Genomic DNA, 72,089 nt, shown 5'->3' on the forward strand with positions numbered 1-72,089 from the left:
TTCAAATCATCCCAAGTAGTAGGTATATAATCAGGATGTAACCGACAATATTCACTCCACCAAACCAAAGCATAACTAGTGAAAGAACCAACCGCAACCTTAACCTTTTTATGTTCATCAAAATTATGGGAAGCAAATATATTTTTCATGTTGAACTCCCATTCAATATATAAAGCAGGTCTAAAATGGCCATTAAATGGTGGTATAGATACATTAACCTGATCATGTGCATTTGGATGTTTGTGCACCTCTTGTGACAGTTGTGGTATTTGCAAAGGTGGTGGGACGTCTCCCACGATCGACAAAGCCCATGAATTAACTCTGGATCCTGTCATAATTAGTAGAAACAAGAAACAGAATCCAAAAAAGTGTTCCTATGAACTACTTGGAAGTGATGGTAAAACGCTTACAGTATAGCAAATCTCAATATCTTACAAGTTCTTACCATGCAGCAGGTGGTGATCGGCAACCAGCGGTGTCAAATAACTCTGAAGATTGAGTAAAGCGATTGCCAGGGGAACGTATGTATACACGGTGTCTATATATGGTAGTAAAAGATTAGCAATAATCAATTCAAAGATGTAATGTTGAATAAACGTTCAACGACGGTACTGTGCTGGTCCTAGGCTAGACCGGACTAGAGACGCGAGCCTAGAACACTAATGAGGTCACGGCGTAGCACAACTAGCATCAATAAAGGATATGAAGTAGCTCTCAGGAGCAAGATATAAGTGAAGATCACAATAGCAGTAAAGATAATGATATGAAACAACAGCCAAGAAGGATATATCAACAACTTTCTCTCCAAATTTCCTCTGGAAAAGTTTGTGCCAATTTTTTGATAATTTTTCAAGAATGGTATTGACTCAAGCTTTCAAATGCAAAAGGAATCACTCAATTCCGAGTTGATATGAGGAGTCAAAAAATTCTAAAACTGGCCTGAAAAACTGGAATAAGTTGTGTTTGTGAATTGAGGGCAAAAAGACCTATTTAGAAGCAGATTTTGAGGTGCCAAATATTGAACAAGCTTTTGTAACTATGTAGAAGCGCCTCGTCGCTAGCTTTCATTTGAGTACTCGCGGAGCCAAAACGGACTTCGTATGAGGAACTTATGCATGTTTTACTGAACAGTGCACAAAACAGATTCCAATCCGAATTCAACTACAAGATTGAGTCTAGAAAGATCCGAATTTTGTTTTTTCTTCTTCTCTTTTTTTCTATTTTTTTTCCTCACACTTTTTTTTCTTTTTTCTTTCCCTCTTTTTTTCTCTAACTTTTTTTATTTTTTTTCTCTTTTTTTCTTTGTTTTTTTCTCTCTCCCTCTTTCCAAAACAAACTAGATAAGATGCGGATTGGATCTAACGTAGATGTGAACGACCTCAACTATGATTATGACAATGAACGATGGGTAGTATGTGGTGAAAATTGATGGATGGGTGATGGACAGCAGAAGGGATAACGATGCAGCGGCGGCGTGACTAATGTGAATAGAACTCAAAACTCTAAACGAACTAGACACTAAGACCAGCAACTCGACACGACGATGCAACCAATAATTCAACTATGCAAGCAATGAAAAGAAAATTGCAAAGGCTCAGACTGGCTTGGACAAAGGATGAATAGATCTAACTTTTTTGTGGCTTTTTCTTGGACAATAGGTAAGAAAATAAATCTAATCTAGGAAAAACTGGAAATTCTCACCGAGCAACCTGAAAACTGATACCACTTGATAGAGGCGAGGGTGTCCCAATATTTTGATGAGATGATAACTATCGATTTGGTGGAGACGACTTTGACGATCCGACTACAAACGTGCACGATGTTGCGCCTTAACAATCGCTAAACCAATCTCCTGAGGTTATTGATGATGCCGGAAGCACGGTCAGCCTGACCACGAAGGTCTATTCCTGCAAGCAATCAAAGAACAAGCAAGAATATGATAAAGCAATCTGAATATTGCGAATATATATGAAGTATTGATAATGGTGGGGATCCGTAAGCGGTCTTGGTCTAGTTGTTGGACACAAACGAAGTACACGAAGTTGCAATGGCTAACTTTTAACTAAACAAATCCCCAGGAAAAAGCTACTAGATGGATCTACTTATATAGGAGCAAGGGGTGGCGGCCAAGGAGGTGGGAGGACATCCCAAGGCAGCCTAAAACTAACCCTAGGTCGTACAAGGCTCATGGGCCCAAGTGGAGGTGGTGCAACACCTTTGGACTTGTTGTTTGACTCGGATTCTGCTGCAGCGTCAGATTGTTTCATCGATATCTCAATGCTCCGGACGAATTTGAAGATGATTCCAATTGGGTTGGAAATAGCACGAAATCTACTTTCCAACAAAAAAAGAATCACCCAATTTGGAGTCCGTATGAAAAATTTGTTGACGTTTTGAGTCAGGTATGTCTGTGCAGTCCGAATCTGAATCCAGAACGTGAGAGATTTGGACTCTATGTTCTCTTGGCCCAAAAGTGACGTGAGAGAACTTTTTGAACAGAACCTAAACTTCTCCTTTTCCCTTATCTTCATATGTGGATTGTACAAATGTCCCATACACTTACAATTAGACAAAACACAAAAGTGTGTGAAGTATTTTTGTTCTGGATAACATAAATAGATTATCGAATAGTTTGCACTAGAAATCACCTGACAAATATGCATGTATGCAATATTTTTGGTCGTATCCAAGGTAGTCATGTCCTCATCATTTGTTTAACATGGGCAGCCCACGACATGTTTCAACGTTTTTGGATCCAACAGGTATCAAGCGGCCTCTGGGCCTCCCAACCTAGCTTGTCTATAACATCAGCATCCCAAGTTATGTTTGTTTTTTCAAGATGACACGCAACTCAGTTCTATTTTTCTATAAGAATGCAAAACTGAACCTATGTTTTCCCTTCTATAATAGTATATATATTTATATCTTATTTTATTACATATATATATAATAGAAACAACATAAGGTTCCGTTAAACCTATTGTTCGTCCAACCATTTTATAGACCATCCCACTTCCTTTATTTTTCATTTTCATTATTCCTACATCTGAATTTTCTCACACTTTCTTTTTCGATGTAAACTGAGTTTTCTCCCAGTACTTTTCCTAGAACCAACTCAATTGTCCCATGTCTAGCCTAAAATATAATAATACCCCACATCCTATTAACTCATCAAATTAAAATGATATTTTATTTCCTAAATTGAAAGTTCTTATAAATAAGAATAATAATTGTTTATATATAACTTGGCAAGTTAACTCCTAGTGATTGCATACATAAGCTTGCAAAGATTTTACTGACCAATGCAGTAATAGACGTGCAATCATGTGTTTATGTTTTTATAACATTTCTCTGTCCAGCCCAACATGATATTTTCACCCAGCCCAGCAAGTCCGCGGATTTCGAGAAAAATGCAAATGGGCTATAAATTCTACCATAATATATAAACGGGCTGCATAGATGCTACATCATTGTTTCACCCAGCCAACCAAATGGACTAAAAAAATAAATGGGCTGGCTGACATGTGGGCCAGTAGGTCGAAGCCTAAGCACTTCCACAAAAAATAAAAATACAAAGGTCGGAGCCTAAGCAAGGCGTTGGATTTACATCCAATGGTCGACATTCTTCTTCAATCTCTCGTCTTCTTCCCCCAGCGCTGTCGGGACCGCCTGCTCCAGCCTCCGGCGTCCAGTAGCGCTATTTCGCGTGCCTCGCAACGAAACACTATCCCGCCGACGACCAGGCCATCCCTCCACTCCGCACCTCCTATTATTCTCTGTCGAGTGTAGGCCCACCCCGCACCCAAACCAGTCAAGTTTCCCACTCCTCTCCGTATGCGACTCCACTGCCACGTCTTCCCCATCTCCGGGTCGTTCCAGTCTGGGAACGTGCCACCTTTGGGGACGAAACGATATCCATTGCCTCTTATTGTTTTCAATTTTTTTCGGGTGTCAATATAGAACAACAGGAGTGTTGTGTTTATTTTTGGAATTTTCCGGGGTTCGTTTGGACATTTTTATACATTAACTGGGATTTCCAGGCATTTTATGTGAATAATTCGAATTTGAACTACATGCACATTCTCAAGTGCATATAAACTGGTTGAAAAATCAAATCTGTGTCCTTGTTTGCATGCTTAGGTCCCATGCAAGAAATGAGAATGAATTTCAAACACCCTGCCACCGTCACTCGGCCGCAAACATTGAGATACCTGGTTTTTAAATTCTAGTAAATCCAAAACTCGTCTGAAATTGATGAAACTAGGCATGCTATCATGGAGTGTGGTCAACAAACGAGAGTCATCGGAAGAGGACTAGACATGGAGAGCCCAACGGATGGGACCCACGAGGTCCATGGTCGCACGCAAGGAAAGTTCCTCCTTATTAAGCTGAAAAAATGTTTCCTCCCCCTGATAGCTGGGACCCACCAGCTATATCATCGCATGGAAGGAAGTGCGTCCTTGTTATGCGAAAAAACTATTCCTCCCGATGACAGCTTGGACCCAGCAGATTTGGTGGCTGACTTGTGGGCCTACTAAGCGGACGTGTATGCAGGGCTTTGTCAACTTAATCAACAAATGATTCTAGCAGCTGGACTGTTGGATGTTAATCCAACAGCCGTGCTCCTTCTTCAACCTCTGTTCTTGCTCCTGTCTCACGTGGGCGGCAGTGCTGCCGCGCACCCGAACCAGTCAAGTTTCCCACTCCTCCCCATCTGCGACTCCACTGTCGCGTCTTCCCCATCTCTGGGTTGTTCCAGTCTGGGGCCTCGCTGTCGTCCATCGGCCTTGCTGCACTCGGCACGGTGTGGTCAATGTGGTCAACAAACAAGAGTCATCGTAAGATGAATGTACGCGAGAGGCTGACAGTGGGGACGCACCACGCCCATGGACGCATGCATGCAACTGCATCCTTTTTACCATGAAAAATGATTTGCTACTCATGTTGATCTCTCTAAAGAGAAGTGGTTTAAATATCACCCACCTATTAAAGAAGAAATTAAAGAACTAGAACTAGCTAAGGAAGAAACTATACTTTATACTGTTAATCCAGTTGTTCCTACTGCTTATATTGAGAAACCACCTTTCCCTGTTAGGATAAGGAACATGCTAAAGTTTCAAATGTGGTCAACAAAAGTTATATTAGAACACCTAAACCTGATGAACAAATTAAAGTAGAACCTAGTGTTGCTATGGTTAAGGTTCTCTTGGAAGAAATATAGATGGGCATGTTATTTACTTCTGTGAAGAAGTTGCCAAACCTGATAAAAAGGATAAACATAGACCTGTTGTTGGCATGCTTGTTGTCTCAGTTACAATAGGAGATCACTGTTACCATGGTTTATGTGACTTAGGTGCTAGCGTGAGTGATATTGCTTATTCCTTATATCAAGAAAATATGAATGACATAGCACCCGCAGCGATAGAAGACATAGATGTTACTATTAAACTTGCTAATAGAGATACTATATCACCAATTGGGATTGTTAGAGATGTTGTAGTCTTGTGTGGGAAAATAAAATACCCTACTAATTTTCTTGTTCTTGGTTCCCCACAAGATGACTTTTGTCCCATTATCTTTGGTAGACCTTTCTTGAACACCGTTAATGCTAAAATAGATTGTGAGAAGCAAACTATCGGTGTTAGCTTTGGTGATGAATCTCATGAGTTTAATTTTTCCAAGCTTAGTAGAAAGCTTCATGAAAAATAATTGCCTAGTAAGGATGATATAATTGGTCTTGCTTCTATTGTTGTGCCTCCTACTGATCATCTAGAACAATATTTGCTAGACCATGAAAATGATTTACATGTGCATGAAAGAAACGAAATAGATAAGATTTTCTTTGAACAACGTCCTCTGCTTAAACACAATTTGCCTATTGAAACTCTAGGAGGTCCTCCTCCACCTAAAGGTGATCCTGTGTTTGAATTAAAACAATTGTCAAACACTTTGAAATATGCTTATCTTCATGAGAAGAAGATATATCATGTTATCATTAGTGCTAACCTTTCAGAACATGAAGAAGAAAGATTATTGAAAGTTCTAAGGAAGCACCGAGCTGCTATTGGATATACTCTTGATGATTTAAAGGGCATTAGTCCCACTCTATGTCAGCACAAGATTAATATGGGACCTGATGCTAAACCCATTGTTGATCACCAACGTCGGTTAAATCCAAAGATGAAAGAAGTGTAAAGAATGGAAATATTAAAACTTCTGCAAGCAGGTATAATATATCATATAGCTGATAGTAGATGGCTAAGTCTTGTTCATTGTGTCCCTAAGAAAGGAGGTATTACTGTTGTTCCTAATGATAATAATGAATTTATTCTACAAAGAATTGTTACATGCTATAGAATGGTAATTTATTTTAGAAAATTAAATAAAGCAACTAGAAAAGATCATTACCCTCTGCCATTTATTGATCAAATGCTGGAAATATTATCTAAGCACACACATTTCTGCTTCCTGGATGGATACTCTGGTTTTTCACAAATACCTGTTTCTCAACCTGATCAAGAAAATACCACTTTCACTTGTCCCTTTCGAACTTATGCTTATAGACGTATGCCTTTTAGTTTATGCAATGCACCTGCTACCTTTCAAAGATGTATGACTGCTATATTTCTGACTTTTGTGAAAAGATTGTTGAGGTTCTCATGGATGACTTCTCTGTTTACGGGAAGTCTTTTGATGATTGTTTAAGCAATCTTGATCGAGTTTTGCAGAGATGTGAACAAACAAATCTTGTCTTGAATTGGGAGAAGTGTCACTTTATGGTTAATGAAGGTATTGTCTTGGGTCATAAAATTTCTGAAAAAGGTATTGAAGTGGACAAAGCTAAGGTTGATGCAATTGAAAAAATGCCATGTCCTAAAGATATCAAAGGTATTTGTAGTTTCCTAGGTCATGCTGGTTTCTATAGGAGATTTATCAAAGACTTTTCTAAAATTTCTAGGACTCTTACAAACCTTTTGCAAAAGGATGTTCCTTTTGTATTTTATGATGATTGTTTAGAAGCCTTTGAAACACTCAAGAAAGCCTTAATTTCAGCACATGTCGTTCAACCACCTGATTGGAACTTGCCTTTTGAAATTATGTGTGATGCTAGTGATTATGTTGTTGGTGCTGTTCTAGGACAAAGAGTTGATAAGAACTGAATGTCATTCATTATGCTAGTAAAACTCTAGATGGTGCTCAACGAAATTATGCTACTACTGAAAAAGAATTTCTAGCAGTGGTGTTTGCTTGTGATAAATTTAGATCTTACATTGTTGATTCAAAAGTAACTGTTCACACCGACCATGTTGCTATTAAATATCTTATGCAAAAAAAAGATGCTAAACCTAGACTTATTCGATGGGTTCTCTTGCTACAAGAATTTGATTTACATATCACTGATAGAAAGGGAGCTGAGAACCCCATCGCTGATAACTTGTCTAGGATTGAAAATGTGCTTGATGACCCACTACCTATTTATGATAGTTTTCCTGATGAGCAGTTAGCTGCAATAAATGTTGCTCATAGCACTCCTTGGTATGCTGATTATGCTAATTACATAGTTGCTAAATATTTACCACCTAGCTTTATGAAGGAAATATGCCCTAGAGGCAATAATAAAGTTATTATTTATTTCCTTATATCATGATAAATGTTTATTATTCATGCTAGAATTGTATTAACCGGAAACATAATACATGTGTGAATACATAGACAAACAGAGTGTCACTAGTATGCCTCTACTTGACTAGCTCGTTAATCAAAGATGGTTATGTTTCCTAACCATATACAAAGAGTTGTTATTTGATTAACGAGGTCACATCATTAGTTGAATGATCTGATTGACATGACCCATTCCATTAGCTTAGCACCCGATCGTTTAGTATGTTGCTATTGCTTTCTTCATGACTTATACATGTTCCTATGACTATGAGATTATGCAACTCCCGTTTGCCGGAGGAACACTTTGGGTGCTACCAAACGTCACAACATAACTGGGTGATTATAAAGGAGCATTATAGGTGTCTCCAAAGGTAGATGTTGGGTTGGCGTATTTCGAGATTAGGATTTGTCACTCCGATTGTCGGAGAGGTATCTCTGGGCCCTCTCGGTAATGCACATCACATAAGCCTTGCAAGCATTGCAACTAATGAGTTAGTTGCGAGATGATGTATTACGGAACGAGTAAAGAGACTTGCCGGTAACGAGGTTGAACTAGGTATTGGAATACCGACGATCGAATCTCTGGCAAGTAACATACCGATGACAAAGGGAACAACGTATGTTGTTATGCGGTCTGACCGATAAAGATCTTCGTAGAATATGTAGGAGCCAATATGGGCATCCAGGTCCCGCTATTGGTTATTGACCGGAGACGTGTCTCGGTCATGTCTACATTGTTCTCGAACCCGTAGGGTCCGCACGCTTAAGGTTACGATGACAGTTATATTATGAGTTTATGCATTTTGATGTACCGAAGGTTGTTCGGAGTCCCGGATATGATCACAGACATGACGAGGAGTCTCAAAATGGTCGAGACATAAAGATTAATATATTGGAAGCCTATGTTTGGATATCGGAAGTGTTCCGGGTGAAATCGGGATTTTACCGGAGTACCGGGAGGGTTACCGGAACCCCCCGGGAGCTATATGGGCCATAGTGGGCCTTAGTAGAAAAGAGAAGGGGCTGCCCTAGATGGGCTGCGCGCCTCCCCCTTCCCCTAGTCCTATTAGGACCAGGAGAGGTGGCCGGCCCCCTCCTCCTCTTTTCCCCCTCCGCGAATCCTATTCCAACTAGGATTGGGGGGGGATCCTACTCCCAGAGGGAGTAGGACTCTCCTGGCGCACCCCTTGTGGCCGTCCAGCCTCCCCCCTTTTGGTCCTTTATATACTGAGGTAGAGGCACCCTAGAACACACAAGTTGATCCACGTGATCTATTCCTTAGTCGTGTGCGGTGCCCCCAGCCACCATAATCCTCGATAATACTGTAGCGGAGTTTAGGCGAAGCCCTGCTGCTGTAGTACATCAAGATCGTCACCACGCCGTCGTGTTGACGGAACTCTTCCCCGACACTTTGCTGGATCGGAGTCCGGGGATCGTCATCGAGCTGAACGTGTGCTCGAACTCGGAGGTGCCGTAGTTTCGGTGCTTGATCGGTCGGATCGGGAAGACGTACGACTACTTCCTCTACGTTGCGTCAACGCTTCCGCAGTCAGTCTGCGTGGGTACGTAGACAACACTCTCCCCTTTCGTTGCTATGCATCACATGATCTTGCGTGTGCGTAGGAAAATTTTTGAAATTACTACGAAACCCAACACTTTACATATCAATAGAAGAAAAAATTCTTCTATGATTTAAGACATTACTTTTGGGATGACCGACATCTTTATAAAGAAGGAGTAGATGGTATTATTAGACGTTGTGTACCTGAGCATGAACAGGGACAAATCCTATGGAAATGTCACTCCGAAGCATATGGAGGACATCATGCTGGAGATAGAACTGCTCACAAGGTATTGCAATCTGGATTTTATTGGCCTACTCTCTTCAAGGATGCCCGTAAGTTCGTCTTATCTTGTGATGAATGCCAAAAAATAGGTAATATCGATAAGCGTCAAGAAATGCCTATGGATTATTCACTTGCTGTTGAACCATTTGATGTTTGGGGATTTGATTACATGGGACCTTTTCCTTCCTCTAATGGGTATACACATATTTTGGTTGTTGTTGATTATGTTACTAAGTGGGTAGAAGCTATTCGAACTAGTAGTGTTGATCACAACACCTCTATTAAAATGCTTAAGGAAGTTATTTTCCCAAGGTTTGGAGTCTCTAAATATTTAATGACTCATGTTGGTTCACACTTTATTCATGGTGATTTCCGTAAAATGCTTGCCAAGTATGATGTTAACCATATAATTGCATCACCTTATCATCCTCAGTCTAGTGGTCAAGTTGAACTTAGCAATAGAGAAATAAAATTAATTTTGCAAAAGACTGTCAATAGGTCCCGGAAGAATTGGTCTAAGAAATTATATGACGCACTTTGGGCTTATAGAACAGCGTATAAAAATCCTATGGGTATGTATCCTTATAAAATGGTTTATGGAAAAGCTTGTCATCTGCCTCTTGAGTTAGAACATAAAGCATATTGGGCAATCAAAGAACTCAAATATGATTTCAAACTTGCTGGTGAAAAGCGGTTGTTTGATATTAGTTCATTAGATGAATGGAGAACCCAAACTTATGAAAATGCCAAGTCATTTAAAGAAAAAGTTAAAATATGGCATGATAAAGAATCCAAAAGCATGAGTTTAAGTTGGAGAATATGTTCTTTTGTACAACTCTCGTTTCAGATTCTTTGCAAGAAAACTCCTCTCCAAATGGGAAGGACCCTATGTTATCGAGGAGGTTTATCGGTCTGGAACTATCAAAATAAATAATGCCAAACGTACAAACCCGAAGGTTGTTAATGGGCAACGAATAAAACATTATATCTCAGGTATGCCCATTAATGTTGAAAGTAATATTACCCAAACCTTGACACTAGAAGAACACATAAAAGAGTCCTTCCGGAACAATCCATAATCGTGAAAATAAGGAGGTACGTGATACAGTAAGTAAACGGACTCCGAAAAATCCGCCAAAATAATTTTTGTCAGTTTTGGAATATAACAAAAATTAGGAAAATAAGAAACAACCAGGAAATGTACCCTGGTGGGCACAAGACACCAGCCAGGCGCGCCCAGGTGGGTTGTGCCCACCTCGGGTACTTTCCGGACTCCATTTTTCTACAACTTGCTTGTTTCACAAGATAAAAAATCTTTATATACCCCCTGAACCTATTGATCACCGTATCGCAAAGAAATCTTTTGTTTTCTTTTCCTTGTTGTTTTTTGTCAGATCCCATCTGCCATGGCGGCTTCAAGTTCCTCCAAGGACAAGTTCTTCAAGAACATCATCAACTTGTATTTGCAGGAGGTGGTGCAGCACCCTCAAGTCATCCAGATGCATCGGGGGGTGCTTCACCTCCACGATGTGCCAGGTCCTAAGGGGACGGGAACCATGGAGGCCAGGCTTGAAGCTATGGAGCAGGAGGTCTTTGATACGTCCATTTTGCATCATGCTTTTATATCGATATTTATTGCATTATGGGTTTTATTACACATTATGTCACAATACTTATGCCTATTCTCTCTTATTTTATAAGGTTTACATAAAGAGGGAGAATGCCAGCAGCTGGGATTCTGGGCTGGAAAAGGAGCAAATATTAGAGACCTATTCTGCACAGCTCCAAAAGTCCTGAAACCTCACGGAAGACGTTTTCAGAATATATAAAAAATACGGAGTGCAAGAAGTTCACCAGGGGGGCCACACCCTGCCCACGAGGGTGGGGGGCGCGCCCCCTACCTCATGGGCCCCCTAGTGGCCCTCCGATGTCCATCTTCTGCTATATGAAGTCTTTCGATGAGGAAAAAATCATAAGCCATCTTCTCGAACGAAACTCCGCCGCCACGAGGCGGAACCTTGGCGGAACCAATCTAGGGCTCTGGCGGAGCTGTTCTGCCGGGGAAACTTCCCTCCCGGAGGGGGAAATCATCACCAACGCTCCTCTCATCGGGAGAGGGCAATCTCCATCAACATCTTCACTAGCACCATCTCCTCTCAAAACCCTAGTTAATCTCTTGTATCCAATTCTTGTCTCCAAGTCCGGGATTGGTACTAGTAGGTTGCTAGTAGTGTTAATTACTCCTTGTAGTTGATGCTAGTTGGTTTATTTGGTGGAAAATCATATGTTCAGATCCTATATGCATATTAATACCCCTCTGATTATGAACATGAATATGCTTTGTGAGTAATTACGGTTGTTCCTGAGGACATGGGAGAAGTCTTGCTATTAGTAGTCATGTGAATTTGGTATTCGTTCGATATTTTGATGAGATGTATGTTGTCTCTCCTCTAGTGGTGTTATGTGAACGTCGACTACATAACACTTCACCATTATTTGGGCCTAGAGGAAGGCATTGGGAAGTAATAAGTAGATGATGGGTTGCTAGAGTGACAGAAGCTTAAACCCTAGTTTATGCGTTGCTTCGTAAGGGGCTGATTTGGATCCATATGTTTCATGCTATGGTTAGGTTTAACTTAATACTTTTGTTGTAGTTGCGGATGCTTGCAATAGAGGTTAATCATAAGTGGGATGCTTGTCCAAGTAAGGACAACACCCAAGCACCGGTCCACCCACATACCAAATCATCAAAGTACCAAACGTGAATCATATGAACATGATGAAAACTAGCTTGACGATATTCACATGTGTCCTCGGGAGTGCTTTTCTCTATATAAGAGTTTGTCCAGGCTTGTCCTTTGCTACAAAAAGGATTGGGCCACCTTGCTGCACTTTATGTACTTTCGTTACTTGTTGCTCGTTGCAAATTATCCTATCACAAAACTATCTGTTACCACTTATTTCAGTACTTGCAGAGAATACCTTGCTGGAAACCGCCTATCATTTCCTTCTGCTCCTCGTTGGGTTCGACACTCTTATTTATCGAAAGGACTAGTATAGATCCCCTATACTTGTGGGTCATCAAGACTCTTTTCTAGCGTCGTTGCCGGGGAGTGAAGCGCCTTTGGTAGGTGGAATTTGGTAAGGAAAATTTATATAGTGTGCTGAAATTTACTGTCACTTGTTACTATGGAAAGTAATCCTCTGAGGGGCTTGTTCGGGGTATCTTCACCCCGACCAGTAGAGCAAAGAGTTGCTCCTCAACCTACTGAACCTACTGAAAATGAAAAATGAAAATGTCTGCTTTGAAATTCCTTCGGGTATGATAGAAAAACAGCTAGATAATCCTTTTGCAGGAGACGGAACAATGCATCCTGATGAGCACCTAATATATGTGGATGAAGTTTGTGGATTATTTAAGCTTGCAGGTGTACCCGGAGATGTTGTTAATAAGAAGGTCTTCCCTTTATCTTTGAAGGAAGATGCATTGACATGGTATAGGCTATGTGATGATACGGGGTCATGGAACTACAAATGATTGAAATTGGAATTTCATCAGAAGTTTTATCCTATGCATCTTGTTCATCGTGATCGTAATTATATATATAATTTTTGGCCTCGCGAAGGATAAAGCATCGCTCAAGCTTGGGGGAGGCTTAAATCAATGTTATATTCATGCCCCAATCATGAGCTCTCAAGAGAAATGATTATTCAAAATTTATATGCTCGGCTTTCTGATAACAATCGCACCATGCTCGATACTTCTTGTGCTGGCTCTTTTATGACGAAGACTATTGAATTCAAATGGGATTTATTGGAAACAATTAAACGCAACTCTGAAGATTGGGACGTCGACGAAGGTAAGGAGTCAGGTATGACACCTAAGTTTGATGGTGTTAAATCTTTTACGGATACTGATGTTTTCCGTAAATTTAGCACTAAATATGGACTTGACTCTGAGGTAGTAGCTTATTTCTGTGAATCTTTTGCTACTTATGTTGATCTCCCTAAGGAGAAGTGGTTTAAATATCATCCTCCTATAGAAGTAAAAGTAGTTGCACCTATTAAAGTTGAAGAAAAGACTATCACTTATAATGATCCTATTGTTCCTACTTCTTATGTTGAGAAACCACCTTTCCCTGTTAGGATAAAGGATCATGCTAAAGCTTCAACTGTGGTCCGTAAAAGCAATACTAAAACTTATACACCTTCTGAGCAAATTAAAGTTGAACCTGATATTGCTATTGTTAAAGATCTCTTATCTGATAATATTGATGGGTCTGTTATTCATTTCCTTGATGAGACTGCTAGAATTGCTAAACCTTGTGCAGAAGATAAAAACAGACCTGTGGTAGGCATGCCTGTTATTTCAGTTAAAATAGGAGATCATTGTTATCATGGCTTATGTGATATGGGTGCTAGTGCTAGTGCAGTACCTTACGCCTTATACAAAGAAATTATGCATGATATTGCACCTGCTGAGATAGAAGATATTGATGTCACAATTAAACTTGCCAATAGAGATAATATTTCACAAATGGGAATTGTTAGAGATGTTGAAGTCTTGTGTGGGAAAACTAAATATCCTGCTGATTTTCTTGTTCTTGGTTCCCCACAAGATAGCTTTTGTCCCATTATATTTGGTAGACCCTTCTTGAACACTGTTAATGCTAGGACAGATTGCAAAAAGGATGTTGTTACTATCGGTTTAGATGACATGTCTCATGAATTTAATTTCTCCAAATTTAGTAGATAACACCGTGAAGAAGAATTACCTAGTAAGGATGAAATTATTGGTCTTGCTTCTATTGCCGTACCTCCTAGTTATCCTTTAGAACAATATTTGCTAGACCATGAAAATGATATGTTTATGAATGAAAGAAGGGAAATAGATGAAGTATTCTTTAAATAGGAACCTATTCTGAAACACAATTTGCCTGTTGAAATCCTAGGGGATCCTCCTCCACCCAAGGGTGATCCCGTGTTTGAGCTTAAACCGTTGCCTGATACTCTTAAATATGCTTATCTTGATGAGAAAAAGATATATCATGTTATTATTTGTGCTAACCTTTCAGAGCATGAGGAAGAGAGATTATTGAAAACTCTGAAGAAGCACCGTGTTGCTATTGGGTATACTCTTGATGATCTTAAGGGCATTAGTCCCACTCTATGTCAACATAAAATAAATTTGGAAGAAGATGCTAAACCAGTTCGTGATCATCAACGATGGCTGAATCCTAAAATGAAAGAAGTGGTAAGAAATGAAATACTAAAGCTCCTTGAGGCAGGTATAATCTATCCCGTTGCTGATAGTCAGTGGGTAAGTCCTGTCCATTGTGTCCCTAAGAATGGAGGTATTACTATCGTTCCTAATGATAAAGATGAATTGATTCCTCAAAGAATTATTACATGATATAGGATGGTAATTGATTTCCGCAAATTAAATAAGGCCACTAAAAAGGACCATTACCCCTTACCTTTTATCGATCAAATGCTAGAAAGATTATCCAAACATACACATTTTTGCTTTCTAGATGGTTATTCTGGTTTCTCTCAAATACCTGTGTCAGCCAAGGATCAATCAAAGACTACCTTTACTTGCCCCTTTGGTACTTTTGCTTATAGACGTATGCCTTTTGGTTTATGTAATGCACCTGCTACCTTTCAAAGATGCATGATGGCTATATTCTCTGACTTTGTGAAAAGATTTGTGAGGTTTTCATGGATGATTTCTCCGTCTATGGATCTTCTTTTGATGATTGCTTGAGCAACCTTGATCGAGTTTTGCAAAGATGTGAAGAAACTAATCTTGTCTTGAATTGGGAAAAGTGCCACTTTATGGTTAATGAAGGTATTGTCTTGGGGCATAAAGTTACTGAAAGAGGTATTGAAGTTGATAAAGCCAAGGTTAAGGTTATTGAAAAGACGCCAGCCCCAAGGACATCAAAGGTATAAGAAGTTTCCTTGGTCACACCGGATTTTATAGGAGGTTCATTAAGGACTTCTCAAAAATTTCATGGCCTCTGACTAATTTATTACAAAAAGATATACCATTTATCTTTGGTGATGATTGTGTAGAAGTATTTGAAATACTTAAGAAAGCATTGATCTCAGCACCTATTGTTCAGCCACCTGATTGGAATTTACCCTTTGAAATTATGTGTGATGCTAGTGATTATGTTGTAGGTGTTGTTCTAGGGCAAAGAGTTGATAAGAATTAAACATTATTCAATATGCTAGTAAAACCCTAGACAATGCTCAAAGAAATTATGCTACTACTGAAAAAGAATTCTTAGCAGTTGTATTTGCTTGTGATAAGTTCAGACCCTGTATTGTTGATTCTAAAGTAACTATTCACACTGATCATGTTGCTATTAAATATCTTATGGAAAAGAAAGATGCTAAACCTAGACTTATTAGATGGGTTCTCTTGCTACAAGAATTTGACTTACATATTGTTGATAGAAAGGGAGCTGAGAACCCCGTTGCAGACAACTTGTATAGGTTAGAAAATGTGCTTGATGACCCACTACCTATTGATGATAGCTTTAATGTCATAAATGCTTCTCATACTGCTCCATGGTATGCTAATTATGCTAATTACATTGTTGCTAAGTTTATACCACCTAGTTTCACATACCAGCAAAAGAAAAAGTTCATCTATGATTTGAGGCATTACTTTTGGGATGACCCACATCTTTATAAAGGAGTAGATGGTGTTATTAGACGTTGTGTACCTGAGCATGAACAGGAACAAATCCTACGCAAGTGTCACTCCGAAGCTTATGGAGGACACCATGCTGGAGATAGAACTGCACATAAGGTATTGCAATCTGGTTTTTATTGGCCTACTCTCTTCAAGGATGCCCGTAAGTTTGTCTTATCTTGTGATGAATGTCAAAGAATTGGTAATATTAGTAGATGTCAAGAAATTCCTATGAACTATTCACTCGTTATTGAACCATTTGGTGTTTGGGGCTTTGACTATATGGGACCTTTTCCTGCTTCTAATGGTTATACACATATTTTGGTTGTTGTTGATTACGTTACTAAGTGGGTAGAAGTTATTCCAACTAGTAGTGCTGATCATAACACTTCTATTAAAATGCTGAAAGAAGTTATTTTTCCAAGATTTGGAGTCCCTGGATATTTAATGACTGATGGTGGTTCACATTTTATTTATGGTGCTTTCCGTAAAATGCTTGCTAAGTATGATGTTAATCATAGAATTGCATCCCCTTATCACCCTCAGTCTAGTGGTCAAGTAGAATTGAGTAATAGAGAGCTCAAATTAATTTTGCAAAAGACTGTTAATAGATCTAGAAAGAATTGGTCCAAGAAACTTGATGATGCATTATGGGCCTATAGAACTGCATATAAAAATCCTATGGGTATGTCTCCGTATAAAATGGTTTATGGAAAAGCATGTCACTTACATCTCGAACTAGAACACAAAGCATATTGGGCTATTAAAGAGCTCAATTGTGATTTTAAACTTGCCGGTGAGAAGAGGTTATTTGATATTAGCTCACTCGATGAATGGAGAACCCAAGCCTACGAAAATGCCAAGTTGTTTAAAGAAAAGGTTAAAAGATGGCATGATAAAAGGATACAAAAGTGTGAGTTTAATGTAGGTGATTATGTATTGCTATACAACTCTTGTTTAAGATTTTTTGCAGGAACACTTCTCTCTGAATAGGAAGGTCCTTATGTTATCGAGGAGGTCTATCGTTCCGGTGACATAAAAATCAACAACTTCGAAGGCACAAATCCGAAGGTGGTGAACGGTCAAAGAATCAAACATTATATCTCAGGTAATCCCATAAATGTTGAAACCAATGTTATTGAAACCATACCCAGGAGGAATACATAAGGGACACTTTCCGGAACATTTCAGACTCCGAAAAGGAATATGTATGTGGTACGGTAAGTAAACCGACTCCAAAACAGTTTTTAAGGCAATATTTCACCGTTTTGGAATATTTAGAAAAATAGAAAAATAAGAGGCAGTCCGGGAAGGACACGAGGCCTCCACGAGGGTGGAGGGCGCGCCCTACCCTACTGGGCGCGCCCCCCTACCTCGTGGGCACCTCGTGCGCTCTCCGGACTCCGTTTTCTTACACGTTACGTATTTTGGTCAGTAAAAATTCATTATATAATCTCCCGGAGGTTTTGACCACCGTATCACGCAAAAATCTCTTGTTCTAGTTTCGAGCTGTTTTCTGCCAGGGTTGTCAAAGCTAAGCATCATGTCGTCTCCCTCCTCCTCCAACAATGAGGGCAACGATGCTTGGCTAATGAAGATAGAGCTGAAGAGAGAAGAACCCATGGAGATCAACAAGGATGAAGGGACCAAGAAGGCCACAGAGGACCAAGCTCTGGCAACAGAAGACATCCTTCAACTTGATCACAATCTTCTTACCCCAACTGATATCGAAGCTTTCAAGATGATTGAGTTAGCCCGTATACAAAATAAGTATCTCACACGTGAAAATATTTTGTTGAAGGAGCATATCATCGCACTCAAAGGCATTATCCGCAAGTTAGAAGACCTCCTACGCTCGATGTGCGACTATCCATCATCAACAACTCCACCTTCTTCACCAACAAAGGAGACATAATCACATGGGTATGGGCACTCCCCTTGGCAACTGCCAAGATTGGGGGAGTGCCCCGGTATCGTATCACCATCACTTTTATCTTTACCGTTTTCCTTAGTTTGATCCTTTTCATAATATCTTGATCTAGTAGAATAAAGTTTTAGTATGATCTAGTTGTGAGTTTTGCTTTATGATCCCTCTATGTAATCGATTCGGTGAGCTATATATAATAAAGATTAGTGTTGAGTCAAGGGCTTGGCTTGATTATTTTGCCATGATCCTAAGTGAATAAAAGAAAAAGAGAAGTAAATAAAAAAAGGAAACAAGGAGATCATATGGATCTTACGGAGAGTAATGAGCTCACATAGAAAAAGTATGATGAATAAAAGTTGTTGAGAGTTGAAAAACATAGTTTTGGTCATCGTTGCAATTAATAGGAAGTAATAAAGAAAGAGAGGTCTTCACGTATAAATATACTATCTTGGACATCTTTTATGATTGTGAGCACTCATTAAAATATGATATGCTAAAGAGTTGACATTGGACAAGGAAGACAACGTAATGGGTTATGTTTTCTTACATCTGAGATAAATTATATTGTCATGGATCATCCAACATGGTTGAGCTTGCCTTTACCCCCTCATGCTAGCCAAATTCATCGCACCAAGTAGAGATACTACTTGTGCTTCCAAATACCCTTAAACCAGTTTTACCATGAGAGTCCACCATACCTACCTATGGATAGAGTAAGATCCTCCAAGTAAGTTGTCATCGATGCAAGCAATAAAAATTGCTCTCTAAATATGTGTGACTTATTAGTGTGGGAGAAAATAAGCTTTATACGATCGTGTGATATGGAAGAAATAAAAGCGACAGACTGCATAATAAAGGTCCATATCGCAAGTGGCAATATAAAGTGACATTCTTTCGCATTAAGATGTTGTACATCCAACCATAAAGCGCATGACAACCTCTGCTTCCCTCTGCGAAGGGCTTATCTTTTACTTTTATCTCCTACCTTGCATAAGAATCATGGTGATCTTCACCCTTCCTTTTTACAATTTATCCTTTGGCAAGCACAGTATGTTGGAAAGATCCTGGTATATATGGCTAATTGGATGTGAGTTTTCATGAACTATTATTGTTGGCATTACCCTTGAGGTAAAACGTTGGGAGGCAAAACTATAAGCCCCTATCTTTCTCTGTGTCCGGTTAAAACTCCATACCCATAAGTATTGCATGAGTGTCAGCAATTGTGAAAGACTATATGATAGTTGAGTATGTGGACTTGCTGAAAAGCTCTTATATATTGACTCTTTCCTATGTTATGATAAATTGCAATTGCTCCAATGACTGAGACTATAGTTTGTTAGTTTTCAATGAAGTTTACGATTCATACTTGAAATTGTGATTGAATTATTACTCTAGCATAAGAAATCATATGACAAGAATTATGTAAGTTGTTGTTCTAAGAATGATCATGATGCCCTCATGTCTGTATTTTATTTTTATTGACACCTCTAACTCTAAACATGTGGACATATTTTTCGATTTTGGCTTTCGCTTGAGGACAAGCGAGGTCTAAGCTTGGGGGAGTTGATATGTCCATTTTGCATCATGCTTTTATATCGATATTTATTGCATTATGGGCTGTTATTACACATTATGTCACAATACTTATGCCTATTATCTCTTATTTTACAAGGTTTACATAAAGAGGGAGAATGCTAGCAGCTAGGATTCTGGGCTGGAAAAGGAGCAAATATTAGAGACCTATTCTGCACAGCTCCAAAAGTCCTGAAACTTCACGGAAGAAGTTTTCAGAATATATAAAAAATACGGAGCGCAAGAAGTTCACTAGGGGGGCCACACCCTGCCCACGAGGGTGGGGGCGCGCCCCCCTACCTCATGGGCCCACTGGTGGCCCTCCGATGTTCATCTTCTGCTATATGAAGTCTTTCGATGAGGAAAAAATTATAAGCCATCTTCTCGGACGAAACTCCGCCGCCACGAGGCGGAACCTTGGCGGAACCAATCTAGGGCTCTGGCGGAGCTGTTCTGCCGGGGAAACTTCCCTCCCGGAGGGGGAAATCATCACCATCGTCATCACCAACGCTCCTCTCATCGGGAGAGGGAAATCTCCATCAACATCTTCACTAGCACCATCTCCTCTCAAAACCCTAGTTAATCTCTTGTATCCAATTCTTGTCTCCAAGTCCGGGATTGGTACTAGTAGGTTGCTAGTAGTGTTAATTACTCCTTGTAGTTGATGCTAGTTGGTTTATTTGGTGGAAAATCATATGTTCAGATCCTATATGCATATTAATACCCCTCTGATTATGAACATGAATATGCTTTGTGAGTAATTACGGTTGTTCCTGAGGACATGGGAGAAGTCTTGCTATTAGTAGTCATGTGAATTTGGTATTCGTTCGATATTTTGATGAGATGTATGTTGTCTCTCCTCTAGTGGTGTTATGTGAACGTCGACTACATAACACTTCACCATTATTTGGGCCTAGAGGAAGGCATTGGGAAGTAATAAGTAGATGATGGGTTTCTAGAGTGACAGAATCTTAAACCCTAGTTTATGCGTTGCTTCCTAAGGGGCTGATTTGGATTCATATGTTTCATGCTATGGTTAGGTTTAACTTAATACTTTTGTTGTAGTTGCGGATGCTTGCAATAGAGGTTAATCATAAGTGGGATGCTTGTCCAAGTAAGGACAGCACCCAAGCACCGGTCCACCCACATACCAAATCATCAAAGTACCGAACACGGATCATATGAACGTGATGAAAACTAGCTTGACGATATTCCCATGTGTCCTCGGGAGCGCTTTTCTCTATATAAGAGTTTGTCCAGGCTTGTCCTTTGCTACAAAAAGGATTGGGCCACCTTGCTGCACTTTATTTACTTTTGTTACTTGTTGCTCGTTGCAAATTATCCTATCACAAAACTATCTGTTACCACTTATTTCAGTACTTGCAGAGAATACCTTGCTGGAAACCGCTTATCATTTCCTTCTGCTCCTCGTTCGGTTCGACACTCTTACTTATCGAAAGGACTACGATAGATCTCATATACTTGTGGGTCATCAGTCTTCCGGTGCAAGGGGATGGTGGAGCTCGGACTCAATGCCAATCACCTCATGATCATGGACCTTTCCCGTGATCTCAAGGTGGATGGCAAGTCCATGAAGGACATTGTCTTCACCCTCAACGAGCAAATCAACTTCTTCCAAAGCCAGATCTACGATCTCCAAAACCAAGTCTTTGAATATGAGGCAAGGTTTAAAGGTATGAGTTTGGCTGCCGGTTGCAGGACCCGTGAGACTCACTCCTCCTCTTATGATGGTGGACCTCTACCATGGAAACCCGAGGACAAGATCTCTTCTTCATCACCACCACCTTCTTCTTCATCACCAAAAGAAAATTGAGTATCGGGTATGGGCACTCCCCTTGGCTTCTGCCAAGCTTGGGGGAGGTGCCTCAGTATCGTATCATCCCCACTATATTTTGCCTTTACTTATCTTAGTTCGATCCATAGTTATCTTTTGCTTTATATGAATAAAATTTTAGTTTGATCCTTTCTTTTTGAGAGTTTGCTTAGTGATCTATACTTGTAATCGTGTGCGAGATATATAATAAAGTTTAGTTTGAGTTTTTGCTTTCTTTACTTTCATGTTCCAATAAAGAGAAAGGAAACAAATAAAAGGAAAGGAAATAAATGAAAAAGATCATATGCTAATCTTATGGTAGGTGATGACACCACATAAGGAAAAGTATAAGTAGAAATTTTTATTAGAGATTGACAAACATAGCATTAGTCAATGATGCAACTCATGAAAGAATTATTAAGGGAAGAGAAGATTCACATATAAATATACTATCATGAAAATATTTTGTGATTGTGAGCCCCATCAAAATATTATATGCCAAAATTGTTGACGTTGGACAAGGAAGACAACTTAATGATTTATGTTTGTTCATATTCACATAGAAGTCATATTGTCATGGATCCTTTAACATGTGGTGCTTGCTCCCTATCTTTGCTAGTCAAAAATTCCGCACTAAGTAGAGATACTACTTGTGCATCCAAAAACCCACCTAAGGATTGAGTCAGATCCTTCAAGTAAGTTGTCATCGGTGCAATAAGGCAATAAAAATTGCTTCTAAAAGTGTGAGATCATTTAGTGTAAGAGAAAATTGAGCATTGTACGAACTTGTGATGGTGAAGAATAAAAGCGACAGACTGCATAATAAAGGTTGCCATCACAAGGGGCAATACAACGTGACGTTCTTTTGCACTAAGGGGTTGAGCATGCAAACAAATAAGCACATAGCAACCTCCGCTTCCCTCTGCGAAGGGCCTATCTTTTACTTTTGTGTATTTACTTTTATGTAAAGAGTCAAAATTTTCTCTCTATTCCTTTTTATTTTTCTCCTTTGGAAAGCATCATGTGGTGAGGAAAGATCTAGGCACATATGTCCAGCTGAATATGGGTAGCATAAGTTACTTTTGTTGACATCACCCTTGAGGTGAATACGTTGGGAGGTGAAACTATAAGCCCCTATCTTTCTATGTGTCCAGTTGAAACGTTTTGCTCATGTGTATGCGGTGAGTGTTAGCAATCATAGAATACTAAATGATGATTGAGTATGTGGAGTTGCCTAAAGGCTCCGGCACATGACCCTTCTTGAAAAGATGATGAATTGTAGTTGCAAAGTTGACTGAGAACATAGTTTGTTGGTTTCTAATAGAGTTTATGCTTCATACTTCGATAGTGTGATGAATTTTATGATAAAGGTTCTAGGATAAAAGTCATATGTTTAAGTTTTTTGTTGTTATAATAATTCACATAGTTCTTCCATGTTCGTATTTTTTTTATCGACACCTCTCTCTCTAAGCATGTGGACATGTTTTTCGATTTCGGTTTTTGCTTGAGGACAAGCGAGGTCTAAGCTTGGGGGAGTTAATACGTCCATTTTGCATCATATTTTCCTACTGTTATTTATGATGTTTTTATGCATAATAATGCTTTTTGGAGTAATTCTAATGCCTCTTCACTCATAATTTGCAAGGTACAGACAAAGAGGGAGAATTCCGGCAGCTGGAAATCTGGACCTGGAAAAGCTACGTCAGGCTACCTATTCTGCACAACTTCAAACAAGCTGAAACTTTACGGAGAATTTTTATGGAATATATGAAGAATATTGAAGCAAATAAGTACCAGAGGGGGCCCAGTAGGTGGGCACAACCCACCTGGGCGCGCCAGGGAGCCCAGGCACGCCCTGGTGGGTTGTGCTCACCCAGGCCCACCTCCGGTGCCCATCTTCTGGTATATAAATCATTTTGACCTAGAAAAAATAAGGTAAGGACTTTCGGGATGGAGCGCCGCCATCTCGAGGCGGAACTTGGGCAGGAGCACTTTTGCCCTCCAGCGGAGCAATTCTGCCTGAGGAGCTTCCCTCCCGGAGGGGGAAATCATCGTCCTCATCATCACCAACAACTCTCCCATCTTGGGGAAGGCAATCTCCATCAACATCTTCAACATCACCATCTCATCTCAAACCCTGGTTCATCTCTTGTGTCCAATCTTGTTACCGGAACTATAGATTGGTGCTTGTGGGTGACTAGTAGTGTCGACTACATCTTGTAGTTGATTACTATATGGTTTATTTAGTGGAAGATTATATGTTCAGATCCATATGCTATTTAATACCCCCTGATCTTGAGCATGTTTATCACTTCTGAGTAGTTACTTTTCTTCTTGAGGTCACGGGAGAAATCATGTTGCAAGTAATCATGTGAACTTGATATGTGTTCGATATTTTGATAGTATGTATGTTGTGATTCCCTTAGTGGTGTCATGTGAACATCGACTACATGACACTTCACCATATTTGGGCCTAAGGGAATGCATTGTGGAGTACTTATTAGATGATGGATTGCGAGAGTGACAGAAGCTTAAACCCTAGTTTATGCGCTATTCCGTAAGGGACCGATTGGATCCAAAAGTTTAATGATATGGTTAGGATTTATCCTTAATACTTTTCTCGTAGTTGAGGATGTTTGCGAGGGGGTTAATTATAAGTAGGAGGTTTGTTCAAGTAAGAACAACACCTAAGCACCAGTCCACCCACATATCAAATTATCAAAGCAGCGAACACGAATCGAATCAACATGAAGAAAGGACTAGATGAAATTCCCATGTACCCTCAAGAACTCTTTGCTTACTATAAGAGACCGTTTTGGCCCGTCCTTTGCCTAAAAAGGATTGGGCTACCTTGCTGAACTTTTGTTACTATTATCATTACTTGCTCGTTACAAAATATCTTGCTATCAAACTACTCTGTTACTTACAATTTCAGCACTTGCAGACATTACGTTGTTTAAAACCACTTGTCATTTCCTTCTGCTCCTCGCTGGGTTCGACACTCTTACTTATCGAAAAGAGCTACAATTGATTCCCTATACTTGTGGGTCATCAAGGATGTCCGTCATCATCGCCAACACTGATAATTGCCAGCTTTGTGGTGTTGTGGACTCATGGAAACACTCGCTAGTGGAATGTACAACAACTAGGTGGGTTTGGGCTCTCGTGGACGAGGGACTTTCTAAAAAACTATGGAGATGACTGATCCAAGTGCGAAGAGATGGATTTTTGAGCTCTGGAACTCATTATCGCATGCACAGTTTGTCAAGATGGTTGTGACTTTGTGGGCGATTTGGACTGCTCGAAGGAGGGCTATACACGAGAATATATTTTAGAGTCCAATGTACGCCCACTTGTTCATTGAACAGTTCATTAGGGAGCTTGATTCCATCAAGGTAGTCAGTTCTACACCGGCGACCAGGAGAATCCCCCGACCTATCGTGCAAAGTACGTGGAAACAGTCGGACGAAGGTTTCTACAAAATTCATGTGGATGAATGAAGGTCTCTCGAGAGACGGCAAAACCGGTGCGTCGGTAGCTACTTGCAAAGGTACGGTCGGCAACTACTCGGGGTCATCTTTTATGGTTCTTCCGGGCACCATTGACACGGCCACGCTGGAGATTATTGCTTGTCGTGAGGCGCTAGCACTTGCTGGAGATCTTTCGCTCTCGAAGATCATTATTGCATGCAACTGCAAGACGGTTGTTAGAGATATCACAAAGGGAAAAGGAGGCGTTTATGGGGCCATTATAAAGGAGTTTATTGACCGGGCTAGTAACTTAGGTAGTTTCTTAGTTACTTTTCAAGGTAGAGCTTCGAAATGTGAAGCTCATTTACTTGCCAAATTTTTTGCTATGCTTGATCAGGGTCACCACATGTAGCTTATCTCTCCTTATGACCCATCCTGTATCCCTTTAAACATTCACATTGATCAATAAAGTGTTTGCAATTCTCAAAAAAAAATCCCACATTGCCCCTTTACATATAACCCAATTTATCTTTAAGTTTCCTTGGTATCAGGAAGCAGTCTGAGGGATTAGAAATATGAAAGGAAAGAGAGGCTAAGAAAGGAAATAGTGGCTGCTAAGTACCTGCACGGCCAATTAAAGCAATAAGATTGATTGGCTTAGAGGATTTCAAACGAAACAAGGGAGCGAGAAATAAGCAAGGAAAGAGAGACTAATTATATACCTTTTATATATGTGGCGGGCTATTAAACGTATTTGAGAGGGATAATTAAAATTCTATATCCTATATAAAACATATCTTACATTCTTAAGAAGTTGATCCCCACTACTAGCAATTCTCTCAACATGCACACTATCCACATCATCATAATGCCACATCAGCATTCAGTTTTCAATCCACCAATCAGTCTCCAGCCCCTCTCGGTCTCTTTCCCTAGGCCTATCCACCTCATCAGTCCATCCAAATCAGCAACTCCACATGCATGCAGATCAACAACTCTCCACATGCATGACGACATGTGTTTTGTTTCCAGCCGTAAACACCAATCAACTAATCTATAACATGCAGCCTTCAATGTGAGCAAATCAATATGTTTTGTTTGCCTCTTCGCCTGATGGTTCCTTCCATCTACCATCCACCAATAAAACTCCACCATATCTTCCTAATTCTTCACCTTCCTTCTTTATTCGTGACACTCTTCATATTGCGATGCCACTGGTCAAGCTTCCTCTGGTTGCCTTCACCAGAAATCTGCAGGCTTGAAGCGCAATTCGGCTTCCACATGCATTCCCCACACTACTGTAGAGATCTACATACAAATCACGAACGAATATAGTGCACTGATGCCCATCGACCAGAGAAATAGGCTGGATGGCAATCAGTTCTGCAGACGTAGTAGCGGAGCTTGGCGCCACGAGCCGGAGACATCGATCGTCTACTGAACTCGCTAGAGCAGCGAAGGTAAGCCAGAAAATCAATCAAGTTCTTTATCAAAAATTTAGACTCCAAACCAGCAAATCATAGTTTAGATTAGTTTTAGATTGATTTGTTTGGTGATTTGGTTTATCTGATCAGACCATATAGATGATGTAATATTAGCAAAGCTCTACTATTATATAACGAACAAAAAGGGAGGGGAGATGTCCAATCGCACCATATTGCGGGAGCATTACAGGGAGGCCACGGTTGCACGCACAGTCGTCGAGGACGTGCACTGCCGCTCTCAAGTCTATGGGGACATCACTTTATGACGGTGAGGTCGCCGTTGCCTCAAGACTTGCCTAAGCCTCCATCGATGCCCTATGTTTGCCGGTCCTAAAGCCCGAATCTGGCTTATGTGGCTCCGGCGGCATGCGGAGGAGTCCGCACATGGCGGCGGTGACAGGTATCTCCTCTTGCCGCCGTTTGACCTGGGCCGATCCTCATGTTGCGCGATCCAAAGTTGCGGGTCCATGGGTCTCATCTTAATTGGAGTAGTAGCATGGCGACCATCATGATGAGAGCGTGATCGAATGAGCATTTCTAATGGCCTCACTAACAAGTAAGGATTCGTTCATTTTTTTTACTTCCCTTTTTCGATCCCATCCGCACTTTCTCTGACATAACACAGCTTCACTGCCGCTGATATACTAACACAGCTTCATCGTCGCATATGCTTCTATCATTATCCAAACAGGTAGATGTCCCAGACACCCCGCTGGAGCTCCCTCAATGTGTTTACCTCTCCCCTAATGCCTTAGTGTTATTCTCTTGAGATCGAGTTCGTAAAAAGCATTATTTCATCAACTCACTTGATCACCAAGCAACTTCATTTGAGGAGATACCGTGAAAAAATTCTTATTGGAGGAGATGTTTACCGAATAGTCTCTTTGTTAATCCTTTCATGCAGGTTAGCAAACAATTATCAATTTTTTTCTTATTTTCTTTCTTGATGTGCATCTCTCACATATAAGCTGATTGCAAAACATCCCGCTGCAACGCGCGGGAAATCAACTAGTTCATGAGATACATGTATCCTGCATAATTTAAAGATGCACATTCCTGAGACAATGCATGCAATCATATGCCCTGATCAATGAATGAAAAAGGTATCCAAAAGGGGATCTACGAATCGGGACTAATTCAAACTCGACTGCATGCACGTGGTTGAAAGTCTCAAGAAAAAATAAACAAAGCCTTTGGTAATGATCGTTTTAACTGAAGTTGGATTTAATATTTGTTTTTGTCCTACACGGACTGGTACTAAACTACTACTCTCTTCCAAAAATACTTGTCATCAAAATGGATAAAAAAGGATTTAAAATTAAAATATATCTAGATACATCCTCTTTTATTTATTTTGATGACAAGTATTTCCGAACGGAGGGAGTACGACGTAAAAGCAAGATAACACAAACGCGGACGTAAAAGCAAGATAACACAAACGCAACACGTGAGAATTAGATTGTCCAGATGTGGCCAAGACTGAGATCTCAAACACGTCCACACGCTGCAATTCTTAGGTTTAGATGAAACGTTCGTCGTATGGTGGACAACATGACCACCATCGACAATGAAGACAAAGAAGAGTGATAACATGGATGGGGAAGCTTCGGGTCATAATTTGTTTCTCCCATTGCAACGCACAGGCACTTTTGCTAGTATTTCTAACAGAACCACACCCAGATTTACTCACAATGCATGTCCGACACTGTCATTACAAAGCACAACGTTTCTACTTGTGTTACGCAATCCATGTTAATTGTTTCCCGCAAAAGATGTACTTGCCTGTCAATAGAAATTTACATCCCAGTATCACAAAGCCTACAAAGTTGTGACTTGTATCAAGGTTGACGTTACATAAACGGGGATCTATTACAGTACAGCAGAAATTCAATACACACAGAACTAGTTTGCAGTTGCAAAAGGTAGCGAAGATGGCAATATTGTAGTTATACAAAAATCACCTCAAGCTTTGCACATGGATGGCCCTTAATATATCTAGCAACTTCAGCATCATCACTGAATTGAAATTTATATAACGCTTGTCTTTCTGTAAGACCTATTGGGTAAATTTTGTACACCTTCAACTCATCCCCGCCTCGAATACTTGATGGCCTTTCATCCTTCCATACAGGAACATGCTTGAGGGATCTAAATTTACCATGCACGGCAGACTCCAAAGCTCCTAAAGTTAACTGATCTGATCTGCATGGTATACACAGGGAACATCTGTAAGAACGCAGAACAGAAACAAGCAAAAAGATGCAGTAAAAAAACTTAATAATTTCATAATGCAAGGAAACTAGTAATTATAATTACTTAGGCAACAACATAGCAGAAGCTGAGACTACGGAATACAAAATGATAAGTTGCTGTTTTTCTCTTGGTTCTTAATGATGTTAACTGCAAATACCAGTCACTAATACTCCCTCCGTTCTAAAATAGATGACCCAACTTTATACTAAAGTTAGTACAAAGTTTGTACTAAAGTTAGTACAAAGTTGAGTCATCTATTTTGGAACGGAGGGAGTACATGGTAAGCACAACCGTATTTCCATACCTTAGATAAATGCTCTCTGTCTTAAACCGCCCTCTCTCTCTGACAAATAAGTGGTATACTGTTCCTCTTTTGCTGGAGCAACTACATGAGCGATTCATAAATTTTGGCGTTCTTTCTTCTTTTTCGTGAATCTTCGTAGCGATATGTATGCAAAGGCGACAGGATGAATGAACCGCTGCCATGTCAATAAGTGCCTTGAAAGAATCAGATGGACCATCATACTTCCACCTACAGATGCAAAACAAATGGTATGATTTGAGTACAGAAACATGATGACGCTATGGCTGCTAGAAGATCTCTGACAAAATTATAACGTAAGATTTTGTCAATAAAAACATGAATTTTCATGCATCTTCTAAAGTTTACTCGATGATACCCGAGAGACTAGGACGTGAAAGAGATCACATCATGGTAGAAATAAATAAAGAGATCCAAGAGACTAGGACGTGAAAGAGATTACATCATGGTAGAAATAAATAAAGAGATCCGAGAGACTAGGACGTGAAAGAGATCACATCTATTCCCAGTAGACACTGATAGCAGTACACTGTACTATTACCTTCATTCAGAGCAACAGATTATTTCAAAAGTATTAGTAAGTTAAAGTGAAGTTCCCGTTGGTTATAATATAAAGCCTAATTCAAGCAACTGCCGCGTGCTTCAAGCTTGTAGGCTCTAAGTGGTTGGTCATGTTCAGTCTAGGATTGCATCCTTATCTTTAATACAAAGTGCCAGAGCCACACTAAAGCCTATCTAGATGGGGAAATTCATTCCTTGATTTAAGTATGCAGCAATTTGGTTCCTGAACAAGTCACATATTAACCAAATATGATGATTGCCGATTGATGCCTGATCCTGATGCAACAAAAATAAATAGGCAAAAGCATCATCATACTGAAGTTCATAATGCAACACAGCCTACTCCCCAGCAAACTGGAATATAGCTTCAGAAAAGAAAAACAAGGCTCCCATATTTTCCATTGCTCTCATGCTAATTAAGTACTTGATCTTGCAAATATGGATCATGGTTGTTCCAAATTTAGCTAGAGAACATAGGCTGTTCCAACAAAATGATTGGTGCATGATACACATGTTACTTAAGGGATGTGGTCAACTGGCAAAGAAGGATATCTACCTCAAAGATTGATTAAAAGCATCAGGATTTGATGCAATATGTTTCATTGTCTTAGCAACTGAAATGACATCATCAAGCTCCTTAATGTGTAATATTGCACCTTCTCCTGGAGAAAACTCTTGAATATTCGGTGCGCCAACGACAACTGGAATGGCCCCTGTAATGAAGTGCAAATCAAATATTGGAAAATCACTTCCATTCCATCTACAGTTAAAACTTCATAAACTTAAAATGTAAATCGACTTCTGGAATATAGCAACAAAATAAGAAAGTGTCAATGAGTAAACATGGAGAATATTAGAAAAATGGTGATTCTTCTAATCACTTGAGAATGCAACTCCTTTTGTTTCACAGTATGTCTAGTTTCTTGAAGATGGCATTTTTACAATACATTTCAATTGTTGAGATCATAGACTTTTTTCCATGTGAACAAAATATTTTCGAATCAACTAGCACATGCAGTTCATAGAATTCATTACTCAACTAATTGAAGTCATGAGGCACAACCTAGTTACATATACTCAGCCTGCTATGCTCAATGAGAGTTACACGGTGCAAATTGTGTGAGTCGTAGGAGTGCACTGGGATTTGGGTGAGTGGTTATAGCATACAGTATTACCTGTTACCAGTGACTGAAAAAACTTTTCTGTAACATAATCTTCCTCATTAGAATTCTCAAAAGCCAAGCTGAATTTGTAGCGCTTTAGAGTCTCCACTTTGTCCACTGCATCCAAGCAGCAAACGAAGTAGGCATTACAATTATATTTCAACTCAAGTGTAATATAACAACAAAAATTATGCATCCAAGACAAAAGCATCATGTGCCGTTGTTTTCATGGGTAGTAAAAGCATGTAGGCCCAACAATGACAAACATAAGTCACCCTAGAATCATGCCGATGCAAGCAATTTTAGTGAAGAACAACATATCTAGACTGGCCACATGAAATTGGTATTACTAGACTCATCAAGAAATATACAAATTCACGTTTCATTGAGGCATTGTAATATGGTATAATTAGCAATGTCAAAAACTGCTTATGTTTGCAATAGGCGGGAGTAAATAACTACATAATGATACAAATTAGAACCTTAATTAACGAAGTTGGACCTAACAATCCTCATTGTTGCAATTAGTTGAACCTATAAACAACTGATGTATATAATATAGTCAAAGCCCTTGTCAATTACTCAATTTAAACAAGAAAGGGGAACCATGGCCATTAAGCTTTAACCTTCGGAAATCAAACAATGTGCTCGATGTCACCGCCACTCGCATCACTAAATTCTTGCGATAGCCTCTTTTTCAAGATAAACACAAAATTTGAGAACATACCGAGGCAGAAAAGGACTGAATAGACAATCCATGTGTGAGTTTTAGCAGTGCTGACATCACAGCTATCACAAACATCTAGCAGCAACATATTTTCTCGGACTGCACCAGAGAGCGGCGCCGCATTTTTGCCCACCCGTGCGCCGGCACCCTCCCATCTCTTTCTTGCATGCATGCAACAAGGCATCACCTAAAACTCTAAGCTCGCTTTAAGGGAAGCGTTCTGGTGAAACCGGACTGGAGCCTCATGGTGGGGTCCATGTGTAAAGTGGATGGGGCGTTGCTTTTGTGTTGCATGTATTTGTGGCGGTCGTGTGGGCTGTTAGCTGACCACTTCTTTTTTAACACAGTACATTTGCAGATGCTCACATACACGGACATGCACTTACCCCTATGAATGCACGCACGGACACCCTATCTCTATGAGCACCTCCGAGATACTGAGCCGGCACAACATCTTGAGATTGACGAAGTCATCACAGGTGCGTCATAGTCGACGTGAACGTCTCCCCCCACTGAACGAACATCACTGGAAAAACTGAAATAAATCCAGGAAAATACGAGCACCAGTGCCAAGTCTGACTTGAACCCTGATAGGCTGGTTCCACCACAAGAAACTTTTATGTACGTGTCGACGACTCTCGCAACCAACGAACCTTGACAACCAAGCTTAAACATGTCACAAAACTCAATATCAAACCGACTAACCGCAGATCCTTCAGGACGAGCACCATGCACAAATCGCAGAATCAAGGGGCAATAATCCCAGAAACGGCCCAACACACTTAAAGTGAACCAAGCAACCATAATAATACAAAAATAAAATTTAAAAACAACAACGCGCCAGAAAAATAGCGCAGCAAGGCGCGCATCACAATCTAGTAAGCATGATATCAGCAAAGATTCTTTTGATTGTGCATTATTAAATAGTTTTATCTCTTGAATCGATCTACAATCCGCTTTCACAATTAGTTTCCTCGTGATGAGATCTTCGGGACGAGATCCCATGTCGGCATGTTTCGACGACATTTTTTTGTCGATACTTGCCAGATTAGTATCAAGTACACGCCATGTTGTTTCCCACTTCATTGCCAGATTAAATTAACTTAGTTCTCAGATTTCTGGACGTCGATATACACCACTACAAGACTTGCTTCCTGGTACTTGTGTTGGTTTATGTCTCTTCTTACCAATTGTTAACACTTGAACATGGATTATGAGTCTCACGACTAGTCTTGACTAGTCGCGTGACTAGTCTAGTAGTCTCAATCTGACTGTCGGCTAGCTTCTTCATGTAGACTAGCTTGTTGAGTCGAGTGGTGGAGTGACTAGTCCAGACTAGTCTGGGTGTATGAGTCGATCAACTCAATTTGGGAAGGATAAGGTTTTTTAGGGGAAATTGGGAGGGACAAGTGAGCAGTTGAGTACTTCATCCACTTCCTCATGAATAGCTATTACAATTGGCACAGCCTCAGGTTCTGCATCCACTTCCCATGCATTCATTTTTTATTGTATACTGTACTGTACTATATAGTATATACTACATACTAGGTATTAGTAATTGAGTTCTGTAAGTTGGGTATTACAGTACCATGTTGAGTAGTCCAGCATTAGCCTAGACTACTAACGATTAGTCTATGAGTCTCAACCTCGGATCGACTCGTGCACTCGTAATTCTTGCTCTTGAATACACTGTCTAGCTATGCATAACATTGCAGTGTTCTTGAACATACGCTACTATTATCTGATAATTATATACAATCATCATGGCAACTGTTCACCGTTAAGATGGCAACTATGGTAATAATCTGGCGACTTGTGGCGACGACAAAAATCATCAAAACATGTCAACAAGCGATCTTGTTTCAAAGCCCTCGTCGAGGCAAACCCGCTAGTTAAGACGGATCGCTAATCAGATTAACTGTTTGTGAGATGAATCATTTCAAAAATTCATAAAAAGCAATTAATGTGATGATGTCAGCATGCTGTGTACAATTGCTGCATTCATGCATATGCTCTCTCCATATATAGGTAAAACCCACTGGAAAAGGAGCAGCATGGGAAGACATGTATTCTCACGGTTTCAACATAGATTTTCCGTATTTTCTAACAATACTTACTAAGAAAACCATTTTGTAAGCTCCAGGCAGGCACACATGCAATTTGATTTTAGAGAGAGGTTAGTTGTCCCAGGTTTGAGCCTGGGAGGATGGGATTGCCAACACCTCATAAACACAATTACGAGCACATATGTATGTTGAAAAAACAAATGTACAAAGTCAAATGTGAAGTTACCAGTAGCTCATTATCGAAGACTAAAGTACATTCTAAATCCCAAAATGTGGACACGATGTTGATCAAGAATACAGTGTTAATGTTAACTTCGAGGTATCTGCATCTTTCATGTCTCGCTATCTTCATAGTAGCTATATAAGCGTACCCGCACTTTCTTTAGCCTGCAAGTAGTCTGCATGGGCCAGAAGCTTGCTGCATTCCAGCTGTGGCCAGGCCTAGTCTTTAGCTCGTTTAGTTAAGCTCTTGACTCGGCATGATCCCAGCTCGTGGGATGGCGTGCACAATTGTAGGACCGTGGTGAGGGTAAAAAATAAAAGACGCAGAGTTTACACGTCTCAAAAACCTCTTATCCCTGTGACTGCGTTCATCCACTCTGTCTTTGTCCAGCTTGGTTCAGAGAGAGAGAGAGCAGATCACCCACAAAAACCATCAATTGGTACCATAGCCTTTAGGTTAGGACTTTTGGGCATGTGGTGGCGATGATCAGAGGTGTTTGGGGGCGACGATGGGGGATACATCTCCTAAGAATAAACCTGGCAATGGTTATACAACTCAACCAAACCTAAACCATAACCAGTCAACGCGGAGTTTGAATCAGAACTAAACCACACCTCCAATTATCATGCAGAACCAAAACCAAACCAAACCGTACGCCCTGTCCACCTCAACCAAAACCAAACCACTATTCAAACTATGGGTTTAACCTAGTTCTTAGTTTTGGGTTGAAACCAAATCAATCTGCTGTATGTACAAAGCTAACCAAGAAACAAACAAGCTAGCTAGTAGCTTAATTGATCCATAGTAGCAGCCCAATACGTATGTGTCCAGACGCGTCGCGTCGCGTACATACGTGTGTGACCAGCCACGTCACATCGCGTGCATACACCCACTTCAAGAACCGGTTCTAAACCAGGATTTGCAACTGTTAGCGACCAAACCATTTAGACCCACACCCAGCCATACCCAACTTGTTTTTATGTAAACCCAAACCAAACCAAACTGATAACAGTCTGGCCCATCACAACCCGAACCAATTAAGCCCAGAGCAAAAAACCAAACCATTGGCCCCAGTTAATCAAAACCCATTCCCAGATTTACCTAAGAAGTGTGGTGGAAAAGGCAGCGGCGAAAAGTACACGCCACCACCGGCCAGGAAGACCGGTGCAAGCAATGCAGACGTCAGCGTCCTGGTGCTAGCTGCCGCATCGAGGGCCACTAATGTGCCAGTGCAATATCGATGCTGACAGAAATGTACTCATTGTGGGCCTTGAAGATGAAGGTGTAGATGAAGGCACTCTCCATCTGGTCGGCGACCAAGGAGTTCAACCAGCCGGCAAATGAGGGAGTGTTCGCCGCGCTCTCTCAATCTGTCCCAGATCACGTTGATGATGTAGGTTGTAACTACGGCACCGCGGAGGAGGCATGGAAGCCGATCCGGTGTGTGCTCATCGGCGAGGAGTGAAAAGGCGTGTGCACCCCAGCTCAAGAGGCAGTTTGATCACCTCGACATGGCGGATGGGGAGACGATCCCGAAGTTCGCCAGAAAGCTTACCATGCTAGTGAGAAAGATCCGTTCCATTGGCATGACTCCCGCGGACAAGGCCATGGTGCAGCGATTGTTCAGCATCGTTCCAAACTGGTTCGCCAACATCGTCAACACGATCAAAATAAACCACAACAAAGGGGGATAAGAAGGGCCAAAGGACCTGATTCATCAAGTACATAAAGGTGCTTGGTGCATTCTGAATGTCCAAATGGCATGGTCATCCATTCAAGCAACCCTTTGTCTTGAAGGTTGCTTTCCATTCATCCCCAGGTCTAATATGAATTTGATGATATCAGCTCCTTAAATCTAGCTTTGTGAACACTCTAGCCCCACTAAGTTGATTCAACATATCATCCAGGTGGGTAATAGGGAATATGTACCTTATGATGATTTTGTTGATGGCTCTACTATCCACACACATGCGCCAAGATCCATTTTTCTTTGTTGTGAGCAGGGCTAGTACAGCACACCGGCTAATACTTTCTGGAATGTGCCTCCTATGGCAATTCCTCAACTTTCTCCTTCAATATATCATGCTCTTTTGGGCACATTCGGTAGTGTGGAGGATCAGGAAGACTTGCTTCCATAATTAAGTCAATTCTATGTTGAATTCCTCTCATCAGTGGTAAGCCTTGTGGCTCTCCAAGTATGTTCTGAAATTCTGCTGATAAGCAATGTACCGTCGTTGGAATTTCGACAACTGGTTGCTCCTCTCCTTTCACAATAAGTGCAGCACACAAATCTGCCTCCTTCAAGTCTTCCATAAACTCATTAGAGGTGTAGGAGATATTTAACATACTTTTCCTTTCCTCCTTAGAGGTCTTACTATGAGTATTGTTTGGTAAAATAATTATCTTTCTCTTGTTCCAAATGAAAGCGTATCCACATCAAATTGCCAAGGTCTTCCAAAAAGAACATGGCTGGCACCCATATCAACCACATCAGATAACACATTCGAGCGATAATACTTGCCCGAAGAAAATGGCAGGTTGCATTGTTTGGTGATCCTCATATTCACTCCTTTCTTGATCCACCCAATAGTGTAGGGATTGGCATGATCATGAGTTTCAAGCTTCAAATGGTTCACCAAATTCTAGGAGATGAGATTCTCGCAATTGCAACTATCAATCACTAATTTGCATACCTTGCCATTTACCGTGCATTTGCTATCAAACATTTTCTTTCGTTGTGTGTTATCAGGTTGTGGTATGGAACATAGCAGATGTTGAATCACACATACCACCTCTTCACCTTCTTGTCCCTCTCTTCAGATTTGTATTATTCCTTATCGTCTTCACCATCATGGATAGTTGTGTTAAACAAATTTCCTCGGTGGCCAATTGTTCGATGTGTCTCCCTTCACCGCATTTATAACATTTGGGCCTTCTTTGCCTTACCCTTGCTTCTAGTTTGCTTCGGGATAGGTCGTCTTGTGATGCGAGGCATCCTTTGGTCATCGCCATGGACACCACACCGACTCGTCAAGCACCAAGTGGACCAATGACAAGAGCACGTGCACGTGCCATCGAAAGCGAGGTGAATCACTCCTCTTCGAGCTCGACATGAAAATATGGATGGGACTTGGTTGCTACCTCACCGTGGAACATTGTGTATCATTAGATACGAGAACGACCCCCACCATAGAGCTAAGGAGCCTCGTCAAGTCCAAGAAGAAGGACGAGAAGATTGCACGGAAGGTGGAGGCCAGCAGCAAGGAAAAGGCGCACCCAGGTGACCCCGTGCGCACGGCCTGTCCAGAGTCGTGCGCACGGCCTATCCAGAGAGTTTCTGGATACCTCCAGGACCCCATGCGCACGGGCCCTCCACTGCAGCAGCTGGGCACCCCGTGCGCACGGGCGTGTACCATGCCCACGGGGTCCACTTAGCCCGTGCGCACGGACTCTCCAGCGAGCTGGCCGTGGATTGCCTCTTTTGCCCCTCCACTCGTCCCTCACCTCCAGCCACCTATATATTTCGTACCTAGGCCATTTGTTAGGGATAGCAAAGTATATGATATGATCTAGAGAGAGCTTTGCTCATCTACCACTACTCTTGGAGATCAAGACCTCTTAGGAGAAGATCCCCAAATGGATATCAAGACCTCCTCTTGGAAGACTATCATCAAGACCTCATCTCCTTTGGATTTGAGAAGAACCTTACCTTTGTGCTATTTTCCCTTGATTGTTCATGTTATACTTGTGGATCTCGTGTATGCTATTCTAGTGGATGTGTGATTTGGGTTTTGTTCGAGTGGTTTCTCTTGTGTTCCTCTTGATTCTTCCCCTTTTTCCCCTCCAAATGTGAAAAGATCATGAACTAGGGTTCCACCCTACATCATCTTGGATCAGAGCAAGGTTGATTCACATCTTGGAGTACCTACCCCCACTTTTCTAGCATAATTTTGTTGATTTTTGTCCCAATTCTTAAATCCCCACAAATAGCCCTACCAAAAAATTTGCAATTTGTTAGATCTTGTGAGATTTTGTTGATTTAGTCCATGAATTTGTGGTTTGGCAAGTGGATCAGACCCTCCCCTCCATCCTCAACCTCTTCCACCATCGAATTTTCTTCGAAAAATTTCTTTTACCACGGATTTGGGTGTGTTCTTGTGCTAGCGGAACACCCCGTGCGCATGGGCCCCTGACAACCCCGTGCACACGGGCCTCACTTATCCTCAACCCCGTGCCCATGCGATTTTCGTTTCCTAAGGTGTTTTGGCTAATTAGGGACGGTTCGACATCAACATCACCGCCATTCATCATCGCCGCGGACTCAACATCGACAACAACCTCTTCACCTTCATACCAACCGTAAGCAAGGACGATAACCTCAAAGACATCTTTGTACATTCCTTGCTATCGCATTGATAGCCCCAAGCCATTTTGTGTTCCTTGTCGAGACTAGCGAGTTGAGAATTGCCTGGCCACGCTCTTTTGTGCACCTTAGTGATACGCTTACGCCACATAGCTACTTTTAGCGTGCAATCATCTTGCTACCATCATTGTGACGTAAGTGTCTCCCGTGCATATCTTACATACTTGTATCATATATTGGCTCGAGCATCAAGCATTTTGGCATAGTATATACAAAAAAAATGGAAAAGGCTTTTAAGCAAAAGAAGAGAAACAAAGAGCTTGTAAGCAACAGCATTGAGCCATTTTGCATAATTACATCATATTGGATCATATACACATAGCATATTTGGGATTGAAGACGGCACGTTACTCTAATAGGTTGGTGGATAGCGTATCTAGCCCATTGAGCAATCGAGTTATCATCTCTAGTATCCGTGCAACACGAGCATTTCTGGTGATATCGCATTTTGTGCTCATTCCTTGATTGCGCGGATCCCACTTATCTTTCGTGTGTGTGTTCCAACTTCCAAGTGGCATCCTCGGTTTTAATCTATTTGTTTTACTTGCAAAATTTGTGAATCTCCAACATTATCAATATCTTGACTAACACTTGCTTGAATTTTGTGCCTCCTAACCAAGCTCCTCAACAAGCCTTTACTTTTGTAGGTGTGAGAAACAAACCCGATACCAATTCTACTATTATAGCACTACATTGAGTTATACTCAATACATCCTCAATCTTTGGGAAAGGTAACTTTGGTATTGTTCCCTCATTTCCTACTCACCTCTACTTGACCATGACGGATAGGCCAAGTACATCGAACCCACTATTCGAGGAGCAAGATGACACGAATGACTACGTCACCAAAGGTCATCTCTTCGGCGTTCAACGAGCACTACATCAAGAAAGTGAAGCTTTGGGCGAACGCATCGAGCAACTCACCACCGACTTACGCCACTCAAAAGCAAGGACCCGGGACTACCTTGACGCCAAGCTATCCACTCAAATGGAAGAATTTCGTGCCTTAATGGCCAACCGCACTTCTTCCACATCTTCTTCATCAAGACGGCGCCACTCGAGTCACCACTCTTCGGACACCTCTTCCGATGCAAGTCCTCCACAACATCGTTCTCATCATCGAGATGATCATCAAGCTTCATAAAATCCATTCCATGGCAAGGGGTTGCAAGACCGTCTTCGAGAGCGCGGACGACATCGTCGCCAAGAACAAGATGCCATGGACCAAGGGCAAGCTCGACAACGCCGACGCCAAGGCGACCAAGACGGCGACGCACTACGGCAAGAACAACAACACCGTGAGGAACAAGCGCTTGAAGCACAACGTGCTCTCCAAGAAGCCACTCGCGCCGTCAATGAGCGCAACCGAGTACGTGAACAAGAGCTCTGTCAAGAGCAACAAGATGAAGCCACTCGTCTTGAGGAGCGCCAAGAAAGGAGGAACCAGGCAAGAATCACTCACCCTCAACGTCAAGCCAATCATAAGGAACAAGAGGTTGAAGACCCACCTCCAAGACATGAGCGACATCATCATCGTCACTATGATGAACAACGCTACGACAAGCTCAAATTCACCATGCCAAAGTTTTCCGGAAGCATCGATCCCGAAAAATACCTCTCATGGGCAATGAAGGTCGACAAGATATTCCGGCTACACAATTATGAAGAGGAGAAGAAAATCACCATGGCCTCCCTCGAGTTGACTATCCTCATTTGGTGGGAGCAAGCGATCGAGCGACGAAGGGAGAAAGGCGATCCACCCATCACGACTTGGAACCAAATGAAGGATATCATGAGAGCTCGTTGCAACTCGTAAAGCAAGGCACAAAGTCGGTGGAAGAATACTACCAAGAGATGGGAGATTGCCATGATACGAGCCAACGTCAAGGAAGATGACGAGCAAACTATGGCACGCTTCTTGAATGGCCTCAACCACCCAATCAAGAAGATTGCCTATTTCCAACCTTACTCCAATCTCCTTGAACTAGTGTACCAAGCGACCAAGGCGGAGCGATAAGTGCAAGATCACTTCAAGTACGCCAAGTACTCTTCCAAGACCTACGGCTCCTATTCCCAAGCTTCCACAACTACGGCACCTACAACTACTACACGAGCTTCACCCCACACCAGTGACAAATCAAGTTCTAAGCAAGCTACAACATCTTCGAGTCGTCCTCTTTCAAGAACCTACAAGCCAAGAGCTTCCTCGTCAACTACTCCAACGGATGCTACCGCCAAGGCAAGTTCAATTCAATGTTTCACTTGCAAGGGCCGTGGCCACAAGATATTCGAGTGCCCCACACGGTGCACCATGATTGCCAATGATGACGGCACCTATGACTCCATGAGCGAAGAGGACATGGAAGCACTAGAGCACGTGGCCATGCATCGCCAAGTGAATGAAGATGAAGATGCGCAAATCTTTTGCGACAACGATCCGAGCCCCCCGCTCTTGTTGCTCCAAGATCTTGACACTTCAACAACAATAAGATGAAGACCAATGTTGCCCTATCTTCCACACCAATGCGGGCATCCAAGGACGTTCTGTCAAGGTGATCATCGACGGCGGAAATTGCCACAATTTGGCAAGTGAAGAATTATGCTCCAAGCTACAATTGGTGAAGAAGAAGCACCCTCGCCCCTACAAGGTCCAATGGCTAAGTGACTCTTGTACCATTCAAGTGGAGCACACCGTTCAAGTATCCTTCAAGATTCATACGAAGACACCTTGGAGTGTGATGTGGTTCCTATGTCTGTGTGTCATCTCCTCCTAGGACGACCTTAGCAATTCGAACACGGTGTCATCCACAACGGGCGAACCAATCACTATAGCTTCAAGATGAAGGGCAAGGAGTACGTGCTTCGACCCATGTCACCAAGTCAAGTGATCGCCGACAAGCAAGCATCGAGCCATCGTGGAGAGACTAGTGAGAGAGTGAACCGCCAAAAAGAGAGTGAGCGCCACAAGCCAAAATTGAGTGACTCCACGAAGAGTGACAAGAAAAACTTAAGTTCTACTAGCCACTAAAAGAGATTTGAGGGATGTGAGTGAGCCACTGGAGAGGAGGTGCATGTGGATTGGGGGTTGTTTCTCTCTCTATCTCCCCTCTCTTACCTGTTGGCGCCAACAACATCTCTGTTTCCTGCCAAGACTCTGTTTCCTGCCTAAAACTGCTCCCATGCCTGCCTGGCAAGCTCAAGGCGTCCAATATAGACTAGGGCGCCAACCTGGACGTCTATGCAGACGCTTCAGACGCCTTAAAGCTTAAGGCGGACACCTTACGTAGGTACCTAAGGAAAGGTGGACGCCTTGGGCTTGCAGGGCGCCCTGACGCCTAAGCGTCGCCTAGGCAACGCCTTACGGACGCCTTAAAAACAATGCACGTTGTTGTGGTAGTCTTGCTTGAAGACTACCTCCCTTTATTTCCTGTTGAACATCTTCGTCCACCATCTATGAATTTTCATCATTGGCAACAGAGGGGCACCCTTTCTTATCATCTGAACTAGTTGATCGAATCTTGAATTACGATCTTTACGCAGCGTTTCAATTTTTTGTTCTGCAGCATCCATACTCTCCTCCAATTGCTCTATCGCTTGCTACAGCTCTCTCAAAGAGGACATCAAGAACTACTACGGATCAACAGGGGTCTGGTACCACCTGAAACAAAACAAGGTTGTGGAGGAGAAACTCCACCTTGCTGCTACAAAGTGTACATCACATGTGTTGAAGGAAAACATGATGTGCTAGATATAGCTAGGCGGGAACAGGCCAATGTGGCAGCAGCAGTTCAATCAAAACTCCTAGAGCACAAGATCTAATCCAAGATCTTAGATAAGAACACCAAGTTCTATTATAGATAGTGGGGTACACAGTCTGGTTACAAACTAGAGGTGAGGACCTTTATTTATAGGGCTTTGGGAAGCCTTCACATATCAACTTCTACTGATAGCTAAAACACTCTAAAAACATTAGTTAAGATTCAACATTCTAGATATTATCTAGAAATGGGAGGGGGAGTGAGGATAGTGGAATTAGGTCACGGGAGTATATAGCTACTAGATGGGCTTTTGGGCCGCTGGGAAGTGCATAGGTCGTGGCCTTCCTTGCAATACAAGGAAGTGCATAGTACGTGCTAAACTGCTGCTAAACTACTTGATTGCCCTGTTCCTTCTATGTCTAAGGAGTAACCTTGCCTCGCCTTACAGCCTCGACTTACACACTTCAAAGGTAATGTGGGGCTTAGGCTCCTTGCCTTGGCTTACGGTCTTAAGAACAATGGAAGAAACATAGGAAGTTCGTCATTTCAAAGGTGAAGTGTTTTAACTACGATGAGCATGGACATTTCACCTCTAACTATCCAAGCAGAAACGGTAGTGAGCGACCTGACACAGAAGCAAACCGATTAAGATGCAGATGCAGCACCGCTCATGACCAAGGTATGTGAGGTAGCTGAGAATACTTAATTCACGGGTGACAAGGTGATGCAGCACGAAGAAAAAGTCACACCCAAACTAACAGGGTCACCAAACAAGTCCTTGTATCTTTATACTGGAACAAGCAACCACATGAGAACAGCGGAAAAGGGAAGCAAAAGAAACATAGGAAGTTCGATATTTCGAAGGTAAAGTGTTTAACTAAGATGAGCATGGACATTTTGCCTCCGACTGTGCAGAGCCAAAGCAGGAGCGTGCAAACCTGACACAGAAGCAAACCGATGAAGATGTTGCACTGCTCATGACCGAGGTGTGTGAGCTGGTTAAGAACACTGAAGCCACATGTGACAAGGTGATGCTGCACAAAGAAAAAGTCAACACCCAAACTGATGAAGATGTTGCGCTGCTCATAACCAAGGTGTGTGAACTGGTTGAGAACACTGAAGTCACAGGTGACCAGGTGATACTGCACAAAGAAAAAGTCACACCCAAAATGACAGGGTCACGAAACAAGTCCTGGTATCTTGATACTGGAGCAAGCAACCACATGACAAGCTGTGTGGAGAAGTACGTCAAGCTGGACCGAAAGATTAAAAGTTCAGTTTGATTCGAGATGGATTAGTTGTGGGCGTCGAGGGATGTGGTCCAGCTCTCTTTCTTGCACACAATGGTGAATACCAATTGTTAACTGAACTTTAGCTGAAGAGCAATATAAACAGTCTTGGGCAGTTGGATGAGTTTGGTTGCAAGTACGCTGTTTGATCAAGGGCTGATGATTATGTTGGGTAAGGAGTGCAAGGTCCTTGCAGAAGTCAGGAGATCACCCAAGAGGCTCTATATTCTGAATATTGAGCAATCTGACCCAGTATGTTTGCTGTCGGAAACTTCAGAGGTTAGCCGATACATGGACAAACCTGCAACAGATCACTCGGCGGACGTGAAGCATATCCTGTGTTGATGCGGCATACCCTAGCGCAAACATGCATAGTACACAGGTCATGATGAATACACCGATCATTGACAAGGGGTTGCAGGCATCTGCGGCAGTCGTTGACAAAGGGGTGTAAACGGAGGATATATTTTATGAATAAAGACAATGTGTTTTTAGGGTAAAATACCCGTATCGAGTTTTGAGAGGAAGCTGTCTAAAAATCTCATCAACTGGTAGCAGAATACTAGGTTTTTTACGGTGCACATTTCCCCAATAATTTGTTGGTACAGATTCTAAAATTGCAATGATGACGGAGTATTACTTTGAAGGTGAGATGTCATGAAGTGAGAAGGATCCGGCAACTGCACTTTCTTGGTTTCAGATCTACACAAGGGTGCAAGTGGGAAGAATTACTTGTACTACAATGATGGATCGTTCTTCAAAAATAAATTTGGCGAGTCAAACCATGGTGGATGCGTTGAAGTTATCAGTGATAGAACATCCTGACCCATATAAGCTCTCTTTTTGTTTTTGAGGGGTCCATATAAGCTCCCGTGGCAGGGCCAATTCCTAACTATCAAATATCAAGAGGAGGTGCGCTTCAAATTATGTGGATTTACCGACTTGGTTGTTTGTGATGTGTTTCCTCACCATATGTACGTATGTTCTATGATTTTGGGTCAACCATGGACAAAAAAGAGGGAGCTACGGAGCGACAAATCTTGCAGTTTTTCTTGGAGGAAAATTCAGTTTCTTCATAAGGGGCAGTGGGTTTCTTTTGAATCCTACACTTCCGAAAAATATTTGGTAGACCGCAAGAGGCGAGACCATGCACACGCTACAATTGATGCAAAGAAAAACAAAGCTGAAATATTACCAGAAAAGAAAGGGGCTGAGAGTGATCTTGTTGTAGTTAAAAATATTTCTTCACATGAGGAGCTCAACAAGTCAGGGGCAATGGTGATTAATAGAGATGAGAATAAAAAAAATAGTACCTGCTACGGGCAAGGTTCAGGAAGCACATGCGGCCATTAAAATAAAGGAGGGAGAGGCAATACGACTCACTGAGCTGAACATACAAATCAAGAGGGTACAGTATAGTAATAATAAGGTGGACAAAGGACAGCGAGTTTGTTTCAAACTCAGTGCGATATCAAGGGAATTTCCTGCAAATTGATTATCGATGGAGGTAGCTGCACAAATGGCATTAGCAGGGCATTGGTTGCAAAGCTTGGTTTATCCACGTGGCGATGCGACGAACCACGTCATTTGGAGCGGTTGAACAGTTGTGGACAGCTCAAAATTACACATAAGGTGCGTGTGTCATTTTCAGTTGGACAATATATTGATGAGGTGGAGTGCGACGTTTTGCCACTGGAAGTTTGCGATTTATTGCTTGGACGACCATGGCAATACGACCGCAATGCAACACATGCCAGAAGGATGAATACATATACTTGTGTTCACGACGGGAAGCAAAGGACACAAAGCCAATGGAAGAGAAATTGATTTGCTCAGATATGGTGCCGACAGTATGCAAGGAAAAAGCTTTGAAAGACAACTTGAAAACGCGGACGTTTTCTTTTCAAGAAAGGGAGGATGATGCGGCAATACCCTAGCGCAAACATTCATAGTACACAGGTCATGATGAATACACCGATCATTGACAAGGGGTTGCAGGCATCTGCGGCAGTCGTTGACAAAGGGGTGCAAACGGAGGATATATTTTATGAATAAACACGATGTGTTTTTAGGGTAAATACCCGTATCGAGTTTTGGGGGAAGCTGTCTAAAATCCCTAAGTTTTGGAGGAAGCTTTAGAAAACCTCTGTGTTGCGATTTCTCTGCGAGGAAATTGTTTTGCGTGTGAGTTCCTTCGTCGAGATTGGTTCTCTCGTGATGGAGCGCAAGGTTCAAACCCTCTACTCGTGTACATCGCATGCGCAGGCGAGAGGTTGCTGCTACTGAAGGTGGTGTGTCGTTAAAGGTCGGGCCGCAACAGATCAGATCTTGCCACGAGGTTCGGTCCTCATCATACGTGAAGGGAACACTAAAGCTGGGCTGTTTCTGTGGGAGAAGTGAAGAAACTGCTCGATTGTAGTGACAGCAGCTTGGGGTGACGTAGATGACAGGAAGAGTACAAATGGAGTCATCCTCTACCTTGGTACAAGTCCGGTAAGCTGGTTATCTCCGAACAAAGGGAAAACAGAAAAGACGCAGAGATTACGCGTTGCAAAACTCTCCTCTCTGTGAATGTGTTTGTCCTATCTGTCTTCGTCATGCCATACAAAGTAAGATTCGATAAGTAATTCATCTCAATTCAAAATTCACACTGACAGCATCACAACTGCTATATTCGGTATCCAGTATTATTATCACTTGCATTGCAACTAATACCATCATACCAAATTTGCAGAAGCTGGTCACTAGATAGTCTTCTAAGCATAACAGAGCATATCTAGCATTTGCTTATAAGCTATAATATTTAATAATATAAGTATATGTCTAGCAAAGTACTGAGAGAAAAGTGTACCTTTGCCATCACGATTACGATGACAGCTACCATAGGAATCAATTTTTACATCTAAGCTTTCAAGCATCTCAAGGGCTTGCAAACGAAAGTTGCGTGCACCGCAGTTGGAAATAAAGGCTGCAGCTAGGGCTTCTTCAGTCTTTGGAGGCACAGGTGCCATGATATCATATTCAGCCCATGAAAAGTAGCCAACCGGCACATCTGAGGAAAGGCTGGTTGTCATCACAATTTGGTACCCTCTTCTGTGATAGAAAGGATTAGAATCACCCAATATATTAGAATTATAATTATCAGAACGAACAAAGCCTACAAGGACCACAGACAATGGATGGTTCAACAGCTGGACATACATGAAAATAATATGGTAATGAGTGAGTATAATATAAGACAAAAGCAGTGTTCATTTTTAGATTTCCTTTGAAGTGATAACTGATCCAATAGCCAAATAGTTACCACCATACTTTCTTATGCTATTTTGAAAGTTTAAACAACAATGGAACCTACAAACAAATTAGCGCAGTAAATAATGCACTTAACATGGATATCATAAGGAGCTAGGAGCCAGGGAAGGAGTGACGGATTATGTTGTATATATGGAAGCATATGACAATCATGAGTTTCTGGTTCATCAACACTATTATTTACTCTGAGCAGAGAGCACAGTACATAATTTTTGACATGTCATTTCCAGCAGGCAAACAAAGTAACTGGAAACATCTTACCCACCCTCGAGCCGCATTAATATTGTTCTCGGAATAATATTGAGACGATTCCATTGATCTGAGGATACTCTCTACGGAAGGATCTGGAGCGATTCCGAAAGTAGCATCAGGTGTCTTACTAGCTGGAAACCCGAATTCACATCCTACAGAACATCTATTCCAATCCTGAGAGGGGGGAAATGCATGAGCATATAGGTGGAAACAGCAAATAAAGCAAAAGAAAAAAGGGAGAGGAACATTAATGCCATAGATATGATGCATCAAATATGGTCATGTGGACAATGGTACAAACAATAAAACGCCCAAAGCATTGTAATGAACAAAGTACGCCCAAAGCATTCTAAAGGGGAACATTTAATATACTAGCACTTTGTACTAAGAAAGTGTTCCTTGATTAACACACTAGTGCACTACCCCCGCTTGTTTATATGATTGCATCAGCATGGCACCATGTGCGTTCGAATCTATTAGCAACATGTGAACAATCCTGATTCCCAGGAGCTTCTTCAATACTATGATAAATGATGCCAATGACAATTACCAAGTCGTGTTACACAATTTCCAAATTTTGCAGTACAACTACAAATTAGGCATGCAAGTGAACTGGGTCAGGCTAATTAATGGGCCTACCAGAGTATTAGTTGCTTCATAACCAATCAAGAACCATGTGCATAAAGTGAACGACCAGTTAAGTGAGATGGATCGGAGGTCAGCAAAATCGCATCCCTAAATATTACGTGCATGTAGCGAACTAGTGATACGGACATGACATGACCCACTCAGAATTCCGCAAGCTGCATTTTTTCCCCATTGTCCTGTATGTTAGCAACCAAACTACTAATTCACTTGATTGACATGAATTTGGTTGCAACTCTGGAATTACAGAGGAGAATTTGAGAGGAAGGTGGAGATCAGAGAAAGAAGATGAACAGTGCCTATCCTAAGCCAACGCCATGCCTCGGCCGAAGCCGCCCAATCCGTCCAAGCCAGGTTGTGTGTAGCTGCATCCCAATATTTGTAAACGTTGTCCTTCCTTCGTGGCTTTGAGCTGGGCCGGGTAATTGTTCAAAGCCGGCAAGACCCAGGTGGCTCACAATTACCCCTCCACAAAATTCGGCTTGCCTTCAAGCAAAAATCTCATGGTATTTGTAATTCCTTGTACGAGGTCAATTTAGTCGTCGTGGTCGACGGGGACTAGGTCGAAAAATGCATTGAGGTAGCAGTCTTGGTTGGCACGGACTTGATCGAAGGAGAGCGCGTGGTCAAACCGTCGAAGGAGTGGTCACAGCAGAACGTCAGCGCCACAAACATCTGCCCTCCTCGCACCCACCGAGCAAATTCCATGAATTTTGGCTTGATCCCAAACCGATGGCGAGTAAGGCCACCAGGGTTCGAGGGCAAGTGCAGCACATAGATTGAATGAACATCCGAGCATTTGATCCCAATCACTAAGTAGCAGGTCACAATGAAGCACTCCAAGGTAAGGTGCGGGTGCATACCCCGTAAGAAATAAAGTATTGCCAATATTGCAGTTTACCATGCAATCTCCCACGGACGATCTGAATAATCGTACCCATGGAAGGAAGTTTTTCCAGCAGGACAAAACTGTAACCAACCCTCCAGTAGTGGATGTAACCATGGAATCTTCCATTGCATTAATTCAGGATCCCATCGATTATGATCACTAGTGAGGCAGTAGCTCTGGGGTATCGCATAATTCCACGGGATCATTCCTTCGGAACAGAATTCCATAATCTGAAGCATATAACTTTCCTGCCCATCATCAGGTCCTGAAGGAAAATTTACCATCATTCCAGACCGTGGGGAAGGTAGATTTGGACATACAATTGGACCACAAACCACCCAATATTTGAGGCCACGCAATTAGCCACGCTGGGGACCTTTACAGTGCAGATACTGTACCAACACAGAGTTTGCTGCAGCATTGAGTGACATAGAAGACCATGTGAACTGAGCAGACCATGATTTGAATGCTATGGCTCTTATTCTGCTGCTTGGAGGTTCTGGTGCTTTCTTGTGACTAAAGGTGCGGGTAGCAGGCCTTATCTCCATTATTTGTGAGCTATCAGAATCTGACTCTGTGCATAGCTAGCTATTTGACGGTTCAGCAGATCAGGTGTCTTAACATTATCAGAAGAAGGTGACATGTAAACTTTTTTGTTCCCTAAAGATGGTCCATTGGTGGTTCGAGCTTTAAGTTGGTCACAAGCAGGCTGTCTTGTTCCTGTCTTGTTCTAAAGGAAGATGTTCCGGTTTTTCTCACAAGCATGGTCATCTGGTTGTGATGGAGAAATCATAACAGGGGTGACTTCAGGTCCCTCTGTAGCAGATCCACCATGGTTTGCAGCTGCTTGTGAGACCCGGAGTGAGGCAATATAACCATTCAAGGGTCTAGATCTTCCATCAGTTTCTTGAGACAAGTTCCTCTCATTTGTGGAGGCAGTAGTAGTATCTCTGCTTACTTGGTGTGCCAATTGAGACATTAGGAAGTAAACAGAATTCCAAGAATAGCAGATGCCAAACCACCAGAATTCCATGTCATATGCAAGCAACCCTTCGCAGTAATTTCCTGCCCTAGAATGCATAACAAGAGTTCAAGTTGGAAAGTGCCCATCCTGAAAAACCAAGCAATCTCCGACTGGAGCAGCCCACGGTCATATAGCAAAGTACAGTTGTCTGTTACCACCATTCCGAAGCTTGAATAGGCACTACATTTGTTGCAATAGCCATGAAAAACAGTCAGTTGCAGGGTTGTTGAAGAATGGAAGTCCCACGACTCCAAACACTCTAACTGGATTACCCAGGCAATTGCCAGTTGGAATTGTTCAGAAACAATTATGAGAACATCTTCAGATGAACCAGCGCAGAATAGAAAGATTGTACGGAAAGTTGCAGCCCATGGCAGTATGGTCACTGCGCTTCCTATCCAATGGAGCGGCAATAGGCAAACTCTGCTGGCAGAATTGCAATTTCAGTGACGACACATTCAGAGAAAAATGGGTTCGTCACACAGGTTTGTCATCCCATTGCAGTAAAGGGCGGATCAATGAATGCAGCAGTAGTTTAGGGCAATTCACAGGTTAAAAACTGGCGAGCATGAAATGGAAGGAACTCACGAACTGCGATGGCATGCTGCACCGAGGAGATGTCCATTCTGAACAGATTTACCCTTCTCCTCAGAGTTGTCCTGTTGCTCGGTCATGGCCATATCAATGATATCCAATGCAGGAGAGAATGTGAGCACCAATGAGAGAGTGGCAAGGTTTTGACCCATCGTCGAAGACATACGCTGCAAGGTTGAGGTCATCTATTTCCACCACAGTGGCACATGCGCCTGTGTTGCAAGGATGCTCCAAAGTGGACACGGGCTCAAGCAAGGCCGGCGAGTCCGTCTCCGTCATGGCTGCCAACAAATCAGTGGAGCTCCTATTGAACTCGACATTGAACCGGGCGATCCACGCATCCCGCTGCAACAGATGATCTAGCCTGATATAGACTTGGGCAAAGCCTTGCTGATGTCATGGCCAGTGGCGAGGAATGACCGGTTCATGGGAGACAACGATTCCACACGCACCAGATCGTTCGAGGCACGATCGCCACGAGCAGAGGCGGCTCAGGTGACTTGGATGGCGATGTTGATGGGGATCAAACCCGAGGTCGAACAACGGACAATCTAGCCTGATATAGACTTGGGCAAAGCCTTGCCAATGTCATGGCCAGGGGCGAGGAATGACCGGTTCATGGGAGGCGACGATTCCACACGCACCAGATCGTTCGAGGCATGATCACCACGAGCAGAGGCGGATCGGCGATGCAGCTCGGCGACTTGGATGGCGATGTTGATGGGGATCAAACCCGAGGTCGAACAAGTGGTGTGCGCTATGGTGCAAAACCCACTAGTTGCAGGGACAAGATCCACGAGAGCCTCCTCGACATCGCTCCTTGCAGGTGTAGCCGCAGTCGAGTTCGATGTTGACGAAGCCGACGCGAAGGAAGCGAGCAAGACGTCCAAAGCAAAGGTATGGGTTGGGTTGGTGATGACGATATTGTGTCAAACGCTCTATGTGAGAGCGTTGTTGATGAGGCCGACGACACCTTTGCGGAGTCCCGCTTGGGGTCAAGGAAGCCGGCGAGGGCAGGGGCGAGGGCGACATACTCATCTCACTTCTGGTCGGAATCACATGGGTTTGCCACGAGGAAGGCATGTAGCGCCTTCATCCTCGGGCACTCTTCAATCATGGCTCGCATCAAAGTCATAGTGGTGGTGGAAGAAGAAATTTGGTGGGGATTTTGTGGAAAATTGGGAGGAAGGGGGGTCGAGCAGCTCTAATGGCAAATGTTAGCAACCAACTACTAATTCAACAGTGCCTATCCTAAGCCAGTGCCATGCCTTGGCCAAATTCGCCCGATCCATCCAAGCCGAGTTGTGCGTAGCTGCCTCCCAATATTTGTAGGCCTTGTCATTCCGCTGTGGCTTCGTACTGGTCCGAGAGAGAAAGGTGGGCCACATAGTAATAACATAATATACAAGTATGACTAACTCGTGCAGGACGGACTTTTGTTTTTCTCTTGCTGTGCTTGCCTGCACTCGTGCAGGACGGCTGTTACAAAACCTTTCTTCCATCCTTAATGAAATGACGCGCAATTCTCTTGCACGTTCCGTAAAAAAAAGTATGACTAACTACTATATGAGTGGGCTATTAGGTTGACTCTAGGTGGCGTGGCAACTTCAAATAGCCGGTTATTGGCTATACTATTAACCATGCTCTCTTCTGATAGTTTTCGAAGTTCCAACTATTACAAGACACTGCATTAAATTCACAATTATGAACTTACAGTTCTAATAGCAAGTCCAAACTGGCATTGTGTTTCACCAAGTATGGCACTAGGTCTATGTTCCACCCTCACGAGCTCTACAAGCTTCTGTCAAAATATCTAGTCCCTCCCTTCTGGTTATTAAGATCCACACATATTTCTAGATCAGCAACTTGGCCAATGGAATACAAGTTATATGTCATAAAAAATATACCATAAGAAACTAGTACTTGCGAATAATAATTCAATTGCAATACTTTGTTGTCGCATATAACTCCTATTTGGTTGGTTAAAATGCCGATCTAGGAACTCTAACCTCCCAAAAGTTCGGAACCGGCTCGTCTACCGTGCTGAAGGCACGGTAGGGGAGCTACAGTAGCCTGCAGTGCCTCTGTGATTTTCCACTGCGCGCTACAGGAACTCATGAACAGTGTGGTGCTACAGGGTGCCCGCTACAGTACAGATTTACTACAGTAAATTCGCTACAGTGCATAGTGCTATAGGGCCCTGCAGTGCCTTCTGCGATTCCCACTGCGTGGCTACTGTAGCTCCCTGCCGTGCTGAAACGAGCCCGTTCCCAAAAGTTCATATGACGATTGTCTAGCAAGATTATCTAGATTTTTTTCGGGAGAGATCACTGGAACTTATACACCTGCTAATGTTACCCCCAATGAAGCGTTGAACGAATTAAGCACCAGATCCGGCAAGTCCGTCAACGTCGATACCAAATTGCAAGGAAGGAACATGCCTTAGCAGCACCGCCGACAAGTACGGGATCCCTTTCAAAATCGCGGTCGTAGGGCACGGCGTCCTCCCTCTCGAGCCGCTCCTCGCACTCGTCGTCGTCGTCCCCGCTACCCGGAGGTGCGTCCGCGCCCCGGGTCGAAGAGAGGCGGTAGAAGGAGGTGGTCCAGCTCTCGACCGCCGCAGCGTTCTTCGACATGTCGAGGCGACTGAGGAACGCGATCTCGCCGACAAAAGCAGCACCAACGAGAAGCGGGAGCAGCCACCCACAGCGCCGCCGACGGCTTGCCGCCTGGGACTGCGAGTGGGAGCCCTTCATGGGCGTCAGTGAGCCTCACAGCTCTTTCCGTTGGCTGGCGGCGGCTACGGTGGACAGGTCAGGGAGCAAGAGAGGTATAGAGGCGCGGGGATGAGCCGAAGGCGTAGTCGAGGTTAGAGCACCTGCACCTATACCTGGCCAAATGGGCCGGCCCGGCACGGCACGGCACGGCCTGGGGTAAACGGGCCAGGCACGCTTAGTACATGGGCCGTGCCGGGCCGGCACGCGTGCTGACCACCGTGGCCCAGGCACGGCCCCTCGGCTATATGGGCTGGCACGCTGGCCCGGTTGGCACACCGGCACGACTGGGACCATCGAGGCACGCCCACCCGATTTGCTAATTTGCTAAAAAAAAAAGGCATTGCCCCTGCCCGCTGGCCAGGTTTGACCCCTTGACCGTGCGCAGGCGCGCAGCGCCGCAGCCGCATTGCGCCCGGAGGCACATCGATGCAGCCATGCAGGGCTGTAGGTAGCACTGTGCAGTAGCACTAGCACGGTAGCGGTAGGTTTAGCTACGTTTATTATTTCAACGGCTCCATCGCTGCCTCGTTGGACGCTCCCCTCGCTCCTTTTTCTATTTTTTATTTAAATGCTCGCTCGCTGTCGCTGGACTCACTGATCGATCGATTGCTAGCCGTGCCGGGCCGGGCTGGCACGCGTGCCGGGCAAGGCAGCCCAGGCACGGCCCAAGCCGGGCCATGTGTCAGGCACGGCCCACTATGCCTCGTGCCGGGCCGGCCCGTGACGGGCCAGGCACGCGGGCTAACATGCCGGCCTGAAAAAACCGGCCCGTTTGGCTAGGTATACCTGCACCCCAACTGCGCAAATATGATCCAGCATTTTTTTCAATCGATCTGTGGTTGGATGGTTAGAGGGACTATGGTATTCTTAGTTCATGGTTCCGATACTGATGCTCGCATTTATTTCTGAATTTATTTTAGGATTTCCGGCGATGCGTATTTAGTGGGAGGAGACGTTCCCGTCGACGACGAGGTGCCTAGGATGACGTCGTAAATTTCAAGATAATATGCCGACACGGTCTTTCGAAGGTGCTCATAGGGATGAGGTGTGCGTGTGTGCGTTTATTGGGTTAAGTGTATGCGCGTGTATATGAGCGCTTGCGTCTGTACTGCGTTAAAAAAAGCATTTTTTGGGTATACATCTTCTTTATTCAAGCAAGTTCAACGAAATCGTTACAGTGTCATGTGATTGAAGTAACCACACATAACTACCAACATCTGAAGACAAAACAGATTTGGCTAAGCTATCAGCCTCAAAGTTTCGAGACCTTGATTTGCTAGCACAAATCTTTTTTTCGAGAAAACGCAAAGATCTTTGCGTTTCATTGCATTGAAGAGAAGGGATAGTACAATCCTCCTAGAAGGCTGGGGTTACAAAGATTGTGCTCTCGATCAGTGGACGCCCCAGGATGTGGGTAGGACTACCCTGAGCCCCTTTGCCCCGGCTTGTGCCCAGCCTTTGGCTTCCGCTTTAATCCTATCCACTAATGCTTCTATCGATGTTCGCGTGTTTTCGAAGACGCATTCATTGCGCTGCTTCCAGATCATCCAAGGGACTAGCATGGCTATGGACTTCAATCCTTTGCGCAGCGCGTGTGGTGTCTCTCCCTTCGTTCGCTGCCACCAGTCTGTAAGTGAGGGCTCACTGTGTGGTGGCTGTGCTGGAATGCGCGTCCAGTCCAGGATGGCGTGCCAGGCTTGCTGCGTGAAAGGGCGGGTCAAGAGCAGGTGTTGGATGGTCTCCGGATCTTGATCGCATAGGAGGCATCTGAGGTGGTGCTGCAGGCCGCGACGGGCCAGCTGCTCTACTGTCCAGCACCGGTCCTGGCTAGCTAGCCAATGGAAGAATCGGACTCTGGGTGGTGCCCAGCTCTTCCATGTCAGCTTCCATGAGGGGCATCTTGTGGATCCATGGAAGGTCGCGGCGTAGCAGGACTGCGCCGTGTAGGTGCCGTTGGTCGTCCACCTCCAGCGCATTTGGTCAGGCACATGCGTGAGAGTGATGCGCTGCACGGCCTGCCAAAGCCTCAGGTATTGCCCAGTTTCATGTATCCCAAGCACTCCCTGGATGTCACGTGCCCAAGCATTGCCTGTTAGGGCCTCCGCCACCGTTCTCGCTTTGCGCCTCTGTTTGGGTATGCACTGGTAAAGCACGGGAGCGATCTCGCGGATGGATTGCCCCTGGAGCCAGCGGTCTTCCCAGAACAAGGCCGTCAATCCATCACCGAGGATCATGGTGGTGGAGGCAAAGAACAGCGCACGCTCCTCTGGAGTGAACTGCAAGTCAAGCCCTTGCCATGCGCGATTGTCGTCCGTGCGAGTGTACCATAGCCATCGCAACCTCAGTGCCAGGCCAGCGCGCTCCAGGTCCCGTATCCCCAAGCCGCCATATTCCAGTGGGCGGCAAACATGGCGCCAATTGACATGGCAGTGCCCACCGTTGGTAGTTGCACGTCCGGCCCATAGGAAGCCCCGCTGTATCTTCTCCAGTTGCCTCAGGGTCTTCTTGGGGGGCGAATGCGAGCAGTTGGTGAACCGGGATGGCCTCGAGCACCGCTTTGACCAATGCGAGCCGTCCAGCCTTGTTCATGAGCCATGCTTTCCAAGCTGGAAGCCTGGCTGCCACTGAATCTACGAGGGGCTGTAGTTGGGCGGTAGTGGGGCGGCGCAATGTGAGCGGGATGCCGAGGTAAGTGATGGGTAGGTCGACCGTCCTGCATCCGACATGGGTGATCGTCGCGGTCACGTTGGGGTCCCCATGGAGGATGGTGGCCGAGCTCTTGGCGTAGTTCACCCGGAGGCCGCTAGCTTCACCGAAGAGTGTAAGTATGCCCTTGACGGCCTCCATGTCTCCAGGTGTGGCGTGGCAGAAGAGCATCACATCGTCGGCGTATAAGGAGATGGCCAGAATGGCTCGTCGGGGGTGCAGCTATTGCAGGATGCCGGACTCGTGTGCGCGGCGGATGAGGCGTCCGAGGGTGTCCACATCGAGCACAAAGAGTTGTGGCGACACGGGGTCGCCCTGTCGCAGTCCGCATCTGTGCCAAATCAGCGGCCCTGGCTCGCCGTTCAGCGTGATCCTGGTGCTCAAGGTCGAGAGCAGTATCGCAAGCCACTCCCGGAACCGAGGCCCGAACCCATACTGGTCTAGCACCTCGAAGAGGAAGGGCCAAGATAGGGAGTCGAAGGCTTGCGTGAGGTCAAGTTTGAGCATGGCTCTTGGGGCCCCAAGTTGGTGCAACAGCTTCATGGATTGTCTGACCAGGACAAAATTGGCGTGGAGGCTCCGACCTGGGATGAATGCATTCTGGTTGCAACTGACCAGGTTGCCCAACCTTGGCACGAGGCGTAGCGAGAGTACTTTCGCGAAGATTTTGGCCATGAGGTGTATCAGGCATATCGGCCGATAGTCGCGTAGCTGACAGGCATCGGCGCACTTCGGGAGTAGGGTCAACATGGCCTAGTTAAGTTTGCTGAAGACGCGACCGCGCAGCAGAAAGAGTTGTTGGAAGATGTACAGGAAGTCCTGTTTGACCGTGCTCCAACATGCCCGCAAGAACTTGGCTGTAAATCCATCGGGCCCAGGCGCCTTGCGCGCTGGGAGGCTTTTGACGGCGTCCCATATCTCCTCATGGCTGAATGGTGCGTCGAGGCAAGTCAGGTCGCAGGGCTCTATGAGCTGCGATAGATCTAGCGAGTGGCCGCAGTTGAGGGCCGAGCCCAGCAGCTCATCAAAATGAGAGAAAGCCGCCTGCGCCATCCCCTCCTGATCCGCGATCACGTGTCCATCCACGGTGAGGCTGTGGATGTGGTTCTTCTGCCGGCGGAAAGAGCACTGTCGATGGAAGAATGTCGTGTTGGCGTCTCCATCCTTGAGTGTGGCGATACATGCCCGCTGCCTCGCAATCGTGCGCTCCAACGATGCTAGCCCAAGGTATGCTATTTTGAGCACGAATCTTCTGGATAATAGTTGCATGTCTTACACCCTATTTTGCCTGAATATCTTTTATTAATGTAGCACAATCAGAAGAAATCAAGACCCGGAAGATGTCCAGATCCTTGGCCAAAGTCAAAGCTTCACGGCAAGCAAGGGCTTCCAACATTGGCACGTCGGTAATACCCATAGAAGTGACCCCCGATAAACCAATATGATTACCAAGGTGATCCCGACAAATTGCAATCGCAACACCTCTCACCCCATGTCTTCGAAGCGCGTCATCTACATTTATTTTCATAAATCTTTGCGGTGGTCTAATCCATGGTTGCCAAATTGTAACACGAGTAGATTGTGCCATTGTTCATTGTTGACATTGACGGTGTCCTTGACTAAGGGGTGCTAACCTGTACGGCCTACTGTCCATGGGCCGGGCTTATGGCCCACCAATCACTAAAAGGAAGGACTACCAAAGTTGTGAACCTCGGCATGATCAAGATGGAAACCTCTGAAGACTTAGCATGTACTTCAAGGATTGTCGTGCAGTCGGCGCATCGACAACCTACCATTTGTGTAACCTAGGTACCCCTGATGCATATATAAGCAGAGGATTTAGTCTTTAGAGGCACGATCACCGGCCTTGGATTTAGAACATAGTCATATGATCTCGAGGTAGATCATCTTGTACTTTGTACTCCATCACATCAATATAATCGGAGTAGGACGTAGGGTTTTACCTCTTCGAGGGGGCTCAAACCTGGGTAAACATTGTCTCCCTTCGTCCCTTGTTACCATTGTTCCAAGACCTACAGCTCGGGACCCCCTACCCAAGATCCATCGATTTTAGCACCGATATTGGTGGCCCATATAGGTCTCACTGTGTGGTCGAAAGGGATCAATGGATCATCTTTAGATCAACAGTGACATCGGCTGTGGCGACATCTTCGTCCACGTCCAGCTTTTCGCATACGACAACATTGTCCTTCAGTTGATTCGGCCGGACACCTCAGTCGCGTTGAAGGCTTCACCCCATATCAGATCATCGGATTTGGAAGTTTGGAATACACTGCCGACTCCCGTGGCAATCTCACCCTCTCTGGATGAACGTCGGGTCGGTTGGAGAACCCTGCAGGCACCGTGGTCTTAACCTCAAACCCAACCTCAGATCCGATCTTCGGATCAGGTCCCACCTCTGAACCAACCTCAGGTTTGGATTAGTTCTCTTCAACATCAGACGAGGCCCTTTCCCTGGATAATCCACGCCCCAAAGTTGTGTCACCCGCTTCGTCGAGCATACTACAAGTTAGCCCTGCCTAATGTAAAGAGATGGGCCCGATAGACCTCTTGCTTTTAAACGAGATGTTGGACCGAATCCAGAATCTTGGGATTTCGGACGGCCAGTCTTCAATCAATGATCAAGATGGAAACCTCTGAAGACTTAGCATGTACTTCAAGGATTGCCGTGTAGTCGACGCATCGACAACCGACCATTTGTGTAACCTAGGTACCCCTGATGCATATATAAGCAGAGGGTTTAGTCTTTAGAGGCACGATCACCAACCTTGGGTTTAGAACACAATCATATGATCTCGAGGTAGATCATCTTGTACTTTGTACTCCATCACATCAATATAATCGGAGTAGGACGTAGGGTTTTACCTCTTCGAGGGGGCTCGAACCTAGGTAAACATCGTCTCCCTTCGTCCCTTGTTACCATTGTTCCGAGACCTACAGCTCGAGACCCCCCACCCAAGATCCACCGGTTTTAGCACCAATATTGGTGGCCCATACAGGTCTCACTGTGTAGTCGAAAAGGATCAATGGCTCATCTTTAGATCAACAGTGGCATCGGCTATGGCGATATCTTCGTCCCCATCTAGCTTTTCGCGTACGACAACATTGTCATTCAGTTGATTCGGCCGGACACCTCGGTCGTGTTGAAGGCTTCGCCCTAGATCAGATCATCAGATTTGGGAGTTTGGAATACACTGCCGACTCCCGTGGCGATCTCACCCTCTCTGGATGGACGCCGGATCGGTTGGAGAACCCTACGGGCACCATGGTCTTAACCTCAAAACCAACCTCAGATCCAATCTTCGGATCAGGTCCCACCTCGGAACCAACCTCAAGTTTGGATTTGTTCTCTTCAACATCAGACGAGGCCCTTTCCCTGGCTAATCCGCGCTCTGAAGCTGTGTCACCCGCTTCGTCGAGCATACTACAAGTTAGCCCTGCCTACTGTAAAGAGATAGGCCCAATAGACCTCTTGCTTTTAAATGAGATGTTGGACTGAATCCAGAATCTTGGGATTTTGGACGGCCAGTCTTCAATCAATGACTAGATTGGATGTAAAGCTGATGACATGGAAATTTACGTCCCGCCCATCACCCACCTAGTCGCTATAGTCGAGGATTTAACCGATGTACTAGACTATGCCTTCGATGAGGCAACCGACATGGATGAAGATGTCGGCGATCTGCCTAGCATCGCACCATCCAACACCGGCAAACTGGACGGCAACCTCCACCTACGACGTCTACATGGTGGATGTCGGCGTAAGAAAAAATCGAGGTATTGCTAGCCGAGTGTACTGGGCCTTGACAGTGGGCCCATGAATACTCCTCAACGGGATCATAAACCTTGAAGACCCCTATCTACCCGGTGGACTATGACATGGGCCATCGAGGAATGGTTCCAGATGCAGAGTCGGGATGGCCCAGGGAAGCTCTTCACAGGAACCACCCGGGAGGCTATGTTTGTGCATCATCGACCCATCCGGGGGGTAAGAAATCTAGCTTCGAGAGGTTGCAAAGCGTGCCATGCCTCGATCACTGCTGCAAGCATCAGTAGAGGGATGGGGGCTGAATGACCAGTCAGTACGCATGGGCTCCAGCAAGGTCTATGTAGGGATAAGATCGCTCACAGTGGCTACAGGGCAGTTCACCTACTCCCTACGCTGCTACCGGGGCAGTACCTCATCGTTGCAAGCACTATATGAGGAAGGAAGCAAGTGAGTATCCATGGTGCAATACAAGCATGCCATGAATGGCCATGTCTCGATGGTACTGTTGGGGAACGTAGCATGCAATTTAAAAACAAATCCTACGCTCATGCAAGATCTATCTAGGAGATGCATAGCGACGAGAGGGGGAGAGTGTGTCCACGTACCCTCGTAGACCAAAAGTAGAAGCGTTTGGCAATGTGGTTGATGTAGTCGAACTTCTCTAGATCCGACCAATCAAGCACCGAACGTACGACACCTCCAAGTTCTACACACGTTCAGCTCGATGACGCCCTCGTCCTTTTGATCCAGCAAAGGTGTCAAGGAAGAAGATGAGCTCCGTCAGCACGACGGCGTGCTGGTGGTGAAGTGACCCATGCAGGGCTTCGCCTAAGCACTACGAAGATATGAGTGGAGGCGTAAAGCCGTAAACTGTGGAGGGGGCGCCACACACGGCTAACAATTGTTGGTGTGTGTTCTAGGCACCCCCTCCTCGCGTATATATAGGTGGGAGGGGTATCGGTGTCAAAACTGGCCGATCTCGGGTAGGGGGTCCCGAACTATGCGTCTGAGGATCGAAGGTAACAAGAGACAAAGGGAACACGATGTTTATCCAGGTTCGGGCCCTCTTAATGGAGGTAAAACCCTACATCCTGCTTGATTGTATTTGATGAGTATAGGGGTTACAAGAGTTGATCTACCTAAAGATCGTAATGACTAAACCATAGATGTTTAGCCTATATGAATTCTGATAGCCTCTACGGACTAAACCCTTCGGTTTATATAGACACCGGAGGGGCCTAGGGTTGTACAGAGTCAGTTTATAGAGGAAGGAAACTATACATCCGGACGCCAATCTTGCCATCCACACAGAGGAGAGTCCTATCTAGACATGGGGGAAGGTCTTCTACCTTGTATCTTCATGGCTCACTGGTCCGGCCCATAACACACGGCTCGGACATCCGAGGACCCCCTAATCCAGGACTCCCTCAGTAGCCCCCGAACTTGCCTTCAATGACGATGTAGTATCCGGCTTATGCCTTCGGCTTTGCAAGGCGGGTTCTTCATTATACTTCGGACTAACGACAGTCCGGCTGCGACCCCGATGTTTCAGTCTTTTATGATTCCTCCCTTTCATCGCTTCGATTTCCATGCGTCAGGCGAATACGAACGGTCCATGCTTTTTTTTGCAAATAAGCCCCTCACCGCGCTCAGACGACATCTATATAAGGAGATGTAGATCCCCAAATGCCATCTCACACCACGTAAAAATGAAAACCGTCAAGATTAGCAACGAACAAAGCTCTCCAACATGGCCAGCGCCCCAGGCTCCTCTTCGCGCCCTCATGGCACTCAAGAGGGTGATTGGCAAAGTTGCTTTGTGCCTCATATTCAGCTGAGTCGCCTCCAGACACAGGGCTATCTCCCCCTCACAGATCTAGTCCTCATCCGAGCGGGATTGGCCTCACTCGGCAACGATGTGATGGCTGGGAATTTCCCCAACCCCAATAAGGAGGAGAGAGTGTGCTTCATTCCATTCCTGCTGCGGGGCCTAGGATTTCCAATGCATCCCTTTCTCAGGGGCCTATTGGAATTTTACGGCATCCAACTACACAACCTTACCCCAGGTTCGATTCTGCACATCTCAGGTTTCGTTGCCCTTTGCGAACTGTTCCTCAGCATTGAGTCCCATTTTGAATTATGGAAGAAGTTCTTTTGCCTCGTTCCCCACCATCGAGGAGGCTCCATATTTGAAGTGGGCGGCACCGAAGTATGGCGCATAGCCGGATCCGAATACCCCATTGGAACTCCCAAAGAGGTATACCCAAAGTGGTCTTCGAAATGGTTCTATATAGACGGCATCCCCCTGTCGGACCCCGTACGGTGCGGCCTTCTAGAATTTTCCAGTGCTCCTTTAAAGAAGCGCCTCAACTGGCGTCCCCGAAGTCCCAAGGAGGAGGATAGTGCAGAGATAAAGAGGTTGGTCAGCAAGGTCAGGTTGCTAGCCCATTGTGACGCCCTCGATTCAATCGTACACTAATCATAAACGCAAATGTGTACGATCAAGATCAAGGACTCACGCGAAGATATCACAACACAACTCTAGACACAAATGAAAATAATACAAGCTTTATATTACAAGCCAGGGGCCTCGAGGGCTCGAATACATAAGCTCGAATACACAAGAGTCAGCGGAAGCAACAATATCTGAGTACAGGCATGAGTTAGACAAGTTTGCCTTAAGAAGGCTAGCACAAAAGCATCAATGATCGAAAAGGCAAGGCCTCCTGCCTGGGAGTCTCCTAACTACTCCAAGTCGTCATCGGCCATCACGTCGTAGTAGGCACCCTCGGGGTAGTAGTAATCATCAGTGGTGTCGTCTGGCTCCTGGGATCCGTAATCTGGTCGCAACAATCGGGCGTGGGGGAAAAAGAGGTAGCAAAGAAGCCGTGAGTACTCATCCAAAGTACTCGCAAGACTTACATCAGATCTAAACTAAGTATGAATCTGTATCAAAGGAAAAGGGCTATATCTGTGGACTAAACTGCAAAATGCCAAAACAGAGGAAAGGCCTAGTCCTATCGATGACTAGCATCTTCTGGAAACCATCATCTTGCAGCAACAGGAGGGAGTAGAGTATCATAAAGTAAAGTAGCAGTAGTGTTATCAACCTTGGCCAGAGATCCTTTCTCGACTCCCTGCGAGAAAGCAATCCCACAGCCATACTATCCATTCATCATAACCATGTCTCATATCCATTTCTCATCTCAAGTATCCAATTCTAGTTGTATCGATCGGGATACAACTCCAAGTGTCTGTTACCGTAGGACAGGCTATCGATAGATGTTTTCTTCCCTACAGGGGTGCACCAACTTACCCACCACGCTCGATTATCTCCGGCTGGACACACTTTCCTGGGTCATGCCCGGCCTCGGCCAAACAATACGCCGCAACCCGACCTAGGCTTAATAGAGAGGCTAGCATGCTGGACTAAACCTATGCCCCCAGGTGTCATGGGCCATCTCCCCGGGAACTCCTTCACGTTGCGTGGGCGGCCGGTGAGCAGACCTAGCTACCTCCTTCAACAAGGTAGGTGCTTACCAGTCCAACCCGGCGCGCGCCGCTCAGTCGCTGACGTCTATTAAGCTTCGGCTAATGTATACGACGCAGAGCGCCCATACAATGCCCACGTGATGGTTAGTGCTATCAGGCCAGAGGCCCCTCGGATCAAATATCCAAATCATAGTGGATTAGGAACGCGCGGTTACAAGCAGAGACTCACGAAAGATGTGACCCCGTCGCCCCGTCTCGAGTACTTGCGGCAAGGGCTAAGAATGCCCGGCCATGCCTCGTAAGTATCTCGCGGGCACCTTACAGGTCAACCCGACTCCACATCACTCGCAATTAAGCTCGCGCGGGCACCCCTCAGGGCCGACCCGTCTTTAGTAACATGGTTCAGTGTAAAGTCATAGTAACCATAGTAACTGTGTGTCCAAACATCAAGGGGAAAACCCGAGGAATTGCCTCCAGCGAATTCCACTCGATGTAATCATCAAGGTGAACGTAAGAGGGACCACCCTCGAGGTTCACACTTGAGGGGTTGCACAACAGAGTCGTATCGGAAGTGGTTAAGGAGGAAATCACCCTTGATGACCACGACCGGATAGCTACACTATAGAGATCTCATTAGGAGTGACGTATGAGGTTCCACCCTCGGCACTCGATGGTAACTCTGCAGAGTCATACAACTAGGGGGGTGATGTGCGGTGTCAGGGCCTGGACTTCGATCACGTTGATCGAGTCATCGAACATAAAGCGAGGCAACTGGGACAAGGTGGGGTCACTGATGGATCTCTAACCAACCTATACTAAGCAGATTAGGATAAGCAGGAAAGGTATGAAAGCAGGTAACAAAAACAGGCTATGCATCAGAGTAGGATCATATAGAAAGCAGTAGCAGTTCTAATGCAAGCATGAGAGGGAAAGAAATGGGTGATATCGGAATGCTCAAGGGGGGTTTGCTTGCCTGGTTGCTCTGGCAAGGAGGGGTCGACGTAGTCGATCACAGGGGCAACATCGGTCTCGGGGTCTACCGGAGAGAAGAGGGGGAAGAAACAGTAAATACAGAGCAAACAATGCATCACAAGGCATAAGATGATGATAGGCAGAGCTAGGGTTGTCCTAACGTAGTACTACACATTGCAGACGAAGGGGATAAACATCCGAGGATGAATCCCCGGCGTTAGACGAATTCCGGACAGATGAAAGAGAGGGGACGGTTGCAGGTTTGATATGCTAGGGACGTGTCGCGGACGAACGGTTTGCGTATCCGGATTCGTCTCGTCGTTCTGAGCAACTTTCAAGTACAAAGTTTTTCCATCCGAGCTACGGTTTATTTTATATTAACTTTAAAAGATTTAAGCCATTTTTAGGATTTATTTAATTATTTTAAATCCAACATTATCCATAATAGTGCATGCTAACGTCAGCAGTCAACAGAGGTGTTGGCTGGTCAACTGACATGTGGGACCCACATGTCATTGTCTATTTAGCCTAATTAGGGTTTAACTAATCTAATTACTGTTTAGTTAATTAAAACTAGTTAATTAGGTTAATTAAACATTAATTAATTTAATTAATTAATTAATATGTATTTTTTTATCATTTATTATATATTTTTAAAACTTTTAAACTTCACCTTTTTTTATTAAACGTTCTGGGGCCGGACCCCACTGTCATAGGCCCTGGAGGCCTTATCGGGCACATGGGCGCGGGTGGGCGCCGCCCGAATTGCCCCGGGCGCGGGCACCAGGCGGAGGATGTCGGGGCGAGGCCGTGGCCTCTGAGAGGCTTGCCGGCCGGCCACAGCGGCAAGGGCGGACGCAGGGCGGCGAGCGGGACTACAAGCGGCGGCCACGGGAAGGCTGGGCGAGGCGCGGGATGGCGCGCGGCCAGCAGGCATAGGCGGGGCGGGACGGACGACGGGCGTGGTCGGGAGGAGCCGGCGTGGGCGTAGCACGCAGCCCTGGCGATGCGGTGGTGCGAGGCCGCAGTAGCAGGTGCGGCGGTCGGAGCAGCGCCGTGCGGAAGGCGCGGCCGGCAGCGGCGCTTGGCGCGGGCGAGCAGCGCCGCAGGTGAGCGGGGCGGGGGCGCATAGGCCGGCGCGTGAGGCGGGCTGCCGGACTGAGCGCGAGTGGAGGCGCTGGAGGAACGGGCCGCGGGGCGTGGTGGTGTGCGCGTGCGGTGCAAGGCGCGCGACGCGAGCGAGGTGCGGCCGAGCGCGGCGCACGGAGGCGGCAGGCGGAGCAAGCAGCAGCGTAGCAGGAGGAAGAGCAGCAGCGGCAGCTGCAGGGCCGCGGCACGATGCAAACGAGCACGGCGCGTGCGCACGCATGGACGAGCGGTCGGAGCGGACGACGAGTGCGGGGAGAGGAGGAGAGGCTGGGGCCTCACCGGGGTTGTAGGGCGCGGAGCAGTGGGGCGTGGGGAGGAGGTCGGGGACGACATGTGATGGGGAGGCAGTCCGGCGAGGTGGCTCCGACGTCGAGCGGCGTGGTGGCGTCCTGCATCGAGGGCGCGGTCGCCGCGGGAACAGGGGGCGACGGGATCGGGGTCGTTCCCGATCCAGATCGGTGGGGAAGGAGAAGGGGAACATGGGTGTGGGAGTGGGTGCGGGAACCGCTAGGGTTTGGGTCGGGGTGGCCTTATAGGCCAGAGAGGGGGCCGACTGGGCCGGCCGGTTGGCTAGCTGGGACGGTCGGTCCAGCGTGGGGGGGGGGTTGTTTTCTATTATCTGTTTTCTTTTATTTTCTTTTTTTACAGAAGAATCTTGTAGATAAATGAGCTGCCAAATGTATTTTGTAAAAAGTGAAACTTGGTCACACAGATATAATGCCTTATCCAGCACTGCCACAAAAAGTTTGGGGCCATCAGGAGTTGTCCAAGCATTTTTAGAAAATGAAAAGGACATCTTAAATAATGATGGACCAGATAATAAATTCCCAAAGGCAATTTAGGACTTTCCAAAAATGTTGGTTTCAACATGACAAATATCTAGGGATTATTTGCCATAGGATGAACTATTTTATTTGCATGATAGAAGAAGCAAATATTTGACATGCAATTTAAATTTGAATTTGAAACAGATTTTGGACAAGTGGCATTTTGGCATGATGATCATGATGACATGACCTTCATTAGGGGGATATTACTGTGGTGCGATGCTGGGGATGTTACAAATCTCCTCCACTACAAGAAATCTCGTCCCGAGATTTAAGTGGGGAAGTAAAGAGTAACTTCGGGAGAACTGACCCTTATAGGGTTAATTATCTGGTGAGCAATTCAGGGAATGAGGCAGAAGTATCTCTCGAGTTGAAACTTAATAAACACCGAGAGCAAAGTATGAAGGTACAATAGGAAGTTTCAAGCGAATGGACAAACTATTGATACCTGAACAGAGTGTGAGAAAGGGGTTCAGAGCATCGGGAATAGATCATCTCTCGGAAGGTGGCTCGTGACATGATATGAAGCCAAACGCAAGAATATTTCGGGATCAAAGATATACAAGAGAGTCAGGTTTCGATCATGTGGAACTGTGGGTTATGGGCCCACCATGTGGGTTAAAAGTAGAAAGAGCGGTGACATGTTACACGGTTATGATAGTAAGGCATGTCAGAGTGTAACCTGTCAGTTATGTCAGCAACAACGTCGGTACCAAGGGCGAGGGACGAAGAGAACCATTTTCCTGCTCGTTGAATGAGGCGGGCCATTAGGCAAAGTTCTCGTCCATCGGTGGCTACCGGAATGTCATCAACCATAGTAACAGGGTCTTTACTGACAGAGTTGTACATTGAGGTGCTTACGTAAGCAGGAAATTATCTCTACTGAGATAAGTTAGTTTACCAGAAAGGTTAAACAAAAGAATGGAAAGGAAAATATGATTAGTATATTAATCAGAACAATGGAAAGGAAAATGTGTTTAAACACATTTATCAGGAGTATATCCTTCCCAAGGACAAGCAGAGGATGATATCCATGACAGGATAGTAAGTAGATAACCAATTAGGTAAAGGGAAAGAAATTTCATGACATTACCCATACAACAGTGTTTGGATAATTGATAAAGGAAATTTAGTATCGCGCTTAAATGTTCTTATTGGAGATCGGATTACCATAGACATGCTTCGAGATAGCGTTGACATGGTTTCAAGCAAAGGTCAGACTTTGGATACACCAAGGATCCATCGGAAACAACTTAGAAAATAAGTCATAGAATTTTAGCAGGGAAAAGATGAGGGTGTGGCCGACGGGCTCAGTAGCAATCCATCGACATGTCAAAAAGGATGTATTCCCAAAATTAATATGATCAAGTTTGTGTTGGAGGGAAGACAAGAATGTTGTTGATGCTGACACAAATCACCGAGAGGCAAGGATGGTATTTCTAGCCATGAATTCAATTGGCATCTTTGAAGAAGCCAAAGTGTGACGGTGATCAAGACAAAGTTTGTCGAGAGACTCTATGAAGATGCCCTTGAGCAGAAAAGGGAGGATGGAGTGAAAGGCTATGAGAACCACGGATTCGTCACAAGCTCAAAGTCAAGCTTGTTGTTCGAGGTGAAATGATAAGATGAGGAAGATCGACGTAAGCTTAGCTCATCATCGGAAGTTGCTCCGAGCATAAGGACCAGGTAGCACAGTTAAAAAGTTGTCATGATAAAATACAGCCGTTCAGGCTAGGAATGATGTGATGGGGTATAAGGCTTCCCAGTATCAAGTACTAGGTGTAATGCCAGAAGGTAAATCGGAGTAGAGGTTGGACGGGGGAAATGATTTGCAGAGGATAAGTAATTTTAACTTACCCAGTAAATGAGATCAAGGAGGAAATATGGTCGAGACCATAACTGCAAGGGATCCAATTTACGATACCGGAAGAATTATTCAAATGATTAAATATCCTTGTAAGAAGCTTTCATGATAAGTTCCACACCGTGTCCGTGGGCATGAACACAAAGGTTCAGGGTCGACTCCCACTTCTGCAATGCATAACCTTTCATTTTATTTCTTGCTCTTGATGAAGCTGTAGTATTGAAATTTTATCTGACGAAAAGCCAGTAGAGTATAACCCGCATAACTTTCGAGTTCACATAGATTAGGGAAGGCATAGGTTCAACCCATCGGGGAACATATATCATAAATTCCAAGAATAAATAACACAAGCTCGGTAGTAGAGCATGATTGAGAAAAGCGGAGGATACAATTTACCAAAAGCATTATGTATCCGAGGAAAGGCTCACAAGCTTATTGAATATGAAGGACGTTGTCTGATAAAATCCGAAAATGGGGGTTTGGTGGTCCACAAGGGATCTGATGTGAGCATCAGTACTAAACCAGAGGAAGAAAGAATGCAAGGAGATCAGATTATAGAAACAGCTGACTAACTCAAAGCTCAATTGCAAAGGAATTATGAATTCCAAGACAAGGGATCAGAAGCAATGCTCTGATTAGGGATGGATAGGTAGAATAGCCTTAGGGGTACAATCGATGGCAATTTGATTGATCGAGATTCAACACATGTTAAAATGACGTCTAAGACGGAAGGATGAATTCTAGGATCTGATTGAGGATTGCAAGCATTCGCAACATATTGTATCAACAGACTCAAAATGATAATGACAAAGGCTGACAATAAGATTACTAGACTTATGGTATTAACCATAATGCAAGCAAGCAAGAAATTCAAGAACAATAGGCTGTTGAGGATTTTCACAAGAACGAATGGTATTACGAAGACTTTTGTGAATTACAAGAATCAACTGAGGATGAGAGGATACCCGATAAGTGCACAAAGTTATCCGTAGGGGTATTCAGATGACAAGGAACTGCAAGGCAGTAAGCTCAAAGGATTCTCGGAAAAAGGAGAGCAGTTACAGACATCTTGTAATAACAAGATCAATGGGTTAGAATGTAAGATTGACAAGTGTGTGTAGCTATCCATACGGATATTTCGGTGGTAGGGAATTGCCAAGGCAACAGGCACAAAGTCTCGAGAGAATATCGTAGAGCATCTTCGGAATCTTCTGATGCAGCAGGCGATCATCTGAAATAAGGGGCTCTCCGGGCAGATGTGATCACGAGATCCTAATGTTCGAGTTAGTAAAACCATTTAACCCGAATAGAAGAGAGATCAGAGTCCCAGAGTATAGACGAGGAATAAAAGATCCTAATACCACTCAATTGGCGACGTGGGCCCGTAAGACACACATCCAAGTTAGTAAAACGGTTTTCGGTTTCTAGACTCAACTTCGGCCAAGGAGTTGGAAAGGGGGGTCCTACAGGCAGTCAGCTCTGATACCAATTTGTGATGCCCTCGATTCAATCGTACACTAATCATACACGCAAATGTGTACGATCAAGATCAAGGACTCATGGGAAGATATCACAACACAACTCTAGACACAAATGAAAATAATACAAGCTTTATATTACAAGCCAGGGGCCTCGAGGGCTCGAATACATAAGCTCGAATACACAAGAGTCAGCAGAAGCAACAATATCTGAGTACAGACATGAGTTAGACAAGTTTGCCTTAAGAAGGCTAGCACAAAAGCATCAATGATTGAAAAGGCAAGGCCTCCTGCCTGGGAGTCTCCTAACTACTCCAAGTCGTCATCGACCGTCACGTTGTAGTAGGCACCCTCGGGGTAGTAGTAATCATCAGTGGTGTCCTCTGGCTCCTGGGATCCGTAATCTGGTTGCAACAATCGGGTATGGGGACAAAAGAGGTAGCAAAGCAGCCATGAGTACTCATCCAAAGTACTCGCAAGACTTACATCAGATCTAAACTAAGTATGCATCTGTATCAAAGGAAAAGGGCTGTATCTGTGGACTAAACTACAGAATGCCAGAATAGAGGAAAGTCCTAGTCCCATCGATGACTAGCATCTTCTGGAAGCCACCATCTTGCAGCAACAGGAGGGAGTAGAGTAGCATAAAGTAAAGTAGCAGTAGTGTTATCAACCTCGGCCAGAGATCCTTTCTCGACTCCCTGCGAGAAAGCAATCCCAGATCCATACTATCCATTCATCATAACCATGTCTCATATCCATTTCTCATCTCAAGTATCCAGTTCTAGTTGTATCGATCGGGATACAACTCCAAGTGTCCGTTACCGAAGGACAGGCTATCGATAGATGTTTTCTTCCCTGCAGGGGTGCACCAACTTACCCACCACGCTCGATTAACTCCGGCCGGACACACTTTCCTGGGTCATGCCTGGCCTCGGCCAAACAATACGCCGCAACCCGACCTAGGCTTAATAGAGAGGCCAGCACGCCGGACTAAACCTAAGCCCCCAGGGGTCATGGGCCATCTCCCCAGGAACTCCTGCATGTTGCGTGGGCGGCCGGTGAGCAGACCTAGCTACCTCCTTCAACAAGGTAGGTGCTTACCAGTCCAACCCGGCGTGCGCCGCTCAGTCGCTGACGTCTATTAAGCTTTGGCTGATGTATACGACGCAAAACGCCCATACAATGCCCACGTCATGGTTAGTGCTATCAGGCCAGAGGCCTCTCGGATCAAATATCCAAATCATAGTGGATTAAGAACGCGCGGTAACAAGCAGAGACTCACAAAAGATGTGACCCCGTCGCCCCGTCTCGAGTACTTGCGGCAAGGGCTAAGAATGCCCGGCCACGCCTCATAAGTATCTCGCGGGCACCTTACAGGTCAACCCGACTCAACATCACTCGCAATTAAGCTCGCGCGGGTACCCCTCAGGGCCGACCCGTCTTTAGTAACATGGTTCAGTGTAAAGTCATAGTAACTATAGTAACTGTGTGTCCAAACATCAAGGGGAAAACCCGAGGAATCACCCTCGGCGAATTCCACTCGATGTAATCATCAAGGTGAACGTAAGAGGGACCACCCTCGAGGTTCACACTTGAGGGGTTGCACGATAGAGTCGTATCGGAAGTGGTTAAGGAGGAAATCACCCTCGATGACCATGACCGGATAGCTACACTACAGAGATCTCATTAGGAGTGATGTATGAGGTTCCACCCTCGGCACTCGATGGTAACTCTGCAGAGTCGTAGAACTAGGGGGGTGATGTGCGGTGTCGGGGCCTGGACGTCGATCACGTTGATCGAGTCATCGAACATAAAGCGAGGCAACTGGGACAAGGTGGGGCCACTGATGGATCTCTAACCAACTATACTAAGCAGTTTACGATAAGCAGGTAAGGTATGAAAGCAGGTAACAAAAATAGGCTATGCATCAGAGTAGGATCATATAGAAAGCAGTAGCAGTTCTAATGCAAGCATGAGAGGGAAAGAAATGGGCGATATCGGAATGCTCAAGGGGGTTTGCTTGACTGGTTGCTCTGGCAAGGAGGGGTCGTCGTCGACGTAGTCGATCACAGGGGCAACATCGGTCTCGGGGTCTACCGGAGAGAAGAGGGGGAAGAAACAGTAAATACAAAGCAAACAATGCATCACAAGGCATAACATGACGATAGGCAGAGCTAGGGTTGTCCTAACGTAGTACTACACGTTGCAGACGGAGGGGATAAACAGCCGAGGATGAATCCCCGGCTTTGGACGAATTCCGGACAGATGAATGAGAGAGGACGGTTGCAGGTTTGCTATGCTAGGGACGTGTGGCGGACGAACGAGTTGCGTATCCGGATTCATCTCGTCATTCTAAGCAACTTTCATGTACAAAGTTTTTCCATCCGAGGTACGGTTTATTTTATATTAACTTTAAAAGATTTAAACCGTTTTTAGGATTTATTTAATTATTTTAAATCCAACATTATCCAGAATAGTGCATGCTGACGTCAGCATGACGTCAGCAGTCAACAGAGGTGTTGACTGGTCAACTGACGTGTGGGACCCACATGTCATTGTCTGTTTAGCCTAATTAGGGTTTAACTAATCTAATTACTGTTTAGTTAATTAACACTAGTTAATTAGGTTAATTAAACATTAATTAATTAATTAATTAATATGTATTTTTTATCATTTATTTTATTTTTTAAAACTTTTAAACTTCACTTTTTTTATTAAACGTTCTGGGGCCGGGCCCCACTGTCATAGGCCATGGAGGCCTTATCGGGCACACGGGCGCGGGTGGGCGCCGCCCGAATTACCCCGGGCGCGGGCACCAGGCGGAGGACGCCGGGGCAAGGCCGTGGCCTCGGCAAGGCTTGCCGGCCGGCTGCAGCAGCAAGGGCGGACGCAGGGCGGCGAGCGGGACTACATGCGACAGCCACGGGAAGGCTGGGCGAGGCGCGGATGGCGCGCGACCAGGGGCAGAGGCGGGGCGGGACAGACGGCGGGCGTGGTCGGACGGAGCCGGCGTGGGCGCGGCACGCGG

The 72,089-nt window shown here is 44.4% G+C and overlaps 2 protein-coding genes across 2 annotated transcripts; both read right to left on the minus strand.

Moving 5' to 3' along the window:
* Positions 1 to 28,235: 28,235 nt before the first annotated feature.
* Positions 28,236 to 52,864, minus strand: LOC125518924 (glycoprotein 3-alpha-L-fucosyltransferase FUT11). The gene is made up of 7 exons (XM_048683814.2): positions 52,445 to 52,864; positions 46,865 to 47,025; positions 46,139 to 46,380; positions 30,814 to 30,918; positions 30,195 to 30,351; positions 29,060 to 29,287; positions 28,236 to 28,704 (listed from the first exon to the last, which is right to left on the minus strand). Exons 1-7 carry the CDS (start codon positions 52,757 to 52,759, stop codon positions 28,449 to 28,451), a joined length of 1,464 nt encoding a protein of 487 aa, XP_048539771.1. The 5' UTR covers positions 52,760 to 52,864; the 3' UTR covers positions 28,236 to 28,448.
* A 2,844-nt stretch (positions 52,865 to 55,708) lies between these two features.
* LOC147959660 (secreted RxLR effector protein 78-like) lies at positions 55,709 to 56,161 on the minus strand. Its single transcript, XM_087532807.1, has one exon. It carries the CDS (start codon positions 56,159 to 56,161, stop codon positions 55,709 to 55,711), a length of 453 nt encoding a protein of 150 aa, XP_087388933.1.
* Between the last annotated feature and the right edge of the window lie 15,928 nt (positions 56,162 to 72,089).

The sequence above is a fragment of the Triticum urartu genome, chromosome 7A, assembly GCF_056163025.1.
Source record: "Triticum urartu cultivar PI428250 chromosome 7A, HENAU_Tu73, whole genome shotgun sequence".
Classification (NCBI taxonomy): Eukaryota; Viridiplantae; Streptophyta; class Magnoliopsida; order Poales; family Poaceae; genus Triticum; species Triticum urartu.

Coding starts and splice junctions, on each gene's coding strand:
- LOC125518924 (XM_048683814.2), bottom strand. CDS start 52,759: ATGAAGGGCTCCCACTCGCAGTCCCAGGCGGCAAGCCGTCGGCGGCGC. Junction 46,381..46,864: donor AATATTAATGCGGCTCGAGG/GTGGGTAAGATG, acceptor TTTCTATCACAG/AAGAGGGTACCAAATTGTGA. Junction 30,919..46,138: donor TCGTAATCGTGATGGCAAAG/GTACACTTTTCT, acceptor GCTTGGATGCAG/TGGACAAAGTGGAGACTCTA.
- LOC147959660 (XM_087532807.1), bottom strand. CDS start 56,161: ATGGCCAAAATCTTCGCGAAAGTACTCTCGCTACGCCTCGTGCCAAGG.